Here is a 70,918-nt window from a genome sequence, read left to right on the forward strand (position 1 = left end):
AAACTTTTCTTTGCATAAATTTTCACGTGTCTCCATTGAAAAATAAAGGCTTAAACGAAGTTTGTGAGTAGTGAACTTTGTTTCTTTCAAGTGTTTATAAAAGACGATGTTAGGTAATTTATGAGTTTTCATGTAAATATTGTATGTATAGTTATTAGGTTAGGTTAGGATAGAAAAAAGAAGAAGATAGGATTGTATTTCACGAATTTCATGTAAATACTAGATTGATGAAATATTGTTTGGCTTTGAATAAAAATACATATTGTCTAGCTGTTCTGGAAAATTATATACAGGTTTTTATTTGTAGTAAGGGGAAAAAACAAAATTATTATTTAAAAAAAAAAACACAAAGTTCCACACCAATTTGGCTATAACTAATATAGAACTAACCACTTTTATATCGCTCAGAATCGGTATAAAAGTGATGTTTTTTTCTTTTAAATACTCGGCACTTTTCTATATTTGTTGGAGCTATAACCAGCGTAGAATTAACCACTTTTATACTAATTTTGACCATAACTAGTATAAAAGTGACTTATATATACAAAAATTGTATCATTCCAAGTAGAGTTCTATACCAATTTTGAAACTAGTATAAAAATGAGACCTTTTCTACCTATTCTGAAACTGATATAGAGGAATAACTACTTTCTATACTCCTGCTTCTTATACAGGTTCCAGAACAAGTATAAAAAACTCTTTTTAACCGATATTAAATTATTTTTCTGCGATTCTTCAATATGAACGATACCACTAAGTTTGTACACCTTCAATTGGATTCCATCAACACCGTGTCAACAATTAACATATATATCTCGAACCATACATGCCTAGAAGAAAAGTTCATGATTTGAGATATCATCAACTCCAAATAAATATGGTGGAACATGTTAAAAAATGTTTCGAAAACTATAATCAACAAAATTGGTTATTATTTTAATATGTTTTGTATTGCGCGAGTTATATTATGTTTAATTTTTTCAAATTAAGTATTGCGATAAAAAAATATTATGTAATAATAATGTAAAAGAATCTTAAATTTTAAAAAACCATTAATTTATAAATTAAATAAATAAATAATTAATAAATATAATGATGTAAAGTTTTTTGCAAGATATACTTGAAGCAACTTTGGACAATTGCTCCATATATATTGGAAAAAATTACAGTGAAGCATTTGTACATTCGTTTAACACATTAGTTTTATTTTATTCTTTTAAAAAGCATGTCAAATAAGTGTAAGTTTGTAAACCTACCATTATCCTTGTACATTTAATTGTTGGAGTTGTTTGTATTGAAAAAATAATGTAAAAGGGAATGATGTGTATATATGGGTTTATTAGTGACAAATTTAGTTACTTCAATAATGTAATGCTCATGCTCAAGGTTGTTTTTTTATTTCTAAAGTTGTTTCTTTAAAAAAAACGTATGGCACATGCGAAACATTAGGATGAATTAAGTGATAAAATTTTTGATTAATTAGATGATAGATTAAGATAAAAGTAGAGCTATCTAAATAGGTTGGAACCCGCGAGCCAATTCAGCTCACCACAGGTTCAGACTGAGTTGGGTTGAAATATTTTTACAAATTTTAATACGGGTTGATTTTTGACCCGGTTCACCCGGGTTAAACCCGTGGTGAGCCGGGTTGGCTAAATAAAGGGTCACACAAGTATTTTCTGTTAAGTTGGGCTTTGCATTTGGGTCATGCTAAGTTATATTTTTAGGCAACACATAGATAATTTGTATTTTTGTGATTTTAGTTTGTATTTGGATTATATTAAAGTTTATTTAGATTCTAATTAGAATTATAATTTAGTTTTAACAAAAAAAAATTAAAAAAATTATTTTTTTAATTAAGTAAGTCTGTGAGCCAACTCTAACTTACTAATCCGTGGTGGACCGAACCGAGTTCGAATTTTTTTGACTCGCTAATAAGTGAGTCAGGTTGGATTGACTGACTAAGTGATCAACCCGTAATAAGTCAGTCAGAGCCGAGTTACCTATTTTGACAACTCTAGATAAAAGTCTTGAGAACTTTAAAGAAAGCGTTATGATACTTCCAAGGAAGTTTAAAGTCAACTCTCAGAAATTGGGATAATTGTCCATATTTAATTGATTGGCTTCTTAGATAAATTATCAAAATTAATTAATTGTGAGTGTAGTAGTTTTAAGTCCTGATATAATACTAGATTTAATATAAATACTTGGATAAATATTGGCTTTATTTGTTAAGTGATGAGTTGGGTAAAATATTGACTTATTTGTTAATAATATTTTATGTTTTTTTAGATGAACTCTTTTTAGATGATAAAAACTTATTTTTGTTTTTTTCTTCTGAATTTTCTTGATTGAAGTGAAAATTCTTTTATCAATGCTTAAAGTTCGTGACTGCTCTCCATTTCTAAACCTAATCAATCCTCCACTTGTTAATTTAAAATTATTTAGAAGATAGATTTGAAGGTCGTGAATATAGTAGTCTCGTGTTGTTGAGAAGTTATTTCCCATTTCCATTTCCATTAAATGACTTACCGGTATATGAATGACACAGATCAGTAAATTAGAAAAAAAAAAACAAAAATAATATCGTCAATGCAAATTAATTAAGAATAAAACACACTCCAATGCGATTCCAAATCCACCAGGTTGTACACACCTATTATATTATTATTATTATTATTTTATTGAAAATATTTTTAGGGTATGAATAGTTTATATAAATGTAGGAAGAAGGTATAATTTTCCTTTGTCTATAGAAGAAGGCGTCTTCCCCAACAACATGGCCATGGCTGCTCCTTCAATCTCAAACATGTTCTTTCCCTTCCCAAAAACGCGCCAACTTACCTTCTCATTACCCTACTCCAAATTGAATACACCTCTCACACGAACCCAAAACTCAATCAAACTAGGCACACGTGAGAACTCCTCAACCTCCACCGTGAGAGAGCAAGAACACGAGGAAGCAACAACGCATACCCACAACTACAAACCAAAGCTAGAGGAACACCTGAAGCGCCTCCCTGAAGCCTGGCGCCAAATCCAAGGAGAGGACAACTGGGCCGGGCTTCTGGAGCCCATGGACCCGCTCATGCGGATGGAAATGATCCGCTACGGCGAGATGGCCCAGGCCTGTTACGACGCCTTCGACTTCGACCCCTTTTCCAAGTACTGCGGCAGCTGCAGGTTCACGGCCCACAACTTCTTCTCCTCCCTCGAAATGCCCCGCGTCGGCTACACCGTCACGCGCTACCTCTACGCAACGGCTAACATCAACCTCCCCAACTTCTTCAAGCACTCGCGCTGGTCTAAGATGTGGAGCAAGCACGCCAATTGGGCGGGGTACGTCGCCGTTTCTGACAACGCCATGACCACCCGTCTAGGCCGACGAGACATCGTGATCGCGTGGCGCGGCACCGTCACGTGCCTGGAGTGGGTGGCGGACCTCATGGATTTCCTCAAACCGATCTCCTCAAACGGGATCCCGTGTCCCGATGAGACGGTGAAGGTGGAGTCAGGGTTTCTAGATCTTTACACGGATAAAGAAGAGAGTTGCGGTTACTGCAAGTTCTCCGCGCGGGAACAGGTTTTGACGGAGGTGAAGAGATTGCTGGAGATTTATAGCGACGAGGAAGTGAGCATTACAATAACAGGACATAGTTTGGGGAGTGCGTTGGCGATTTTGAGCGCGTATGATATTGTGGAGACGGGAGTGAATGTTATGAGGGATAGTAGAGGTGTGGCGGTTACAGTGATGTCGTTTTCGGGGCCGCGGGTGGGGAACGTGAGGTTTAAGGAGAGGTTGGAGAGACTGGGGGTGAAGGTGTTGAGGGTGGTGAACGTGCATGACGTGGTGCCCAAGGCTCCCGGAGTTTTGTTTAACGAGCACTTACCCGCGGCGGTGATGAAGGTGGCTGAGGGGCTGCCGTGGAGCTACTCGCACGTCGGGGTGGAGCTGGCGCTGGACCACCGGAAATCGCCGTTTCTGAATCCCAATGCTGATGCAGTCTGTGCCCATAACTTGGAAGCTCTTCTGCATCTTCTGGACGGGTCAGTTTCATCTTTCAACCACTTTCATTTCTTTTACCCTTTTCTGCATGAATCTTTGTGTATGTGTACGTACATACATGTTTGCTTTGCTGTTTTCCTGAACCAACCACCCTTCAAGGGTAGAATAAATCGTGCAAGTCTTGTTGCATATGTAATCTGCAACGGGTTATGTTCTTTTATGTGTTATGTGTTGCATATTTTCTTAATCATGGTAGTTTATTTATGAGTTTTTGATTGATTATAAATGATTTGGAATGGGAAAATATTATTCGACACAATCATTTGAAAATTCTTAAAAAGTTAAAATAGTTTTAACAAAAAGTTAAATTTTATATTTTCAAAGAAAGGATAAAGTAAATATTAATGAGGTAGTGTTAAATACCAATATTTTTTTGGAATATAATCAGTGTAATTTTGTGTTGCCCTATCACTTACATGTTATTTTTTTCAAATCGATTAATTGAATTAATTTATTTTATTAACAAATTAAAATCAAAATAAAATATTAACAGTTATATATGTTTGTAGTCCATTAATTTATATATATGCAAAATTAAAATTTATATATATATATATATATATATATATATATATATATACATATATATATATATATATAAATTTTGATATATTTTAGTTTTAAATCTTTTTAATTCAATGAGGCTAATTGTTTTAGGGGCAAGGAGTGTTTTAAGTTAATATTAAATTATAATGTGTTAAACAATATAACCAACTTAAAAGTTAGTTTAAAATATCATTTAACATATAAAAAAATTAAAAAAATTATATCTATTATTTTTAGAGTTAAAGATCAAAGTTCGAAAAAAGAACAAATTTAATTTTCACTCCATGAACTAAACATATTTAACCAAAAAGTATAAAGTATAAAATATAAAAATTTTAATTTCACACTCAAAAATTGATAGATCAATTCAGAACAAAATAGTCAATTGAAAATATTTGTATTCAAAACTTGTCGGTTGTGAGAGAAGGTATAATTGGCAATGGTATAGTATGATATAGCACGTTTTGTGAAGAAGAATAAATAACATAATATATTAGTTGTAACTTATGTCGCTATTAGGTGAGATAGGGATAGATTTTAGTGGGCATTGATTATTTTAAGAAGCAATAACTGATGATAATGATGATATGAGCAACCTAATATAATGCCAGTGACAAGTATTTAAATAGTGATTCCGTTGAGGAAAAGGGACAGATTGGTATTATACAGGGACTCGATCAATATTTGAATTAATTAGTGATGCATCACTTGAACATTTTTGTTGGTCTTCATATAGATATGTAATATGGTAATAAAATAGATATATGGAAGATAAGAATGGGACCATATATGCATCATAAATTACTAGCTAGTGGCATTGACATGCATGAATTTCATTATTGGAGAAGTTGAAGCCATATTGAATATACTAGCAAAGACAAAATACTAGTCCTAGGGATTGGCACGTCAAGAGTTTTTTTTTTCTCTGCTTTCTTGGAAGCTCGGTATAATTTGTTAATTTCGTGTTTACATTGCTAGTAATAGTTCTTTGGTCAAACCTAAGAAACCATATGTATTCTTACAGCCATCGAGCATATCAAATGATCGTGAAAAAACAAAACATTGGAAAAATTATGTTGACCATGAACTTCTGTTTTTGCTAAACAACCTTCTAACAACTCTAAATATTCATAAAATATTAAATTAAATTGTTCAAAAAAAAAGTTGTAAATGGTGGGGTATAAATTTATGTACTTATTAATATATTACTCCAACCGTTAAATTAATTTAAGTGTAAATTTAAGTTTCACATCGATTAGATAGGAGAAAGTTAACCACGATAAAATGATGAAAATCTACAATTCATTATCTTAAAGTTTTGGTTTGAAAGTTTTGTTAATATCTTATGTGAACTTGACTTAGGTCTTATTTGTGTGTCCCATTAAGATGAATGACAAATGGATGTTCATGGTTGAAAATACTTCCACTTGATGGGAACTGTACTAATGTGGAAGAGATTTGTCCTGGGATTGTTGAGAATCTAAGTGAGTCCAAGTCTCATATTGATAAATATGAAAAAAGTTGAACCCAATATAACGATGAAAACTCATAAACTCATTACCTTAAGTTTGGATTAGAAGCAGTGTTAATTCCTTATATGATTTGAACTCAAGTCTCATTAGTATTATATCTTCCCAATAAAACTCCTCTCAATAGACCCATCAACAACATATAACTTTTGTTTTATCATAGTGACATTAATAAGTACATCGAAAACATATAACTTTTTTTTTATCATAGTGACATTAATAAGTAACATGTCTTTTGGCATTATAAACATTTTAAAAGATCGTATGTCTACTTAAGAGTGGGTCATATGCGTTTTTAGTATTTTAGAAATTCAAAGTATAATTAAAGCTTGAAAAAAGAACTAAAGTGGTTAAAGAGAGATAATAAATGAGGTGTAAATGATAGATTTTTCACATATTATTTGAAGAAAGGTATTATTAGATAAACCTCTAGATAATGATGTAGTAAAATAAATGAATAAATTCTATTAAGTAGAACAATAACTATGTTGAAATCAATGAGAGTTGTGAAGTTGTTTTGAACAAAAGTAATGAAAATTGTTTGTTATGTATGAAATCAATCACTACCAAGAATTGGTTTGGGTAGTAATAAAGATGTGGAAAGAAAAATCAATTAATTATTGTTGTGGCATAAGACATTTTGTATGGTTGATGATGCGCAGATACCATGGAAAGGGTGAAAGATTCGTGCTGGCGAGTGGTAGAGATCCTGCTCTAGTGAATAAAGGATGTGATTTCTTGAAAGACCATCACATGATTCCACCAAATTGGAGACAAGCTGCGAACAAGGGCATGATCAGGACCAATGATGGACGTTGGATTCAGCCTGAACGACCAAACCTTGATGTTCACCCTCAAGATATGCATCATCATCTCACCCAACTCGGTCTCACTTCATCTGATGCATGAATCTGTATTAATGCATGCATGCAACAACATGATGCATATATATATATATATATATATATATATATATATATATATATATATATTGATCGTATATAAAACAGTACATGCAAGGCTTCTGCAATAAAATTGACTAATCAATTAAAGAGAATACGATAAAAGATCTTGAAGAGGTGGAGTAGAAAAGAGGACGCACAAATTTGATTTCGTGAGATTATTTTACGTAAGAAACACAACTGAACTTGAAATATTGGATAAAATTTGGATTGAGAATACAAAGATTCATGTAAATTTTCCAAATGAAGAACAAAATAGAGGTTCGAAGATTTCAGGCGAGAAAGGCTTAGAAAGTTTAAACAATAAATAATTAAACATTTTTGCTTATAGGTGATTACATCTTCAACTTAAAAATTAGAATAAACTGAGTATATTTCAAATCTACACCATACAAGGTGGATTTTTTTTTAATTAAGATATGTTAAAACACCTTTCCATAGAAGATTTTACAGTTTTACCAATACCATGTTTTTGCCATGACCATATATGCTATAAGAATGTTTCAAGAGTTTCAACTCTGAGTGGATATAAAATTTAAAATGTGCTTAAGTTTAGTAAGTTGTCAAGATAATCATAATTTTATCATAAGTTTTCTCCAAAAAAGAACATTATACAAATATATATAGTGTACTATACCTAGCCGGACTTGGATAACTATACGGTTAAAGTCGCCTACCTATAGTCCCAGATAAAAACAGTAGATGGATAATCGATTAAACAAGGTTACATAGCGGCGTAGACCGCCTACTATAAAATGTCACATTATAACATGAGACCATTAACTTTGAACTCAAGCCTCTCACAAACACTCAGAATTGGGGCTCAGCCCAGGCCCATAGAAAATCTAGATATTAGCTCAAAATGACTCAATAGGGACCCAACCCATAGGAAGGTGCAGACACATTTAATGACTCTATAAATACATGTGGACCCCAACAATTAAGAGGTACGCTTTCATTAATTCCCTAATTTGAGATTTAACTTTTGAGAGTCCTTATTGACTTGATCGTCGGAGCCCTCTCCGCAGGTAACCCCTTAAGGGTCCAAACCGCCTACATTAGGAGGCGACATGTATAAGTCAAGAAGTAGCCAACTTGAGAGGTCAATTATTGAGGTAAGGCATTACTTGTTTTCCCTAACATCTCTTATTTGTTTCCGCATGAACATATATTAAATGTAACTGTTTTGCAACCATAACTTTAAGAATATTGTTGGCTTGAATGTTAAAATTAATTGACGAATTAATTCTATTAGTGACTCATTTGTTGAAATATTATGATGGCCCAATTGTGATTTAATAAAATTTAAAGACCTATTGGTTTTTATTATGGGAAGTGATAATAAAAGAAAAGAAAGGCAACTTGATAGACGTTGGTTTATAAAAGGGATTGGGGTTCTCTTTCTGGCCATAAGGTTCTTTTCACAGTAACCCATTGTGAGAAGAGAAAAGAAAGGCAAAGACCACTAGGCCAAAAGCTATAACTATTAATCAGGGTGTAACTCTTTTTACTTAAGAGTGTAACTTAGCTCAAGCGCCACGATTTGATTGTAACTCGACCCACTTAGTCTCCGTCACGGGACAATTGATGCCACATGCAACAATCTTTCCCTCAACAATTATCGTACAAGGAATCCCATTTGGATTGTGACTTAGCCCACTTGGTACCCTCACGGGACAATATTGATGCCACATGCAACAATCTCCCCCTCAGCAATCGAACTTGTGACCTTGGCTTTGATACCAATTGTTAGGATTGAGCGCTTACCACTAAGGCAAAAGCTATAGCTATTAGTTAGGGCACAACTCTTTTTACTTAAGAGTGTAACAACCCAAGCGCCACGATTCGATTGTGACTCGACCCACTTGGTCTCCACCACAAGACAATTGATGTCACATGCAACAATATAGAAGAACATATATTCACATTATCTCTTATGGATTAAGGTTAGTGCTCTATTATTTTTTATTGTTAGAATCCTAAATCTTAAAGATCCTTAATTGTTTTACATATGGTATCAAAGCACCTATTATAGGATTTATGATTCTCCTGTTATGTGATGTTTCTCCTTTATGATGTTTTTTCCTAATTAGATAAACCCTAATTATGAATTTAGGGAATTTTTAAAATTATAAACCCTAATTATAGGTTTTAAGGGTTTTTATTTTTTCCGCTGCTTCAAAGATCGAATGCGAATGACATAATTTTAATTGCATCCGTGAAATTGCATTGAGAAAATTGTCACTGGGTGAAGATTGAACGAGAATTGAATTTCGATGCCATTGAATAAATGCATCTCATTGTGCTTTAATCTTATTTGATATTGAATGTTTTGTTATGAATTAAAAAGCATCTCGTCTCGTGGTGCGTGAATGTATTAAAAAACATTTATTTGAATGCTTACGAATTACCTGCACCTGTTATTAGTGTCAATTCTAGTTGGAATTGAATTAATGACTTTTTTTCACTAATAAATAAGGTTTCAAATAAACAAAAGGCACTTATGTATGTTCATAATCTGCTGCATTAACGAGTTTGTATAATTAAATGGATGCATGAGTTTGTTGATTTAATTTAATTGGCCGAATCAATTAATAGGTTTTATTAAATTACGTTTAAAGACATCCATTTGTTTGAATTAAAAATTATGAAAATGCTATGTATGGTATGTTTAGGGTTTAGGGTTTAGGGTTTAGGGTTTAGTTTTATGGCTCAAGGCATTAATGTTAGGCATGTTTTAATTGCAGTCTCTACTCCGATATCTTTACACTCGCACATTGCGTCTATTCCCGTCTTTAATGGGTTAAATTTCCCTGATTGGAGTGAACAAGTCCAATTTCACATAGGTGTGTTGGATCTTGATCTAGCTTTTCAAGTTGAAAAGCCGACTGCTATCACGGATGCCAATAGCAATGAAGAGAAAGCCCATTACAAAGCTTGGGAAAGGTCAAACAAACTTAGCTTAATGTTTATAAGAATGAGCATAGCAAGCAATATTAAGTCAGCTCTTCCCAAAAGTGATAACACAAAAGAATTTATGAAATTTGTGAAAGAGCGCTCCCAAACTGCTGATAAATCTCTCGCTGGGACACTGATGAGTACTTTGACAACCATGAAGTTTGACGATTCGCGTACTATGCACAGACATATGATTGAGATAAAAAATATCACAACAAGACTTAAGTCTCTAGTAATGGCAATAGATGAAGGTTTCCTCATGCAATTCATTCTAAACTCATTACCGTGTGAGTATGGTCTGTTCCAAATGAACTACAATACCATGAAAGACAAGTGGAATGTGCATGAATTGCACAATATGCTAGTTCAGGAGTGTTGGCACAAGTAAGCTTGAAGCAAAAAATTGATAAAGCCATGTGCATGAAGATCTTAAGTGTTTGATGAAGATTGATGAAGATCCTCTTGAAGATTAAGTTTTAGTTTGTTAAATCTGTATATAATATGTTAAATGTAATGTGTTAGTGTTATACATTGTTGATAGGCTATATGACATAGGTTAGATGTCTTGTGTGCCTTAGTGTGTCTCTTTTAATCTGTTAAAATGGGTTTTAACAGGTTAAAAGGCTTGTTGTATATAGTTTCTCGTATGAATGCATTCAATCAGTTGAATTATTTTTCAATCGACTGATTTCACTTAAGTCAGGTGAAATCAGCTGATTGTACGGAAAATTCAATCCACTGTTTTCACTAAACCAGACTATATAAGCTGTGTTTTCGCGAGCAGAGATGCGAATCAGAGTTTTTCTGAATGAAATCGTGTCATTCATCTCTGGGAAGCGTTCTCTCTTTGCAATACACATATGCAACTCGTGTTTGAAGATCTTGGTTGATCTTGGAGGCATTTTGGCTTGTGAGTAGCTTGAAGAACACATGTATGGTATGCTAGGGACAACCACCATCTTGTGCCTCTGGATGGTTTGCTTGATGTGATTTCAGGTCTGCAAGTGTGATTCTTGTAGGTTGTGGTTCTAGATTTTTGTGAGTCAAAAATCTTGTGTGCTTTGTGTTCAAAAGTGTAATCTTGGTGTTTGATCTGTAAAACTTTTGAATATAGTGGAAAACAGGCTCAGGTTCTCCTGGAAAACTAGATGTAGCTTTGTGATTGAGTGAATCAATATAAAAACAGTTGTGCATTCTTCTTTCCCTCATCTCCCTCTCTTTGAAACTCTTTAAAAACTCAAGAAAACCAAGCAATTTGATCTTTGATATGATTTAATGCGTTCTTGTGTAATCTGAGGCTTTATACTTGTTATAAATACTGATTGGAACATGTCTTATATGTAAAAGATTATTGTTTGAGTTGAATTCGGGAATTCTGCATTCGGCATAATTCTCCCGTATTTTAGCCGACTGATTTGTATTTTTAATCGACTGTTTCATAGCATCAAGAACAATTTAGTCTGCTGTTTTATATTTTAATCGAATGAAAGTGTACTGGTCTGCTGCATTTACATCCAAACTTTCCAGTCCATTAGATTCAATTGAAAAAGAGTTTAAGATTTTGAGACAGTTTTATAAAGCCAATTCACCCCCCCCCCTTCTTGGCTAAACTCATCATTTCAAAACTAACAAGGAGGAGACCCGACTGAAGAACTTAGGAAACCATTCTATTCAATATGTGAAGAATCAAGGAGCTGGAAAGAAAGTTGCCAAGAAACATGGAAAGGGTAAAGGACCATTGAAAATTGATGAGTCCTCAACAAAAATCCAGAAGAAAAATGACAAATGTCATTTATGCGGGAAATCTGGACATTTCCATAAGGACTGCATAAAGCGTAGAGCTTGGTTCGAAAAGAAAGGTGAGCATAATGCTTATGTTTTTAAATAAACTTAACTGAAGTTCTCCATAATATGTGGTGGATTGATTCTAGATGTATGACTCATGTTTCTAATGTGATGTAGGTATTTCTTACAACCCGAACCATAAACCCAAATGAGAAGTTCGTCTTCATAGGCAATAAAAAGAAAGTTCTAGTGGAAGCAATCAGGACTTATCGCCTAATCCTTGACACTGGATATCACTTAGACCTTATAGATACCTTTTATGTACCTAATATCACTAGGAATTTAATTTCTTTGTCTAAACTTGATGTTGTTGGATATTTTTTTAAGTTTGGGAATGGTTGTTTCGATTTGTTTAAGCGTATTTTTATGATTGGATCTGGTACATTTTATGATGATTTATATAAATTGAATTAGGATAATTTATATGCTGAAACTCTTATGACCTTGCATCACAATGTTGGCACTAAACGTAGTTTAGTGGATGAACGATCTTCTTACTTATGAGATAAGCGTTTGGAACATATTTTCAAAGAAAGAATGCAAAGATTAGTAAAGAATGAAATCCTTCCGGATTTAGATTTTACTAATATGAACGTGTGTGTGGATTGTATTAAAGGCAAACAAACAAAACATATAAAGAAAGGAGCCACGAGAAGCACTCGGCTTCTTGAAATCATACACACCGATATATGTGGTCATTTGATATAAATTCTTTTAATAAAGGGAAGTATTTCATCACCTTTATTGATAATTTTTCGTGTTATGGACATGTCTATCTACTGCATGAGAAATCCCAATCAGTGAATGCCTTGGAAGTTTACATAAATGAAGTGGAAAGACAATTAGACAGAAAAGTGAAAATCATAAGATCTGGTAGAGGTGGTGAGTATTATGAAAGATATGATAAAAGTGGACAACACCCTGGGACGTTCGCTAAGTTCCTTGAGAAACTTGGTATTTGTGCTCAATACACAATGTCAAGCACACCATAACAAAATGTTGTATCAGAAAGGCGTAGTCGAACCTTAATGGATATGGTTAGGAGTATGTTAAGTAATTCATGTTTACATGTATCATTGTGAATGTGTGCTTTAAAGACTGTCATGTATTTTTTGAACATGGTTCATAGTAAAGCTATTCCAAAGACTCTTTTTGAGTTGTGGACGAGTAGGAAACGTAGTTTGACACCTACATGTTTGGGGCTATCATGTAGAAGTAAGAATATACAATTCGCAAGAAAAGAAACTAGATGAAAGAACAATCAGTGGATATTTCATTAGTTATCCAGAAAAATCAAAATGGTATATGTTTTATTGTCCTACCCATAGTACAAGAATCGTTGAAACTAGAAATGCTCGGTTCAGTAAGAATGATGAAACCAGTGGGAGTGAATCTTCACGAAATATGGAGATTAAGGAAGTTAGAGTACAAGTTCCTGTAGTTAGTACTTCCTTATCAAAAGTTGTTGTTCCACATGTTGTAGTAGACATTGCAAAAAAAATTAAATTCTACCCCAAATCGATATAAAATGTGTCCTATTTCGATAACTAGAGCAAATGTTATTGCTGTTTGAAGTTTTGCTAAAAACATACACAATTTTTTTCACTATAAAAACTACTAAACACCACTACAATGACTCTAACATCAACACACACTCACTGAAACACAACACTACAATGGTAGCACTGAACAAAACAATAAAACAGTAATGAAAATTTGATAAAACAGTAATGAAAACAGTGTTGATTCCCTTATTCGAATGGAAATCTTCCAATCACAAGTCACAAAATTAATTAGCTATCATTACTCTATTGAACTCCTGAAATAATCAACTAAGCGAAGATTAGAACTGAAATTCAACATGCAATTAACCAAAACACTCATTCATTCATCTGTAATGGCATCATTAAGCATGATAATAGCCCCAAAACGAAATGACCCATTCTGCAAAATAAGCTTAAACAGAATGCTTCATCCATTAAGCACAAAAAAAAATCTAAATGAAGAGTAAGATAAACTCTACCATTTGAAATAGTAACCTCAAGGTTTCAATTCATTATCTACAAGGAATCAACACATTAAATTAGTGTTCCATGGATTGCGAACCAAAGCTCAACCCTAAACGGAATACAACCATTGAATGATAGGAAAACAGTGACGAAAACGTAAGATGGTGCAAAAAGTGTCAAACAATAACAAAGCAACTTATCAAATCCTGAATAGAAGATGAAACATGGATTCAATAAGGTCCCAATGTTAAAACGAAACTGCCCAAGCTTCCAAACGTGCAAAAAACGTAAAATCCACAATGGGTGCTTTCAATAATGCACAAAAATAGAAGAAAATTGTGCTAAAACATCAAAATTTAGGTGGCACCTCCATGGGTAACCATACAAAGCTCTCAAAATGTAAAAATAGAGGGTGGAGAAGATGAAGATGCGGCTGCCACACCTACAAGACCTAAATTTTTGTGGTCACATCACTACAAACCAACATATTTACAAAATTGTCATTTTGCCACTCAAAATTATAAAAATGCCACTATGGGCTGAAAATGCTAGCCCAATGACGTGGATAGACTGACTGACATGGCGCAAGCGTGGCAATGATGTGGAAATCATGTGGTAACTCTTTCTTGACCTTATGATAAATGTCCAAGCTCCAAAATTTGCTCCACATAATACCTAAAAACAATTAAAAACAATAATTAGACCAATTAATGTCAAATTACTCAAAATTTGGAATAATGGCCCAATGAAGCCTAATTGAAGAAAATGCACTAACAAAAGACAATTAAGCACTAAACAACCCTCAAGAATGGCACACAAAAGGCAATGGAATAAGGGAAAATAATGACTTATCATATACATTCACCTATCAAGGCCATATCAGCACTTAAACATCCATTACTAGTCATACTCTTAGGGAATTCAAACAACTCATCATGAGTGACGTATATCTCTAGCTACAAACATCCAATTCAAATCTCCACCGTCCAAAGTAAAGAAAAATATGCTATGGATCACTTGTCAAAATTTCACACAAATCAGATGGTTAACGAATCAAAAAACCCAATTTTACGAAAACTACGCATACTAGAAAAATTGGAGTCGCCTAGTGACTAGATCTTGCCACCCAGCGAAACAACATCAAAGACCTAGCGCCTGGAGGTAGGAAACCACGCTCGGAGGTTCCTGTTGCGTAAAAGGTACAAAAAATAGCACAATTGCACATTGTTCACGTCTCCTGGCGAAGTCACCCTTGCCGCCAACGGTTCATCACAAAAACCTAGAAAAAACACATAATTCATGCATCGCGTGGCAAACCTTGCAGTTTCAAGAAAAAATCAAGAAACGTGAAAGCAGAGAAGGTTTTGATCATACCAAGGCACCACAGGCATGCATTATACTATGCAAACATCATAAAACAATTATACACATAAAGAAGCTCCCATAACCTAGTTTTCTCGCTTCCAATTTGTAAAGCTTATGATCCTTGATGATAGCAAAATCCCACTCCTTGGCATCTCCAACTTTTTCACGTCCAATGGCTTCCAAATACCCTCTTAACTCACCTCACCTTTAACTCACTATTATTCTCACCTCCCACTCTAATTTTTAATTGCCTTAATGATTAAAATGAATTTTGCATTAACAAGGAGCTTAATGATCATTCAATTACTATTTTATGATGATTTTCCAGCCCTTCCAACTACTCTTTTAGATGACTAGGGTTTTCTATACATAATCACACCATTGTCAAATCAATGCACAATCATTCAACCAATTAATGTTTCGTGATAATTCCTATACATCTAGGAATTTATAATCACTCATCATGATTAAGCATATCATTAAAATTAATAAACTATTAAAATAACATACAAAGGACTCAAACCCAAGTCCTTTTCACATAACTAAGTACTCTCAACCACTTAAGCTAGTACCATTCCACGTCATAAACCCCAATTAAATGACATAAAGGTTCCCACTACCCACATTTATTAAACAATTATTTATTTATTTATTTAAATTTTTCGAGTCTTACATGTGGCTCTTAGCTCCAATTTTCCACCACTCGGCCTTGGGCAGTTTGACAGCATTATGTACTTGAAGCACTAGGCGTGATTCCAGTGGTGCCTAACGCGGGTATTTGCTTCAAAATCAATATTTTCTTGTCAAATCATGCTCCCATGAGTTTTTTCTTGTTTTTCTCCACCACAAATGTTTTCTATTAACTTATTTAACACACTTAAAAGAGAGATTATAGGCAAAACAAACATAAAACAACTAAAACACAAAACAAAACACACTAAATTTGAGAATATAACAAGATAAAAGCTTGGAAAGAGTTTATTTATTCATGACATTAAAGACATAAAAGGAGGTATAAATGGACATTATCACTAATCTAAGTTGAGTCAAGTTGGACTGAAAGAAGTCAAGTTAGGTTTAAGGCGAGTTAAATCAAGCTTGGGTTAGGCCATGTCAAGATCAATCCAAGTTAGGTCGAACTGAGATGGACACACCTAGGTTAGATCCACATCGATTAAAGAGTTCGGCCAAGGCCATCTCGAGTCGGATTGGACCAAGGTTAGATTGGGTTAAATTGAGATTAGGTCAACTTGGCCCAAATCAAGAGGTCAAATCAAATTAGGTCCAAGTCATGTAAGGTTAGATCATGTCTATCATGCCTAGGGATGTCAACGGGGCAGGTAGGGTATGGATAGTAGCTCCCTCGTACCCTACCCGCTGGATAAAATCTACTATGTCCCGTACTCATACCTGTCGGGTATCCGTTATGCGGGTATCTGCATAATTTTTTAATATCCAAGGATATCTACGGGTATCCGTGAATATTTACAAAAAATAAATAAATAAATATTTAACAACATATTTTAATCGTAAATTCAAATAAAATACAATACATAACATTCATAAATTTTAAACAAAGTTCAAATATCCAATTTAAATAGTGTTGAATGACAGTTTACAAAGAAATGAATTTTTTTTTAAAACTAATTGATAAAAAAATAATTCATTCAAAATCAATATGTCAAATTTTTTAATTATGTTTTTTTCCGTTGCCGAGAATTGAACCCAAATCTCCTGGGTAAAAGCCAGATATCCTAACCACTAGACAACAACGGATATCTGATTATTATTATTATTTGATTAGTTCAATATCATTATATCTGCTTAAGACTCAATTATACCCACTGCCAAATCTTTATGAATAATTTAATATATAATTTTAAATATATTTTTTAAATATTTAATATTTTTAATATATTTTATATATTTGATATTTTAAAAAAGTTTTATACATCTAAATCTATATATATATATAAAAAGAAAAAAAAATTTGTCCACGTTTATTTTTCAAGTTTACATTTTAAATATTTTTTAAATAAAAATAATTATTTTATCAATATTATCTTTTAAGTGATAATTTGTTTAATTTAACATTTTCTTATTTGACTATTTTTTTAAATTTAATCATTATAAATGAAAATGAATTATAGTAAAATTGTAAAAATTATTTATATTTAGTTTTATAATTATAATATTAACAATAATTATAATTTTATTATGTTTTATTATCATAAAAAAAGTAAATATAATGTTTTTACTAGTTTCTATACAAATTTTGGAATTACTCTTTTGGTTCCTATTTTTGTTCAAAAATATCAAGTGGATCCTCCAGTTTCTTTTTTAGTCTCAATTTGGTTCCGATTTTTTACAAAGTTATGCAATTTGGTCACTTTTCGTTAAATTTCTTGAATCGGATCAAGGTTATTTTTTCAAAATTGAAGTTGTGAATATAGATGGTTCACTTGGTTGGTGTAATTGACATAATCCCAATGTCAATTTTGATGAAAAATAGTTGCTCCGCTTCAAGAAATTTAATGAAAAGTAATAAATTGAATCAATTTTTAAAAAATGGGACCAAATTAAGACTACAAAAATTAGAGGACCAACTTGACATTTTTGGATGAACAAATGGACCAAAGAGTAATTCAACAAAAAAATTGGTACCTCTAAAATTGGCCGAAGATCCGCCACTGATTATATGAATAGCATAATGAAAGAATAAGAAAAAAAAAAGTACATTTTAAAAGAACTAAAATTTAAAACAATTTAATTATATGTATATTTGAAGCAATAATATCGTTAACACCAATTGCAAGGTGCTTTGTGTTAGGGATTTTCTAACTATAAAACTCCTCTAGTTTTCTATTTTTTTTCCTTCACCTCTCACTGTCTTCCACCACCCCCCTTCCTTTTTTTTCCTCTCTTCTCAGCTATCATTTTCCCTTTCTCTTCCTTTTAGGGTTTCTATAATTAATGGTAGAGATGGAAAATAAACTTGTCCTTCTAAGTATTGCCCGAACACATTCTCATTTAGATGGAAAATCTCCACATTGACTGGGTATAGGTATGTGTATGGGGAATACCCAACTCTTTCAATTGGGTAAGGGGATTGGGATGAAGATGTACATATCTGCTCCGTCCTACTTCCCACACCCACCATAATACTCATTCCTGCCATATCGTTGTCCCACCATAATACTCATTCCCACCATAATATATATATATATATATATATATATATATATATATATATATATATATATAGACACACACACACTTTCTATTTTTTATTTCTTATTATTTGGTTCGTCATGAAATTCATTCTTATCTCCAATATATTTTTCATCTTATCCCAAATTTTATGCAATTATGTTCAAATGATGTATGTTAATTAAATATTTTTTATGTCTCATATTTGAATAGTTTTACTCTTTTTTAATATTTCTATTTATTATATATTTTCTTTTCACATGAGAATATTTAACACTATCAATGTAAGTGTTCCATAGTATACACCTTTCATTTATTAGGTAATATAAAAAATTTAACTTCTTTATTTTATTCTTTTGTTTCATTTGAAGAACTTTTTTATTTCATCAAAACCATTTTCGTTATATATCAATCATTGAGTAAATTGATATTTGAAAAGTTTTCTTGGATCTCTAAAGTTTTTTTCACAGGGATGGCAAAATGGGTTGAGCCCAACGGATTAGCTTGTCATCCCATAGAGAAAAAGCTGGCTCAGGTCAAGAATTTTAGCCTGTTAGCCTGTATTAACTTGACCCGTCAGCCTGTTGGACTACATGATAGGTTGGTCGTTGGTTGACCCGTGCCTGTATCAATGTTTTTTGTTTTTTGCATCTTCACTTTTATTAATAGTTAACATGAATAATGAAATCCAAGTTCTTAAGAGTTTATTTTCATGAATGAATATGTGATTTTTATCTCTATATATTATAGTAGTGTTCTCCTCTTTATCTTTTCTCTTCTAATCAATAATTTAGTAGGTAATCAAGTTTTAAAAAAACAATTTTTTTCTTAAAAAAAGGACGAGCCAAATGGGTTGTCCCGTTAGCCCGTCAACCCATCACAAGACGCGACGGGTTCCATTTTTTGGCTTGTACTGTGTAAACAGGTTCATTTTCAATGGCCAAAAATGGGTCAGGCCAAAATGGGTTGGACTGACCCGTTTTGTCACCCGTAATTTTTCATCTTATCATAACTTTAATTATACATTTTGTTTTCATTTGTACGATTTTATTCAATGGTCTCTCAAATTATTTCTAAAACACACATTTGATAATTTTTTTAATATTTTTATTTATTGTTTATTTTTATAATGTAGAATACTATTTTGATATTTTTTATATAATTATTTTTACTTTCTAGCTCATTATCATATGTGTAATTTTATCACTATAATTTTATAAATAAATTTTATTTACTGCAATATAATTATTTAATTTAATCGCCATGAATCTTTTTTGTCACCATGCAACTTATATTGACGTTTAAAAGGCGAAAAATTTATGTTAAAATTTTATTATTATTAGTTTAATCTTTGTTCTTTGTATGATTTTGATCAAGTGATGTAATATAACTTTTATTAATATGTTAAAAAGAGATTTCATTAGAATTTAAGAAATTTAAGTAAATTGACATTTAAAATAATTTTTAATTTGAATATTTATTTATATTTTATATTTTTTTAAATATTTTTTAATTTTATCAACTATGGAATCATGTGAGGAATAAATGTTTTGGTTCTTATGAAATTTTATTTGGTATTCTAATTTGAAATTGTGCATTCCCGGATGGAGAAGATCTCCAATAAACCGAGGTATTCAATAGACCATGGAATCATGCCAAAATTCAAGTCAGAAATCATGTCTCCACATAGTCGAGGTCATTACAAGAATCCAGAAACATGTCTCCATAGAGTTAAGGTCATTGCAAAAAGCCAAAAAGATGTCTCTCTAGGACTGACGCCACTGATGGTGGCTGGTTGATGGTTCAAGATTTGTGAGGATGTTACCTTAGGACCGACCTCCCTATAGGAAGCTAAGATTGAGAGGAGTATATTCGAGAATATAAAGGAGAATCTTGGCGAAAAATCTCATCTACATTTGATGAATATAAACCAGATTAGGAAATATTATTGTTATTATTTACTAATTATCTTTTGATTAAATTATTTGAGAATATTTGATTATGTATATCTACAAAAATTGTACCCGACTTGCTTATAAATAAGAGTGTTACTCCCACGGTCAAGGGACGAAATTATTTTGGCCTAAGTGAGTCATTAACTAAGATTAAAATATTTATTTCTTTTTGTCTTCGGTCTAAGGTTATTTTACGCATCGACTCCTAAGTGATGTGAGACTTATTGGGTGTACTGGAACAAGCCTCTCAGTCGAGGACAAGGGGAGTTGTTGGTCTCTACGATGGGCGCCAATGTAATATAATTTTATTTGGTATTTTAATTTAAAATATATATAATTATAATATAATTTATTTCTAAATATTTGATATGGAAGAAACAACGCTCATTTTAATATTGAATATTTAATAATATTATATTTTCTTTACCATAATTGTTTATTATTTTATAAAAATTAATTAATTAATATTGAAACAGTAAGAAAACGAGTATGGATACGGGTACGAGTATATACTCGTTATATGGTGGGATGAGAAAAAAACTTGACACCTGTTGTGTTTGGATATGAATATGGGGATGAATTTTTTCATTTACTAGAAATGAGATAGGATAACGAAACTCATCTCCGTCCAACTCCATTGTCATCCTTAATTCATGGGTTGTTGTTCAAACTTTAGTTGGAGTTATACATGTTTGTAGGTTGTATGTTGGTTATCACCTACTTGAAATTTGGGTTCATGAGATGCACATGAGGTGTGTAAGAATGTTTTTGGTGGTGTTTGGGATAATGGAGCGCGTTGGTATAAAGAGGAAGAGACTTTTACCATTTTTATTATTTATCATTTTGCTTCTTTATACCGTTTTTTATTATATTTATATTTATTGAATGATATTTGGAGATAGTAGATGATAATTTAAGAAAGGAAAATGATATGCTGACCCCTTATATTGACTCCATAAGTGACTCCATGACATGGCATGCACAGGTGGATTTAATTTTTTAAATTAAAATTAATTTTTTTGAAACATTTTACTTGAGACGTGGCAAAAGCGGAGAGTGGGTTTGGGCTTGAATAATCGGGTCAGCAGTAGTTTTGGATAGTGGGTTAGGCAGCATCAGTTTTTGGAGAGTGGGTTGAACATTTCTATTTGCTCCTTCTCCCGCGCACTCAGTCTCCGCACAATCTCCGCACAATCGCCGCACGAAGACGCTCTTCTCACCAGCAGGGTGTGCATTTTAGATGGCGAAGGGTTTATTGGTAAAAAATTTTAACATTGTTTCCTTCTCCCCGTGCTCACTGGTATGGTTCTGACTTCACCCCTTATTGTGGTCGCAGTTGTAGGTTCTAGTGTCACCGGCAAGGGCATCGGTTTCTGGAGTGGTTGTTGTGGCGAAGGAAGATAGCAAAATCTGTGTGGCGGCTAAACCTTGAAAGGGTTAGGGTTTGCGGATTTGGAGGGCGTTTGCTGCGGAGGAGTTCAACCGTTTGTGTTTTCTCCTTCTCCCGCGTACTCAGTCAAAAAGCGTATTCTCTCCGCACAGTCGCCGTTTTTCTTCCCACCGGCAAGGTATGCAGTGTAGATGGCGAATGGTTTTTTGGTCGAAAATTTGATCTTTCTTTCGTTTCTCCCCCGCGCTAACTGGTATGAGTTCTCATTTCACCCCCTTTTGTGGTCGCAGTTGTAGGTTCTATTGTCACCGACAACGGCAACGGTTTTCATAGTGAAAGGGAGTTCTGACGAAGCATCTCCTCCATTGTTCAAAGGTCGCACTTCTACGAAGGACCAGGACCGGGTTTGTAGCAGATTGTAGGTATGACGATTTTCTTTCTATTTGTTTTGTTAGGGTTTGTTTTGTTGCGTTTTGATAATTGTTAGATGTCGTGATTGTTCTTCATGGATTGACCAGCCATCAGGATATGAACAATTTATTTGTAAAGATTTACTGTTGTTTTTCTCTTTCTGGCTTCGCTGCATATGACCTGCAAGACACACGTTGAAAATACCTTGTTGAAAATTACTGCCAGAAAAATTACATGTATAGAAGAGTATCCCCAAATTATGAAGCAAATTTTTCATTTTTTCTGGCAGAAAAATACCTTGTTGAAACATCTAACATCTCAAACTCTTTCACAAGATGATCACAGATGTCCTAGTAGACACTTTGTTTTTGTATTGTTTTGGTTCTTTCTGTAATATTTGCTCATTATAGTTTTGAAGGGTCAACTTGTGAAAAGAATACAAAATAAAATAAAAAGATCATATGATCATTTTCATATCTCTGTAGTGACATCATCATTGTAATATTTTGTACTAGGGTTTAAGATAAGAGCTCCAGTAGCCACTAATTGGTTATCAACACACATAACTAGTGCATCCATATCCACTATTATTGTATCCATTCATCACCAACATTGCTGAAACACCATTTTTTTTTCTTATCACTGCCTAAACGTAAAAGTTAAACTGTGATAAAGATTTACTGTTAAAGTCATTATATTTTGAGTTTGAAACTGTGATAAAGATTTATTGTTAAAGTCATTGATGAAATTTGTCTTTTTTCAATTATTTGTTCATCTGTAGCGACTTCCATGATCAATTTTTTGAGTTTGAAGTGGTACAAATTTGCATATGTCAAAATGATGTAGACCATGTTAATATGTTATCTGATTCATCATACAGCATATATTTGGAGTTTATCTATCTGTGCCTTTGACATGACCTTTTGAATGTGGTGTGACACAATAATTAAATCATCCTCTTAGGGAAACCAAGTACTAGTTTTGTGAATAGGTATATTAAATCTGTCACATTTTGTTTGTGATGACCTCTATGCAAGTAAGTGATGACCTGTGCAGCATTTGTTGCAACAATGAGGTTTGACTCAATTTTTTGAACTGATACTATAGCAGTCAATTCGTGTGTTTGGGGTGACTGAATTTGGTTAATAATATGTGATTTGTAATAAGTGGGGTTAAACATGTGTGATTTGTTGGTGATGACTTTTGTGCACTGTGTGTGATGATTTGTGTGCAAGTAAGTGATGACCTGTGCAACATTTGTTGCAACAATGTGGTTTGACTCAATTTTTTGAACTGATACTATAGCAGTCAATTCGTGTGTTTGGAGTGACTGAATTTGGTTAATAATATGTGATTTGTAATAAGTGGGGTTAAACATGTCTGATATGTTGGTGATGAGTTTTGTGCACTGTGTGTGATGACCTGTGTGCAAGTAAGTGATGACCTGTGCAACATTTGTTGCAACAATGAGGTTTGACTCAATTTTTTGAACTGATACTATAGCAGTCAATTCGTGTGTTTGGGGTGACTGAATATGGTTAATAATATGTGATTTGTAATAAGTGGGGATAAACATGTCTGATATGTTGGTGATGACTTTTGTGCACTGTGTGTGATGACCTGTTTGCAAGTGATGACCTGTGCAGCATTTGTTGCAACAATGTGGTTTGACTTAATTTTTTGAACTGATACTATAGCAGTCAATTCGTGTGTTTGGGTGACTGAATTTGGTTAATAATATGTGATTTGTAATAAGTGGGGATAAACATGTCTGATATGTTGGTGATGAGTTTTGTGCACCCAAGTGATGACCTGTTTGCAAGTAAGTAATGACCTGTGCAGCATTTGTTGCAACAATATGGTTTGACTTAACTTTTTGAACTGATACTATAGCAGTCAATTCGTGTGTTTGGGGTGACTGAATTTGGTTAATAATATGTGATTTGTAATAAGTGGGGTTAAACATGTCTGATTTGTTGGTGATGAGTTTTGTGCACCCAAGTGATGACCTGTGATACATTTTTTTAATCAGTATTAATCCAATTTTGTATCTGTTTTATTATGCCAGTCAATAATTGTTTATGATATTATTTACATGTGATAAATTTTCACTTATGTTTGGTACTTTGTGGATATATGTTTGATGAATTTCAATGAACTTGGTATGTTATTTAGGAATTTTAAGTAAGATGTCTAGTAAACGCAAACGCAAATGTATTCCGGAAGCAGGCAACAAGGGAAAGAAGAACAAGGTGGTGGAAAATGTTGATCAGGTATAATTACAATCTTTAAGTGATTTTACTATTTTTATTATTTATAATAAATAATATTTTGTTGATGGTGCTATAGGTGCGAATTGTGCATAGGTGCGAAAGCAAGTACATTGTTGAAGTAAACAATGTACTAAAAGCCACCCACCGTAAGCGGATTCAGGCAACACCATTTAGATGGTGTTTGGAGGTGGACAATGCATTGGAAATAAATTGTCCTTTGTTGAGGGAAGTGTTGCGTAGATGGGTTCCACAAGGGGAATACATTCGTGTAAGTCAACATTTGGTGGGGTTATCGGTTTATGATGTTTGTATATGCTTAGGTTTTAGTATGGTTGGTAAATGTGTTGAATTTGATGTTGATGTAAGTGGGATAGTAGGTTCACTTTTTGAGAAGAAACCAATCACCTTGCGAGACATAATTAACAAGATTAAGAACCTAGTGGTTAGTGATGATGATGTAGACAATGCGTGCAGGTTGTATTTGTTACTTTGTTTTACTGTATTTTATTTTCCTAGGACATCTAGGACAGTGACCAATATGCCTTTCAAAGTGTTAGACAACCTTGACAACTTAAGCGACTATAACTGGGCAGAGTCAGTGCATAGTTTTTTGATCTCTGCACTCAATCATGGATGTAAGGTTGTACGAGAAAAGATAAATACTCGTAGCCTTAACTTAGCCGGATCTGTTGTAGTTGTTCAGGTAATTATTGTTTTAAGAACCTTTATTTTCCTTATGCATTTGCATAATTTATTGATTTGTCTAACATTGTTATAGGTTTGGGCTACTCGTCGTCTTGGCTTAGAAGATGTAGAGGGGGAGGTTCAATTCCCAAGATTTCTGTGGTGGCCCTCCGTGAAGATTAGGACACCTAATATTGAGTCTGCTTTTGAAAAGAATAAGGTTTTATTTGTATATGTTTGGTTAAATTTGGTTTTATTACCAAATGTGTTCCAAAACAGATTTTTTTTTATTTGTAGATTGTGTTTGGTTGGGCCCTAACTGCAGAGGAGAAGAACAACCCAATAGTGCAAAATGTCGTTCATTTTGAGGTGCAATATAATGTGAAAAATGATGGCATTGAGGGTGTTTCTCATTCCAAACAGCAAGTGGATTTGGAAGAAAAATTTGAAAAACATGAACGGGTGATTCTAGACATGAAAGAACAGATAAAGAAGATGCGTGATGAATTTTTTGATGCTCCTGAACCTGACTCCTGTGCAGGTAAAGGAAATGATGTTAATGAAGAAGATGGATGTCCTTCTGAGCAAAAGAAGTGTGATGAAGGCCAGGCTTGTCCTTCACACCGGGAAGAGAGTCCGCAACCTCATGAGTGTGAGGAAGATGACCTGAATGACAAACCAAAAGCCAACCATAATGGAGACGACAAAGCTATTAAGCCTAACACTGACGGTCAAAGTAATACACTATTTATAGATAAGGCTAAATTGTATAAGGATGTGACTGCTGTTGGTTGTTCCAGGTATGCTATTTTTTATTAATAATGTATTCAACCACAACACACACTAATAGTTAACACTTGAAGTTGTTTCATTTGACTTTTCAGAACTATTTATGTTGATTTGAATGGTGAGATATTGAGGAGCGATGAATGTCAATGTTTTCGTCCTCGTGGTTGGATTGATAACATGGTAAATTATGAAACTTAAGTTTATGACTATTTGTATTGTTACTACAACCATGTACTGATATAATTATTGTTTTTGTGTTCAGTCTATAATGTTTGCAGCGTACGAGTTCATGTATAAACAGAAAATGTTGACCGGGAAGATTAGCAGGGTTATATTCAATCCTTTCTATACAGTAAGTTTTTTTTCCCTTTAATATTTATGCTTAAATTAGTGTATAAGTATTGACATTTGTTGTGATTCAAAATGTAGTTATCCTTGATTGTAACAAAAGAAAGGTGAATAGACGTGTGTGGTGTCTAGATGACTACAGGCATTACCTGACACGTGATTTGGTTTCAGTGCAGGATATATTAACAGCAGATTTTGTGAGTATCTTTACTTGTTAAATGGTCTTATATTTTGTTAGCAAATGAAATGTGTTTGTTAATGTTACTTCTATTCAGTTGTTTGCCCCAGTCATTTATGCTGAACATTGGTGGTGTTATGCTTTTAATTGTAAAACGAAAGAGTTCTTTGTCTTAGATTCACTTGCACACAAATGTCGAAGGCGAAAACAGATTGATAGTCACATGGTAAGTCCATGTGTGACATTATAAATTTTCAATTACTGATGTTCATTGTGTTCACATTATTTTTGTTCGATTTATATCTGTTATAGGTACAAAATGTGGAACATCTCTTTTGGCTATTCTTAAATGACAAAAATAAATTGAAGCCAACATTTGAAGTCCATATTGAAGACGTTCCTGAACAGCCTAATTTGTAAGCACAACTTTAATTGAGTAGCCTATTCATACAGCTTGGTTACGTAATTAGGAAGTTTTGAATAAATGTTTTGTTAACCACTTGCAGGCATGATTGTGGTATTATGGTGTTGAAGTATCTTGAGATATGGGACGACATCAAAAGATTTGATGGGAAAAGCATGCCAGCTTACACTGATGTGAGTATAATACCATCGGAACTGTTTACATTTAACTTGCATAAAGTTATTTTGATATGAATATGTAATTAAGTAGTTGTTCGTTGGTGGCAGGAGGATCTACAACAATTCAGGCAGCAGTACATTTGTGACTGGATTCTTCACCCATAAAATAAGCATAGGGAGGTTGTCCTTGAAATATTTAAACCATATTTAAAGAAGTAGAAATGTCAATATTTTAGTGTTGATTAATAGGGTAACTTTAAGGTCTTTTTTTATATGGCTGACGTCCAAAAGAATTCTTACTTGCACTCCTTTGTACAGTGTTAAGAGTGACAATGACTAGAATCAATTTTGTAAACTATGTTCTTAACAATCAATTCTGTTATATATTAAAGTTGCCTGCTGTTTGTTCTGTGTTGACCAACTTCCAATATAAGTGATGACCGACTTCCATATAAGTGTATACCCACTTTATATTTTTGTGTTACCAGGTAACTGATGATAAGTACGTTGGTATCCCTAATTTTGGCACATATTAATTAAATTAACTGTAGAACACCATGATAATGCGAATTTTGTGAACAAAATCTGGGGATAATATTAATGACTACTACTGAACGTAGTAAATAGTAATTAGTACAAATACTTTGACCGTGTGAATAAATAAACATGTCATTGACAAACACAAACTCTAATAACAAAAGGTGTTTGGTTATGCCATGTTGATCATCTCAATTGATCCAAAAAATGTCGTTTTTTATAATACTAGTTCCTGAAAAAAAAAACAATTACTATATTAAGCTATCATAAATGTAAGGCAAAATTAAACATGTCTGTACTGTGGCATACCTAATGATTTGTTATGAACCAAAAAGTTGTTGATTACTTTCTATTGATGTTAAAAGTGATAGAAAGCCTGTGCACTGGACATCATAAACCTGGGCATGGTATAAGGGTAATTAATTATTTCCATAAAATACCATAACAAGATGTAGTTACGAAAAGAATACTAACCATGTTGGTTGTGGAACTACTTTGAGCATTCAAAATTTCATTAGCTGGTGCAATTGAAGTATGTAGTTCCCCATCCTAAAGTGCATGTCCACAAATGAAATTAAAAACTGGACAACCTACATATTAAAAAATGGTCCTCTAAATAAACATAGTAAATACATACAGTGGCATTACAAGAAGATTTATTCCTAGCTGCTGCATTTTTCTTTTTTTTGCATATCTTCTCTACCGTTGATTGCATCCTTGTACCTCGTGGTCGACCCTTTCTTTTAACATGAATTGGACTTCGGATCGTTGTTTGGTGAGGACCACTATTAATTGGAGAAGAAATTTGCACATTTGTTTGTTCACAGTTCCTAATGTTGTGGAACAGGATAACAAAGGATTCCTTGATAATAAGTCTAATTGGGAACACAAGAATTCTGTACCCCTCTCGCTTTGGCATGCAAACTCAGCAATGTCATAGAACTTTTTACACAATAAGTCATACCTATGAACAGTGGGTTCATCTTTCTTAGTGTAATATGATGCTCTTATCAAAGTATGCCTTCGCAATATGCGTTTGCTCCATCGACTTAAAATATACTTTTGTGAAACTAGTTTTACCTCCTCTTGGGCAAGGACCATCAAGCTGTGGCGGCAAAGAACTCCTCTAAACTCAAAAAGCCGGCAAGTGCATTCAATGTCTTTTGTCTCAACATCAAATATAACTTCATTAAATTTGTCTGCACTTTGGTCTTTCCATATCAACGCCTCTTTAACAATATATTTTGCTTTACAACCATGCACTTCAACACTTTTGATATTACAATTCATCTTACACCTAAGCTCATTTTGCACTTCACTAAACTTCGCATGAGTGAATTCATCTTGAAATTGTCTCTCAATAAATGACTGAGACCCACATGGAAGGGTAGTATTAGCAGAAGCAAAATCTGCTTCACACTCTTTCTCCGCCTTAGAACGAAGGGCATTGTCATATTGGACAACAAACTATTGGAGTGTTGTAGTAGAGTTGATGAACCCATCAAAGAAAGCATTCATTCCCTCACTTCTCTGAGTTGTGGACATGCCTGCCCAAAAATGACATTTCAAATAACAAGGAACCCATCGACGTCTTTCTTCGTAAAAAGTGTAAAGCCATTCATTAAGTTGAAGATCATACTTTTCAATGAACTTTGCCCACCCATTCTCAAAATCTTCAGCACTATCTGACTCATATACCAATTCTTTTACACCATGCTTGATTTCCTTGTATTTGCTATATCCCACTAATTTTTCTGGTAGTTTTTTCATGATGTGCCAAAGGCACCAACGATGTCGGGTGTTGGGGAAGACAATTTCAATGGCATTTTGCATCGCCCTGCATTGATCAGTGACAATTCCTTCAAGGGCTTTATTTCCCATGCATCGCAACCAACTTCGAAATAGCCACACAAACGTACCAGTATCTTCAGCACATAGAAGCCCACACCCTAATAAGATTGACTGACCATGGTGATTAACACCCACGAATGGTGCAAAAGGCATATCGTACTTATTAGTTAAGTATGTGGTGTCGAAGGACACAATGTCACCAAAATATACACATGCAGCCCGACTCCTTCCGTTTGCCCAAAATATATTGCTTATGCGATTATCTGCATCAACATCAATTTCAAAAAAGAAGTCTTTGTTGAACTCCCTCATACTGGAAAAATGATTTAATAAAGCTTGTCAGTCAACTTCTATGTCTGTGGTGCGACTTAACTATGTCGTCAAACAAAATGTGGAAACTGATGTCCAGCCTAGTAAAAATTCCAGTCCAAACGCAAATGACAACACAAATTCGGGACCCAATTTGCATCCCAACGTGGAGCCTACTAACACGGCTAATGTGGAGGACATACTGCAGATGATGGTTCCTCCACCCACAAATATTCCATGTGTTGAGGTTGGGGAGAGTTCCAAAGTTCAATCTTCTGTTCTGGATAATATATCACTAACCTAACTCATGAGTGTTTAATGTCTTCAATTTTTAGGTTATTTATTTTTAACTTGAGTGTTTTTTATGTTGATTTTAATTTTCATGGCATTGTTGGAATGATCTACTACATCTATGATATTAAACTTATTTTATCACTGTCATATCTATTTCACTGTCAGTTTAACTTATTATATGATCATCTATGTACAAATAAGTGTTGACCACCGACAAAGATTTTGCACACCTTCATAATTTCTGATACATGAAAAAGGTTATAGTATGAAACTCACTTACCATCAATCACACAAATAGAGTAAAATTTAATGTAGGCTACTGCCCATGATGAATGTGTGGGAAAATTGTGGTACAACTGGAATATAACATAAATGCCTAACACTAACAATAATAATTGGTTAACAATGAAGTATTAAGTGTTGACCTACAATACACATTTTGCACACCTTCCAAATTCGTGGTGTCTGATAACATAAATTGTACGAAAGTTAACTTTACCAAAGTAGGCGTGTGATAATTGATAATAACTACTCCATACTTAGTGAAATTTAACACCTTTATTGCGTTCATGAAATATATTAAACAACAACAATACGTGATAATTCATCCACAACTCCAACATGATATTTTTGTTATCTATATTCAAATTATATGATGACTCAAGAACAATTAAGTAGTGACCTGGTTCAAAAAATTGGACTTAATCACTCTAACATTTTAATTGTAGATCAATCATATATTAAGTGTTGACCTGTGAACAACATCTTGCACATAATTAATCACTTGTCATCTGTGTGGTAACCAAGATTACTAAATTTTAGATCACATATGTATTCGCTGTTCACCTGTTATAAAATTTAGTTGCACGCAATCAAAATTAAGATGATCAACATCCAACTATCACTTAACATAAACCACACAGAATTCCACAAATCAATGAGTAAGCCAAACAAGGAAATTGTCATCAATCACGACAACAATGTCTAAACATAAAAAAAACCAAATTTAGCAATACAAATCCAAATTACAACAAACATCAAATCTATAAACCAACTACTTATTGCGTTTCCTCCCACTAAATGCTGCAAAAGGAGTTCTTATTGCTATACTCTTAACACGCAACCGAGGACCCTCCCTTCGTCGGACATACATGTTGCTTTGTTCAGATTCTTGTGTATCCTGATTTGGAAAATGAACTTCTTCCACATGACCCCTGTCACCAGAATTGCCAAATTCAATGCAGCCAATGGGGTGGTTCGAATTAGGTGTTTGCGAATGACCAGCACTTGCTTCACCAAAGTCAGAAAAATTCATTTTGCCCTGCTGGTGCTGGCGTTGGTTCTTCCTCTCAATCATCATTGCATTCAAGTCTTCAAGTTCTTTTTGCAATTCCCCTAGCACACTTTCTTGTTGTTCGACAGCTTTAATTAAGTCAACTATTTTAGTACCCTTACTTTGACGTCCGTATACCTCAAACCCTTCTTTAACAAAGGGATTGGTCAGCTCTTCTGCAGAGGCAGCAACATCTGCAACAACCTGAAACAATTCACAATAAACTTCAATCAATATAGATGACAGATTTAGGAAAAAAATCAAACAACAAAATACCCAACTTACAGTGTTATTTGTCAAACTCCTTTTAATTACATTGTCCCCTGCTTTCATTTCCATCCAATGCAAGATTCGGGGAAACTTTGTCGTGCGCTGACAATCCTTTAAATTCGGTATCAAAAAATGGTCAAAAGACCATAACTGCCTCAATTGTAATCAAAATCAGACATAACTCAACCAAATATTTTAAACGGATCAAACAACTTCTAATTTAATTTAACATATAGTACCTGTAACAAATAAACACATCCAGCTACGTGGAAGTGTTTGGTACTTTGTTTCTCCTTCAAGAACAATTTAGCTTCACATATACTGCCAACCAAAAACTCATACACCACTCGACCCCAATTAAATTTCCCAATACTACCCAGGTCATCAACAATGTTAAACAAAATAGAAAAAATTGTTCCATTACGATTGGGCAACAAAAACTCAGAAATTGCTAACAAAACATAAAGCTTACCAAAATCCTCTAAACAAAGCACTTTAATATGTTTCAAGATGTAATCATATACCATGTCGATATCAACAACTTGGGAAGCTCCAAATAAATTCCTTGAATCACTATTTAACCCTTCCTGGTTTAAATCAATGTTCTCACCCACCACCCTCAAACCTAGACCAAGACATACATCTAAATAGGTAAATCCAACAACTTGTGCACTCATGTCAAACCCCCCAACCTTTCAACCCACCTACTGATTAACGGAGTCAAAAGATTCCTAGATATTTTAACAGACTCTGTCAACTCAACCATCCATCCAAATGGTGTTCCTCGGATAAATGATTTTTGCTCATCTGTTAACTTGTTATTCAAACTACCAATCAATTTTGTCCGGCATGAATGCCTAAAACAGATCTGGAACAAAAAAAAAATAGTTATGTCATTTTTTACATGACAAATTTGCAAATAAATTGAAAAACAAAATTTATCATACCTTGCGGTCAACATTGAATTCACTTCCCTCACGGAATGCAGCCATATTTATGACCTGAATACATAATTTCATCAAACATATAATTTAAAATGAAATCACACTATCCATACGTAATCACCCCATAATCAACTATTGAGTGTTATCACATGAAAGATCACAAAAATTCAGTCATACCACACGCTTCCAGAATATTCAACACAGGTCATCACTTGTGACCAAACAGGTCATCAGTCATATATCACACACGTGTAATCAAGTTGGCAATGAAACCACATCTAAGGAATAATTACAAATTAACTCACATTATCCAAACAGAATCACCCAATAATCAGTTGTGCAATAAAATAGTATGGAAGTTAAAAAGATTGAGTCAACACACATGATTGTAAGTCATCATCAATAAATCATACAACTTTAATCCACTTGGGTTTGAAACCACATCAAAGAGATAACTACAGATGAATGCATATTACCCATACGTAATCACCCCATAATCAACTATTCAGTGCACATGAAAGATCACAAAAATTCAGTCATACCACACGCTTCCAAAATATTCAACACAGATCATCAGTTGTGACCAAACAGGTCATCAGTTGTGACCAAACAGGTCATCAATCATATATCAAACAAGTGTACTCAAGTTGCCAATGAAACCACATCTAAGGAATATTTACAAATTAACTCACATTATCCAAACAGACTCACCCAATAATCAGTTGTGGAATAAAATAGTATGAAAGTTAAAAAGATTGAGTCAACACACATGATTGCAAAAAATGCAGCACAACTCATCCCTTGGATGCACACAAGTCATCATCAATAAATCATACAACTTTAATCCACTTGGGTTTGAAAACACATCAAAGAGATAACTACAGATGAATTCATATTACCCATACGTAATCACCCCATAATCAACTATTCAGTGCTATCACATGGAACATGAAAAAATTGATTCATACCACATGGTTCCAAAAAATAAAACACAAGTCATCACTTATGAGCAAACAGGTCATCAGTCATACATCAAACAAGTGTACTCAAGTTGCCAATGAAACCACATCTAAGGAATATTTAGAAATTAACTCACATTATCCAAACAGACTCACCCAATAATCAGTTGTGGAATAAAATAGTATGGAAGTTAAAAAGATTGAGTCAATACACATGATTGCAAAAAATGCAGCACAACTCATCACTTGGATGCACAGAAGTCATCATCAATAAATCATACAACTTTAATCCACTTGGGTTTCAAACCACATCAAAGAGATAACTACATATGAATGCATATTACCCATACTTAATCACCTGCATATTACCCATACATAATTACCCCATAATCAACTATTGACTGCTATGAATTCAAAAAATTTAGTCAAACCACATTATTGCACAAAATGCAGCACAGGTCATCACTTGTCAGCAAACAGGTCATCACAATAAAATAAGACAGATTTCATCAACCTAGTTAGAAAACTAGTATTCATGCATCTATCAAAGCACCAAAATCACAGAAAAGGAAAAATAACACAAACATACCAACCACCGCCTGAATCGAACAACTGAAAGCACCACAAACCCTAACTTCGCAAGCTTTGTGGAGGATTACAGTGTTGTGGTCATTCACCTGTACAAGATACATGTTAAATTTGTCTTTAAACAATAAGTCACTTCACTATGCCGGCGAAAACCAAAAAAAAATCTCAATTCCTTAACCAAAAAACCCACAACGACGACTTTGGAAAAAAATACCACAAACTTGTTGCCGTAGTGGAGAAACGCAGATAAAACAAAACATACCTACGAACTACGAAGCTGAATCCAACAATGGAGACGAAGAAAAACCCTAACTTTGGCAGGAATGTCTTCTCCCTTCGTCTTCTCTCTTCGTCTTCTCCCTTCGTCTTTTTCGACTCACTACAACACACGTATTCTCCTTGCTTCCTTTCTCCTTTCTCCTTTCCTCTCCTTTCTTCCTTTCTCCTTTCGACTGGGTTTTCCCTTTCTTTCTTTCTTTTCTCTTTTCTCGTTTTTCACGAAGCTGAATCCAACAATGGAGACAAAGAAAAACCCTAAATTTGGCAGGAACGTCTTCTCCCTTCATCTTCTCCCTTCGTCTTCTCTTTTCGTCTTTTTCAACTCACTACAACACACGTATTCTCCTTTCTTCCTTTCTCCTTTCTCCTTTCTCCTTTCTTCCTTTCTCCTTTTCAGTGGGTTTTCCCTTTCTTTCTTTCTTTTCCCTTCTCTGATTTTTGCTCCCACTCTCCACACGAAACCCTAATTTCCTACCCTTTCAATTAAGACGCGCCCTAACCCACTATCCAAAACGCCTTCTGACCCGATTATTCACGCCTAACCACACTCTCCGCTTTTGCCACATCTCAAGTAAAATGTTTCAAAAAAATTAATTTTAATTTAAAAAATTTAATCCACCTGTGCATACCATGTCATGGAGTCACTTGTATGGAGTCACTTATGGAATCAAAATAAAGGGTCAGCGTATCATTTTCCTTTAAGAAAATGGGATTAAAGATAGCGTGGAGTAAAAAATAAAAATGGTAAATGTTTCATTTATTCGGACCTTATGTTTCTCTTTCTCTACCTCGGCTTTTATGAAATGTTACTGACAAAGAGTAAATACGTGTAGACATGGTTATGTAGTTGAATGGGTGTCGAAGTCTAGACAACCCTTTGTTTATCTAATCACCAAATTAAAATTAAAATCCTTTAACCACAAAACATTTTATATATAACCTTTGACCACTAAATTATATTTCTTAAGCCACAAGGAATAAATTTTGCAGTTGGAAATTACAAATATTAGAAAAGAAAACTATTATTCATGCTGGCCACTGTTTTTTGTCTGGATGCCCCTACAAATTCGATAAAAAAGACTATTTTAAATCAAACTCCCTCAAGGAATTTCCTTTTATTTTTGTACATGAAAGGACTGGCGAAAGAAAATGATTTAAATTACAAAGGAAAATAAATGGCAACGAAAACTTCACTCGCCTTCTCCGGACTCAATCCAACATTCCATGCACTGTGCTGAAAACTCGATCGCTGAAGATCGTCCTGAATTTCGTCTAACCATTTGACAATCACGATAATTTCAGTGACAACCAATCTGGTTAAGAATCACAAAAAAGTCAGTTACTGAAATTACATATCATTTCGTAATTTTACTTGTCCACGTACTAATATCCACTAACATTAAAATACTCAAGTCCTTACTCACCATTAAGAAATTTAACGCAACAAGTTACTACGAAAAATTATGTATTCTTCCAATAAACAGAAATTCATTGATACCTTGAGACACCGACTGGTTTCTTCAAGTATAACGATTAAGCATAGCAATATTGTTAAACTCCTGCAGTAGCTTTTACAGAACCCGATTTTCCCTGATATTAAACGGAACAACATTACTTATATCATAGAAAGTTGCAAAACTATCCATTCAAAATTATTAGAAGAGCATGCATCATCAATATTGAAAATTACAGATTTTAAAGCCGAAATGAAAATCACATTGCCAGACAACAGCCAGACTTTGGATTTGATAGCTAGTCGTGCAGGAAAAAAAAAAAAAATAAGGCAGCCGCAACTATGTTTTATTGCTATTTTTAAATAAATGTAGTGGCCTTCAATTCCAAAGTTCTATAGTTGATATTATTCATTACCAATTAAATCACCAAGTTATTCATTTTGTTGACCAAAATTCTGGACAAGAAACACATGGAAAGAAATAAATGAAATAAATGGAAGAATCATCGACTTACCTCAGATGATTGACTCTTTCGAATCCTCCTAGTAGGAGTCCTCATGGTAACAAATTCCTCAGCTGCACTTGGGTGAACGCCTACAGTGGCATCGAAGTCAGCCTTGGTTAAGCCCGCTTTGATAGCAATTGCAAACCCCTGGGCATCAAGCGAACGCATGTCAAGTGAATTGAAATTTCACGTATAGTTAATAAGGCAATACAGAGCAGCTGTAACAACTCTAAAAACCTGTATAATTTCAGGAGCATCTTCTCCACACATATGCAGACCCAAAACTTTATTTGTCTTTGCAGAGACTACTACTTTCATAAACACCCGATCAGGAAGCCCAGAGAGAGTAGATTTCAGCGGCCTAAAATCTGCAGTGAAGATGTCAATATCTCCATACTGTTGTACAGCCTGGAAAATCACAAAAAGTATCATAAAACATTAATCTACACAACCGATTAAAATATGCACAAGACCATTTACATGTATGAGAATCAGACACTGCATAATTCTCTCACCTGTTCTTCCGTAAGACCAACTTGTCCAATTGGTGGTTGAGAAAATACAGCGGAAGGAACAGTTCTAGATAAAGAGGAAAGTAACAGAATCAGTTGGGAAGCTATGAATTTACTAAAACACAGCAGTGTACAAGTTACCAAGATTAGCTTCCGATATTACATGCACGTTCAGGAATGAGTGAAACACATTATGGAAACGGAAAGCTAGAGCGTAACGTATGCACTAATAAATGATTGAACAGAAGATTTACTAGCAAGATACTGTTTGGCTTTTTTTTCAACCGTTTCTCTATTATTAACTATTGGGTGAAATTCTATTTGGTTGGGTCCCAACAAATAAGAAGTAAACTCAGGACCAAAATTTTAAACTGTTTGAAATACAATAAAGATTTTCGTTTCTTCACCTGGCTGAACTACTCAGCTCTGTTCTCAATATCTGCGAATAAGGTAACGAAATTCCAAGTAATTTGGCCTTTTAACAAACGGTTTCATTAATTTCATCACAAATGTGAATTGATATGCATTGTCGATTACTTTAATCATCAAAGATTTATGAACAAGCTTTCAAACAAATAAAAATATTTCAAAAGTGTAATGATTGGGTGAGCAAGATTGGCAGAATAGATACCCACGATTCAACAGTTGGATTTGTATAATGATATTCTCTGAAAATAGTGAAGCCATTTGAGGATATAACTGACAGTACCAGACCAGTTACTAAGTCACCATTGAAGGTTATATATGAATTTCTTGCAATCCTAACACTGGTTTCTTAAAATGTATCAGCAATTCATGAAGATTAAAAATATTAGAATATGGATTCTTTTAGAATATGTTTAAGGTTAATAATTACATTATATAACTGGCACCTTTGACATCTCAAAGATATGTTTTCTGAAGTCCAGCGACCAGGATATTTCATTGTGTTTTAACAATAAAAAACAAGCAGTTAAAATATTATCCAGGATTGAATTGCAATAAATGGAAAAATTATACTTTATAGGTATCAAGGAGTAGTAAAAATACAAAAAGTCAAGCTATATTTTATACAAACTTTATAAGCAACCGTTATTGTCACAGGACTACTTTCATACACTATCAGTTCTTTTACCAATTTATTATTAATGATATTTTGTTTAAAAATGCATGTGAGCTCAAGCAAAATGCTAATAAAAACCTATAACTAAACATGATGCATTACGTATATAATACCTATAATCAGGTTTTGTTGGGTTATCCTGAAACAGTGTTTTTACTATTGCCCCTGCCTCCATCAAAGCAACTGGGGTCAGATTTATTCTGTTTGTAACATCTCCAACCGCCCAGATTGAAGGAACTGATGTTTGAGAGTATTCATCAACCTGGAATGAAGAAGAGTGAGCCCAATATCATAAGAATATACACCAAATAGAACCAATGATAAGGCTTAAATTACCTCTATTGATCCATCTTTAGCTAGTTTCACACCAGCAGACTCCAGCCCTAAGTTCTGCAGTGAAATCAAAGTTCATAAATATTCTCTATGTTTTTGTCTCTTTCTGTTAAATGCATAAAAATAAGATGCTTGAAAAGTAAAAATTTAAATTTTAAAATTTGAAACATGTAAAGTAACTATTAAGGAAACTAGGCCAACTATGAAACAAGGCCAAATACACCGTAGTTCAAAAGTTCCAGACCTTTGAACTTCAATAAAGATTGAAATTAGCATGAAGCATCAGCACAGAATTATTCAAAGAAAATTATGCACATAACTTGGAGAAAATATTGCCACATAATGAACTAAAACAACAGTTAAAAACTATTTCTATTGATATATTTAATAGTGTAAGTTGTTAATATTGGTAAGGTCAATCAAATTCCTCGCCTCTAAATCATTTTCTAAGATGAAAAATATAGCCACGTATTTAAATTTCAAACAGGTAGCTACTGAAAAGTAAAACAATACAACTGAAAATAATACCTTAGTATTAGGTCTTCGTCCAGTAGCAAACATAATATGTGAGAAACCATTCATTGTACCTTTGTTGGTTTTTAAAGTGAATGAACCATCAGCTGACTTCGTGATAGCTTGGGGAGACTCCTCAGGATGGATTTCAATACCTCTCAGAGACATTTGTTCTCCAACAAAATCTCTAATCTGCAGACATAGTTCGCAATTTGAATGGGATAGTATACTAAGCAGCACCTATTCTCCAATTATAAATCATTCATGAGTGTATACCTCTTCATCAAATCCCCTCAGAACCTTCTTTTGCCGTATAAAGAGATGAACGTCGCTTTTCAAACCATTAAAGATACCAGCAAACTCCAAGGCAATGTAACCACCACCAACAATGGCTATTTTCCCAGGTTGTGATGGTAAATCAAGGGCAATATCTGAATCTATTGCGTATTCCTTCCCAGGAATATCAGGAATGAAGGGACGACCTCCGACGGAAACTAAAATGTGTTTGGCTGAATATTGCTTACCATTAACGTCAACCGTGTGAGCATCTATAATCTGCGGATTCCAAAAGCAACATCACCATAAAATAGAAACAAAATCTTCATTCATTGATTAATATCTAGAAAGCTATAGAGTACTTCAAAACGAAGCCATAGCATTATCCTACCTTTCCATGCCCTTCGATCAGCTTGACCCCAGCATTGTTCAAGATATTCTTGTATATGCCAGTAAGACGCTGCAACTCAGCATTCTTATTAGCTATCAAACTACTCCAATCATGCTTGGGCTCACTGTCATAACTCCAGCCAAAACCATGACTTTCTTCAAACTCATGAGAAAATTTTGATGCATAAACAAGCAACTTCTTTGGCACGCATCCTCGTATTACACAGCTACAAGGAGAAGACAAAAAAGGAAACATAAAAACGAAGCATTTGAATTTGAATTCTTTTACAAAGGAACAAAAACTGAATAGCATACCCAATTAACACAATGAGAAGGCCATAATAGAGGGAAAATTGATTGAAATAGCTAAGTTGTAAACATTTTTTCATACAAAAGCCACCACCGGTTGAGTTTAAGGCTCAGTCATTATTGTGATATCATAAAGAAAATAAGCCGGTTTTTATAAATTGCAATTGTAGATTTAAAAAAAAAAATGAATTAAGTTTCTCCAATTAGTTAAGCTGTATGCAATACTTTAAATAAACTTTTGAAGAAGTTAATAGATATAGATAGAACTTCTACAAATGAGATTATGTAAGCTAATATAAGAAAATATTAACTCTCTTTTTTTTCGTATTTTATTATCTATAATTGATTAATTACTATTTTATACTAGTAAAAAGAAAATTAGTATCCATACTTAAAAATATTTTTTTAATATCTACACTTAACATTTTAAATCTGTTGTAATTTAAGAACGGAAAGGAATTCCAGTGATACCAGTATTTAAATATTTTCATTACGTTGCATGAAAAACCCAATTACATATCTAACACTGTGACTTGTCAAAAGAGCCGGTTAGCCCGAAATCCACGTATCCTGTCCTCCACAACAAGAAACCCTAGTTTAACAAATCGAAATAGTAAAAACAGAGGGAAAACGAGAAACTCACGTTCCGCCGACGCCTCCGGTGGTTTCGGAAGCGACGGTGGAGAAAGGAAGCTCGCAGATGGCAACAGAAGCACCGTTATTGGCGGCGAAACGAGCGGCTCGGACGCCGCCGCTTCCTGCGCCGATGGTGAAGAGGTCAAAGTCGTAGTGGACAGCGACAGGCTCGGCTCCGTTTTGAGATTCGGCGCGCACGGAGAAGGTGCAGCGGCGCGTGAAAATTGGAATTAGGGATTTGGAAAGAGGGCGACGGAGAAAAGAAGAGCGAGGAAATGGAAGCGTTTTGGAGAAGAAGAGAGTGTTGAGAGAGAGCGATGGCGAGAAAGAGAGCGAAGTTGCCATTGCTTTTGTATTTCTGTTTTTTTCACTTCTTCTGTCTGTGGACTCCTTTTGCTTGCTAATGCAAATTTACTTGTCGCAATATAGCTTTATACTCCTTTTCACTTCTAAAATAGAAAACCCTGATTATGTAATTTTAGAATCATCAATTATATTCCATAAAGTAAGAATAATTCTTATCAAACCAAAAGATTCAAGACAAAAAAAAAATATTTTTTTCTTCCAGAAAAATATCATATTTACTATACTATATTATAATTGAATTAATAAGTGCTAAGAATTATTTTTAAGCGCTATAAAATAAATAAAAAAACCAAAATAAAAAAGTGTATGAAACTTAAGCTTTCTTCAAAACCATGAAATAGATTAAAAATTAAGTGACTATTTTTAATTAAAAAATTCAATAAAAAAATAAAATAAAATAAGTATCCGAAATATTCAAAGTGTTTTTATTGCCTATCAACTAATGCATTCAGCCTATAAATAAAATATTTCAAATAAAAAATAAACCAGGTTAATGTACTAATTAGTCATCTGTTAAATAAAGAAATGGGATTAAATGAAATCCAATTTTAAAAAATAATAATGATACCATCAAAGTAAAAAATAAGAGAAAGAGCCCAATTTATGTGAAAAACATTCATTTATACAGAAACCAAAGACTAATATAAATGTTTGGTCCTCATTATTTGTGAATATAGGTTTGTTTTTTATGTTTTAATTTTTTTATATCTATACATTTAAATTTATATTATTTTGAATTTTTTCTTACAATAGTTATAATTTTAGATTATGTGATAATGAAGTTCATATCAAAATATAATGATGCAATGTGATACAACTGTGTAGCACTTGAGGACCGAGAATAATATTTCATATCAAAGGCATTGTCTGAAGCCACCTCAAAACCACTTTATTCCATTTCTAAGGCAAAAAAGTTTTCAACAATAAGAACATTAACATTTTTTTTTTTTTTCTACTCCTACAGTTTCTCCCCCGACAACGTTGGTTGTTGCAACGAAGTTCCTATTTGTAGAGCCGAAAGGGTCTCCTTTGCAACAGGAATTTAACCCAAGACCAGAGACTTCTTCTCACGATCTTGTTGAGCTCTTCTTGTTCGGATCTACCCATCTTAAGATACTCGAGTCAAACTTAAACCTTATTTATTTCGAACATGCCCATAATCAAAATATGAATATCCTGGGCTGAACCATCATCAAAGGTTGAATCTTTAGACTGATAAAACCACTTTGGTATGATGGATCAGATATGCTATTCAATGTTGCCAAAGTTAGATAAAACTATCGTAGTTGTATAATTTTATTTTAAATTATTACAATTAACCATTATATGCACATTTTTTTTCTTTTCTTCTAGATCACATTATTTTATCTTCTGAACCAGATCTGCAAGGCTTAGCGTAGTCTCAGAAGAACATAGATCTTGGTTTATTGGGTTTTGGAAAATTAATAGCATTTCTTATATTGATTCTTTAAGCGCCACAAATGCTTCTTCTTCTACTCGTCCACTTTACACTTCCACCGTCGAGTAGCTGTTTATGTTATTTAGTGTGAAGAATTGAACAGACAACAGAAAGAAGGAGTGATGAAGATTGTGTTGAAGTTGAAAGAAAGAAGACGAAATTAAGCACACAGGTTTGTTTTAACACAACAGAAGATGAAGCCAGAATTTAAAGGGACAAGCCCGACTCTTCATCCTCTTCAAGAGTTGAAGTGTAGACAAAGAAGAGAGCCCATATAAGAGCAAAGACACCCAACAGGATCCAACCAAGAAGGTTGTTGCTAAGCCCAAAGGGAAGCCCGGTTCCCTCAGTGCTGAGTCTCTCATCCACCAAGGCCATGGCTGGGCCTGACATCACTGCAGCACAGGTGGCTGCCATCAGAGATGCTCCCATCCCCATGCTTGAGCTGCTTTCCTTCACACAAGGTTTTTCCTCCATGGAACACCTCACTTTTCCCACCTTACCCATTTTTGGCAATCCTATATAAAACAATTTAATGCTCTACATCAGAAAACATTATTCTAGACCAAACAATCAATTAAAACATGTATCTTAAAATTCTCATCCAGATAAGATAACCAAAACTCTCAAGCAACATGAAATAGCTTAAACTCCTTATTTACAATGGGAAATTAGGATGAGAAAAGACAAACCAAGAACAGGAGATGAGACCCCAAGAGGCCGCTTTTGCACGAGACATGTGATCGAGGGGGTGGTGGTAGCAGCGGAGATGGTTGCCATTTTTTTCAGTAACTACGAAAGATCACTGAGTGTGGAACTGAAGTGGAATATGATCAGACTGTAAAGAGCGAGGGTACCCAGCTTAGTACCAAACCTAATGTTAAAGTTAATATCATCGATCCAAAGAGAGTCTATGCACCACAAAACATAGATAGATTGTGGCCTCTTGTTAGATATCCTTATCTGCAGCAAGCCAATAATTTCAAGCCACGTGTCAATTAACCCATATTTTCTCCTTATTCATCTAGGAAGTTGGAACAAACTTTTTTCCCGGAAAAATAATAATTACTTTTAACTGTTCTTGTATGAAACGAGGGGAAATAAATAATTTCACATCTTCCAAATACATATACACAGTGAGCCTCTTTTCTCTTTCCTCTTTCCAAATTACATATACATGATAATTTTTCTGGCAGTGGGACTAGTTCTATATTAACAGATAAAAAATTCTAGAAACCAGACTCTCAATGGAATGTCTTCTAAAATTACCGAGAAAAATATACTTTTACACATTGGTTTATTTATTCTCCAACATATTTTTTCCGGACAAAATTTTGTTGACTAAAATCATTATTTAATAAGAGAAAAAATCTAACTAATTATTATATATAATACATCTGTTAACTTCAATAGCAATAACTTCAAATATCAGAGAAAATTAGAATTTTACAGGCTGAGCATATTTCTCACAAATTATTATATAGATATTATTAATAAATTAGAGATGATGATGAAAATATGTCTAAAATATATTAAAAATGCATAATTAACACTGCCCCCAGAAAAATTTCCCAGGAGTACTTTCCAAAATTAGAGGGGTCGTTACACAGCCACAAGAAAATGAAATTAAAAAAAAATAAATAAAAATCAGCATTTCAAACAAATCACTCGATGTAAATACTAATAATAGGCCTGCTGCCTCTTCCTCCATTACGATTTCCAAACCTTCCTACCCTCGTGACCAAAGTAACTTCTGATAATCCATAGCCACCATATATAGAAAAGAGAATGAAAAAAAAAAAAAAAAAAAACTAGATCCTTGGATATTGGAAACACTATGAAGAGGTCACTCCTTTCCACTTTGTAAAGACTAGAGATCAAATCATCCCCACGGAACAATTCAAATCACAGCCGTCATCCCTAATTTGCAATTGAGTTCTTCTAAGTAAATAAACCAGCTCCCAGTCGATGCATGGAACTGAGCAAGACCCACATTTGCTCCAAATTCACATTAAAATCTGTTCTAACAGAAAAGCAAGTATGAGTTGCTTCAACATGAATCACATCCAGGCCTTGTGCCGCCCAACCAAATACACACCGAATAGCAAAGAATGTCGGTATGAATTAAGAGACACTAAATATTATATATACAACAACCAATTGCATATGTAAGCAGCTACTGAATCTTCATCTTGACTATAATTTGGTAAGTTTCCAGAAAGAAGTGCAAGGAAATTTGGGGTGGTCAGAGATGTGGAAAACTCTAGAGAAGAATTGCAGAAATAATAACGTGAAGCAATCCGGGAATGAACCCTCGAGCCTGTCAACAACAGAAGCCCACTCAAATCAGGTAGAGGGAACTTTGAATTTTGAACTATGCCTGGAGATTGCACCGTTGCAAAAAATGGTTGTCATAATTCACATATTTGGTCCAAAAACTTTTATATCTGCCCATGGCAATATCCAACCACGGCTTCCTAAGCCCATCATAGTGTATAACGGCAGCCCGCTCAATCTCATTTCGATCGACATCTGAACTATAACCAAGGCCAAGAATATGCCATTGTCTATTCAACAATTCAGTCTTGTTATAGAAAGTGAGCCAGCCTAGAGGTAGACTTCCAACGGTCGACAACCCCTGCAAACATTATCCGAGACAAATAAGACAATTATTCCATTACAGTTTTATTTTAAAACAATATCGGGGGAAAGAAATGGAAAGTTGCTCAAACAAATTAACATTTGTGCTCCATCTTAAACAGTAATTTGAATGATAAGACATACTCCTCATTATGATTCCACCACCAAAATTAGATACAAGAAGAAAACGCCAATTTTAAATGCAAATCTAAAAAAATGCCTTGGTGATATCAAATATTTGCCTGATAATAGTCTCCGATTCAGGTCATTCATAATCAAAATTCAAACTACTTGGTTAAGGATGCTAAAATGCAAAAAACACCATCATAATGAAAACTCATAAACTACTTGGTTAAGGATGCTAAAATGCAAAAAGGACAATCGCAAGTGATGATCAATACAATTGAGGTTCAAGAACTTGGATGCCAAACATTGTTCTTCAAATTAACATTGCCTCATTAATGTCAGGAGTCTAACTGAAGATCTAATGAAATTTACATTGGAGAAATTTGGTTGGGTTAAAATAAGGGTGGACAAAAGGGTGGAGTCGAGTCATCAAAGACCAGCATCGAACCAAGTCGAAGAATCGAGCTAAGTTAGCCTGGACTGAAGAATTGAGCCGAGTCAGTCAGGACCAAAGGTCGAGCCAAGTCACCTAAGGCGACCCACACCAAAAGTTGAGCTGAGTTGGCCTAAGCCAAAAATCAAGCCATGTCAGGTCAAAGGTCAGACCAAATCGGTCCTAACTGAAGGTTGGGCCAAGTCGACCCGGGCTAAAGAAGTAAGATGAGTTTGCCCAATATAAAAGTCAAGATGAGTCGACTCAAGCCCAAGTTGAGCCAAGTGAACCAAACCTTAGTCGACATGATTCAGCCTGGGTTCACGTCGAGCCGAGTTGGTCCCACCCATGTCTTAAGAGGTTTAATAGTCAAGTATATTAGACTAATCCTACTGGATTTAATCTAATTGACAAAGTGGATTAATGTAGATTTAATCCAATTTAAATTAGATTGAAAAAAATCAAATGCAGTTAATCTAGTTAAACTGGATCTGGATTAATGATCCAATCTATTTTATTGGATCTAGACTGGATTTTGAAAAATCCAATCCATGACCACACTTAGGGTAAAATATTGAAGTGCACAAAACTAAATAAAGACATTTTTTAGTCGTACCATTTGCAAATAATTGTGATAGACAGCAGTTAAATTGTGTCTCCTCCACTGTTGCAAATCAAACAAGTTCATCCCAAATGCCCATGTGCAAGCATTGACATCAAACCTCTTTCCAATTAATGGATCTGAAAAGTTTAAGAACATGTCAATCCTATGAAATGGGATTTTTCCTTCTTGACAAGTTCCAACTGCTCCAATTACGTTTCCCTTCATATCCATATTCCACAGTGCACTGAGATCTTGTTGTACCACCACATCATGATCAAAGAGTATCACCTTATTTAGAGCAGGAAAAATGTCTGGAAGGTAGAAACGTAGGTAGTTCAATTCAGAGGTGTATCTTGGATCGCTGGAGTTACTTTCCTGGAAGGAATTGTCCTTGGACAGCCATTCAAAGTTGTCTATGCTCTGTACGTGGACTGTAGCTTTGCCAGGAGGATTTATCAAGAACCACATTGAGATTGCTGGTAAGTTGAGTGATTTGGTCAATACATGGAAAACAAGTTTCCCCTGATCCTGCAATTTGGAGTTCATTGTCAAGCTTTCTAACCACAATATATATACACACTTAATGAGAACTGTCAAAAATTGTATGTTTTATGGAGTAATGAGAGAAGAGACAATGAAGCAAATGATATCACGAAGTATATTGTTGATAATATATAATTTGTTGCAGTACCTTCATCTCGTACTCCTATTTATACTAAAAATCGGTCAGGTACTTGTATTACTAGTACAAAACCAGCCCATTAACAAACTAAACTAAATAAGGAAACAAAAACGTGAAATATTACAAAATCAGGAAAACAACTCCTGATATTGCTTCCTTAATTAGATGATTGATTGATTTTAGAATATTTTCTAAGTACTTTAGAAACTATTATAAAGATATGTTAAGTTAGCATACTTTTAACAATAATTTTCTCAGAGATTCCCGGTACTGCAACTAAATTATAATGACTCCACAACTTTACAAGATAAAGTGACATGAATTGATGAGGAGAGACAACATTCTTCGGAAAAAAAAAAAACTTATTGAGGAGCTTAAAAGGCTCTCTTCTGTCTCTCATCATGTATGTACTTCAAGTTAGACACTTCAATACAGATGCTGAGAAATCTGACGACGTAAAACGAGCTCCCACTAACTGGAAATGACTGTTTATCAGGAAGTGACTAACAATAATTTTCTTTTCAAATATATATATATATATATATATATATATATATATATATCAACCCAAGTAAATAATGAAAGGCAACATACTGTGGAAAGAAAGTGAGGAAATAATTTTATTTTATAACATTGAGACAGATCATAAATCAATCATCTTAGGTATTTACTGATTTGGCTTCTTGATTCTGAAATAAGTTCTGTAGCATTGAAAGCTTCAACTAGAATTCTAATTTTCAAGTAGTCAGGGTCAACTTCACATTACATTGAGTACAACATGTCATGTAATTAACTACCCAAGGTTAGGGGGAGGGATTATAATGATAGATCAGGTTCTTCCCACAAGTTCCTAAATATACCCTCTCAAATGTGAAACAAGCATTTCGAGTAAATGGGAGAGAGAGAGACATCAAGTCATCAACCACCAAAGCAACCACTACCACTAGGGACTTGTCTACTTTGAAATAACGTAACAGCTAAACTTATTAGTATGAGTTAGTATCTCTTTTTCTCTTTCAGCAGTTACATAGGGAGTCACAACGAAAACATTAGTTCAAAAATATTAAAGAGTATCTATGTTGAAAAAACAAAAAAACAAGATAAAATTTGGTCCAAATAAAAAAAAAAAAAGTTATTTTACCTTGGCAGATGAGATAGTAGAGTTCACAACTACTGCACATGCCAGAACATTGTCAGAGAAGACAGCATAATGATAAAGTTCTGGGCGATGAATATTATTTTCATTTGGAAGTTTTCTCTCCTCTGGCCTCAATGCAAAGTACTCTGCAGTCAACTGCATAGAAAGACAATGAATGCCTTTTGGGGCAGTCCTTGCAGCAAGATGTACAAGATATGTTGCTTGATGTCGCTGAGAACGGACTTGCTCTTCAACCTGACGCTTCATTGTATTGAGCTTGGCAGCCATATTAGAACAGTCCGGAAAAGCCCGGTAGACTTTAGACAATGAAGCTTCCATGTGTCTCATTTTCTGCAAAGCACTGTGAACTTCACTTGTTTTCAGATTGAAAAAAAATGTCAATTTTTGTAAACAATTCATATCAAATAAAAAATTAATGCCTTATAGCCATTCCTAAACCCAGGTAAATAAGAGCGTTAGGCTATTGACAAACAACGTAGACCCGTCAATATACAAACATGGATCAAATTTCAGTTCAAAAAATTAGCAATTAACAATTGTGGTTGTGGGACAAATTGATGTGTCATGCTTACTTTCTTCAAGGATCAAAACATTAGCAGCTTTCACTTGAAAGTTCTAGATGCAAGCATAGACTTACATGGGAAATTTTACCTCATTGATAGATCTGAATCCTGGGTGGCTTCACCAACTAATAATTCCATCTCTCTTGATAGCCGCTCCAAATCTCTCAAGCGCAAATTGCTGCTTGGTGGTGCAATTTTCAAGTATGCCTTGGCTAAAATAAGTTGATCCTTAATCTCTTGAACCTTCTTAGTTGTTACTTCGATATTCTTCTCTAACAATCTCTGTGAATCATGTATATTCCTACCTTGAGACGTGAAGGATAATTCATTCTGCTGAGTTCCCTGGTGTTCTTTTCCGTGTTGATTGAAACCTGAACTCGACAATAGTGCAAATTTGAGACAGTCCCACATAGTTTATCACTTAAGAAGAAATATGTAAGCCCAAAATTAAATAATAAAAAACTTATATATACCAACCATTTATTTCCAAAGTGGCGCCTCTGTATCCCGCATCTCTAGATTCCTTAGAATCATGATTGTTTTCTGATTCGTAACCAATTGTTGAAACAAAATTGTTTTCCGTATAAACAACTTGATTTGGTTCATCTAATTCTTCAGCATCTTCCTGAAACTCAAAAACAGGCAGAAAATTTAAAAGTATTATATGTCAGTTCACTCGGAAAAGAAAACAGGTACTTAACGCAATGAGGAAAAATTCATAACCAAAACTCTTACTACCTGTTCTACAGCATTTAACTTCATTGTATCTGTCCTGTATGCCTGCAAGAAAAATAAATTAATAAACAAATAAAATGAAAAAGAATGAAGACAGTTTGAATACAATTCCAAAGGTGTTTGGTATTGTTCTCAAATCAAAATTGAAGTTTTGCATCGAGAATGAAAAACCTTGATGACACAAATAACAGATATAAAACTATAGTTCTAACTGGAAAAATACACCGGTAGCACGTATCAAACTGCCTCTAAGTTTTATCCTAAAATAAATTCAAGTTCCAAAGTGGAGCATAAAAGCTGGTATAGTTCAACTAGCTGCTTTGAAAGAAGAACTCATTTTTCCTCCACTTAAAACAAACAAATCCGAAGTAACACGATAATCCGCTACTAAATTCCGGGAAAGTGCGAGAAACTCCATTGACTACTCCACTCACCGACACTAGAATTTAAAATCCAGTACTAAAAACCAAGCCAAACAACATATCCTCCGGCTCAAACTAGTTCGTGGCAACCAAAAGCAAGAAGAGCTAGAAACATGTTTCAACAAAACAAAACAGGAATCCGGAGTCTTACAGCGCGATATAAATCTTCGAAAAAATCTCTTCTTCCTGAAACGACGGTCAGATAAAGGCGCAGAATCAATCGAAAGAGTCACAAGCAATGGCGAAAGAAAAACGACATTGCAAAATACCAAGCAGCAAACAATCACGTGATGAGAGAGAAAGATAGAGGAATTGAAGTTACCGAGAGGATTGAGAAGGTTGAGGCGGTGAGAGACGAAGACGAGGGGAGCGACGACGGAGAGAGAGAGAAGAGAGAGGATGAAAATCCTCTGGCAGCGACGGATTTTGCTCATTGATGAGTTTGGTTCTTCTGGATCCTACTGGAGAAGTAGCGCATTACATTACATTGCGTAGATTCAGATCTTGGAGAGGGTATGATGCTTCAACCCGAAGAAACACGCACGTAGAGTTTCACTTACCCTTTGCGCTGCTAGTTGGTGTCAACCAGATAGAGAAAAAAGAAGCAGAAGCTTAGCTTTGGCCGTGGTTATAGTTCCGACACGGCTACCTGTGAGTGACAGTCTGTGAGAACGAGCAAAGTCAAGTAGAATTGACTGCGAAAATTATTTTTTATATATACAATTATTGTCAAATGACCATTTATGTTTTTAGAGGTGTAAGTTCATAATAATTTAATTTTTAAAATAATTAATATATTCTTATTTTTAATGAGACTATTTTTAAAATATAATTCAACTTTCTATGATCTATAACATTAAGTTATTTTGTAAAACAAGTGTTATGCTATAACAAAATAATTGATTTGTTTAATCGAAATCAAATTATAGTTATTTAAAAAAAACAATCTAATCATCCATTTACGTATTGAATGATTAAAATTATTATTTATTACAATATTTTTATTTCTGGTTTTATATATTAATATATATATATATATAATAAAAAAATTGTTTAATATTAAAAATTCAATTAATGTTTTTAATTAAGAATCGTGAAACGATGAAACAGAAAACTGGATTCGTGCATCATGATAATATTTTTTAAAATCTGGATATATGTAAAATAATTTTGTGATTACTAGAAAATATAAAATATATTTTACTTGCAATAAAAAAATATTTTCAGAGTAACTTTTTGATGATAAAATATTCAAAATATGCATGGACTTAATCAATTTTAAATATTTTATTATTTTAATTTTGAAAAGTTAAAATAAATATAAAAAAATCTTTAAAATGTGTTTTCTATTATTATTTTTTAAAAGTGTATTAAAAGGGGACTATATGTAGAAAAAACCCAACTTAATTTAAAGAGATCATGGACCAAATACACAATTTCAAGTATGTTGAATTATTGTTTTCGAAAACAGATTGATTGGGTTATTAAGCAAAATTTGAAAATATTGTAATAATCATTTTACAATTTATTTTCTTACATTGATTTAAGTAAATAAAATATCAAGTTAAAAAATATATATGTACACTTTTTGGTATATATATTTTATACTCCTATTTTATTAAATATATATTTTAAAATTGAGAAAAAATTATGATAATATATAAAAGAAAAACACATTTAATATTTCAATTTTACTCTTATTTATATTTTAAAATTAAAAAATAAATTATTCCTATAATGTCAAATAGGATAAATAATTCAAATGTTAATCGTCTTTAATTTTTTGATTGTCAATTGTTGGTTACTCTTTCTATTTTGTCTCAATTCTATTTTTTTTGAGTTTTAACTTTTTTTGTGTTTAAGCCTTTTATTGCTTTGTTTTCTTGGCTACTCTTCGGTGTGCATTGAATTGTCGTGCAGGAAGAATTCTTCCAATGTGGACCATTGCTAAGAGGTAGTATATTAGAGGGTAAATGTTCAATTGAAACTTCAAGCCAAAGAACTTTCAAGGAGCATACCAAATACTCAAAGTAGGAGAGAAAAGTGAGCTTAAACACCCAAGGAGCAAGGAGAGTTGGTCACGAGAAAATAGCCACATTTGGCTTGATACTAATTTAATCGTGTTAGGAATTAACTATTGGGAAAATAATAGATGTAAAAATATATTTATTAAGTCTGTTAGTTAACAACATATTTCAATAACTGACTTTTATTTACCAAATTGTCATCGCATATTTTTTAAGTACGTTTTCTTCTAAAGAGACTTAAAATCACATACTTAGAAGGCCTATTTTGCACTAGTGCATAATAGTTCGAAACTCAACAACAACAATAACGTATCAACACATGCTTCATGGTTGATATGGAGTCCCAAGAAAGCAAGGTAAGTACTTATAACTCTAATATACAAGAAAAGTAGGATGAGTTTCTTGATGCATTTGAAGAATTACATAAAAAAAAAAAAACTTGATTGCTTAAATAAAAAGCTCAACATGGATCATAAAGGGTTGAAAAATATATTAAAGAAATTAGAAAAGGAAAACAAGAATTTGAATTCTAATTTGGAAAATTCAAACATCATTTATAAACACTCTAGTAATTATAATTCAACCTTGCAAGTTGAAATTTTTTATTGTAAAGATTGCAAGAGCTTTAAAAACAAAGTTGAATTTCTTGAGAAAACTCTTACAAAGTTTACAATGGAAAAATCCAACTTGAATACCCTTCTTAATTCTCAAACGTGTGTAATGGATAAAGCTAAAATTGGATATTCCCTTTCAAAGAAACAAAAATCTTTCAAAAGATTTTCCTTTCATCCTAAAATGTTATTCACTATAGCTTCTATTGTTTAAAGAAGGTTCATATATCATATTCTTATTATTTCAAAAACGTTGGTGTTCTAAGTAGAAAATATTTTTTGTTGCTAAAAAGCATCTATATTGTTAACATGAAGGGACACAACCACAAAATGGGTACTTGGATGTATTTTACTTGTTTTTGCATGGGTTATGAAAAGCCTAATGATCAATGTGATTTTTTTTTGTGTAAAAATAAGTTTGAATCATTCCCTGCTTCAATAACGATATGAGTAAAGCAACCTTTCATATGTTTGAAGATGTTTCTTGAGACATAAAAAATTAATCATTTGTTGCAAAAAAATGTTTCTAAAAATACAAATTGCATTTTTGCATATATGTTGTTATTTTTCAACACTTTGAATAAAATAGAAATGCATCTCAAATCAAGTGTTTGCAAGAAAGTTGTCTTCTGTGGAGGAGTTTCACACTATATTGATAAAAATCTACTCAAGATGTATGATGAGTACAATTTGGTTAGTTTCATTTATCTATGTGACAATCTTAAAGTAATTTATGTGGTAAATCATTGCTTGATTTGTTGTCCTGCATCAAATAAGGTAATTTTCATAGGAAAAAGAATACAAAACATTTACATGGTTGTTTTTGACAACCCATCTTTTCAATATATTGCATGCTTGTTTATAAATAAAAAAGGAAGAATCATGGCTTTGGCATATTAAGCATAGCTTGTACCAATTGAAATATGCATTTCATATATTGTTGGATATATTAATCAATTAGATGTTGATATTAATCGATTAAATAGTGTCTAATTCCATTTATGCTTGCTTCAGAGTTAATCGATTATGTTGCAATTTAATTGATTAATATACTGATGTGACTGGTTTTCATCTCAGGCTTTAATGAACTCTTAATTGCATATTTTTTATAATCTCTTTTTCCTCATCTACACTCTTTTAAAATTTCAAACTCTTTTTTTAATATCTCACTAACACTAGTTACAATTTTCAAAAAACCATTTTCTTTAGCCTAGCCTTTGTTATTGCTTAGGTGCTTATTCCTACGGGAAGTAATCTTTTGTCTGTATTATTGTGATTAGTTGTTGTTTTGCTGGTTTGATTTTTAGTTGTATTTGGTTTTGATTTGTATTGTGTTTAAAAACTATTTTGTTTATCTTTATTTGAACACTATTTCTAAAACCTGAACATTTTTATCGATTGATCTTTTACTTTGATCATGCATACTACATTTGGTTGAACGATAACGATATTTTAACATACGTTTTTGACACAAATTTGACACAACTTACATGTCATTTTTTATTTATTTCAAAAATCATTTTTTTTAAAGTTGGTGAAGGAGTCTCGCACGTGTGTGGTGTTTTGGGGTAAAGCATGAGTTGTCTCTCTTTACAAACAAAGAGAACCAAAAAGTTTAGCCAAGAGAGAAAACAGAGCAACGCGACTGTAGAGCAATGTGATAGAGAGAAGCGCCATAGAATCACCATTGCAGCCAATAGAGAAACATTTCGTTGCGAATGTAAAGCACAAATAAGCAGTGATTGTGATTTAGGGTTTTTGAGTCAACATTCGTTTATCATTGCGGTTGTGAGTTTGTTCATCGATTTTTTGTGTTTTTGTTGGTTGAGAAATTGTTAGACATTCGGTACTGTATATTTTGATTGTTGGGCAACGATTTCATGTTTGGGGGGGTTTTGGTAGAGAAGGTTTCAAATTTAGGAATCACTGAAAGTTCAAACCTTTGGAGAGAAGTGATTTTGATGAAGACAAAGAAGTGATTATCTGTTCCCGCTTTTAGTCGTTGGGCTTTGTTGTGATTTTATAGGGCACTACAACCTTTGTGCTTCAATTTGGCCATTCGTGTTTTTGAAGGCAACTTGGGTGGTGGTTCACTTTGTGCAAACATCCATGATTGATGTTGCTTTTCATCTTCATCTTTGTTCACAAACTGGTAGGGTATTCTTGCGTTGAGTGTATATTTTTATTTGTGGACTAGAATTTTGTGTTTTCCATTTCGTTTTTGGTTGGTGTGTGTTGTGGGGTGGAATGTTTCGTTGGTGTGGGTTGTTAGGGCATTGACATGTGTATGTTTTGATTGTTGGGGAACAATTCCTTTGTTCTTGTGTTTTTTGGTGTAATGTTTTGTTGTTTGGAGTTGTGTTAGAAATATGATTCGTTTGTGTTTGTTGTTTATTTATGTTTATTTTTTTTACAGTTGATAAGATTTGTATAAATAAGTAATAGTTAAGAAAATTCCACATAAAGAAAAGATAATTCGAATGTGTTTTTGATTTTTGTTGTGGATTTTGTGCATTTTTTGGCTTAAATATTATGTTTGGTGTGGGTGAACAACTTCAGCATATTTGGGAGTAATACATATGTCAATGGATACCAGATGGAGACAATAGCAAAAGGCAACAAGTGCTTCATGAATATGACTTATTAATCAAAAGTTAAAAGTAACTGGTATAAATTTATTATATTGTGAACCATACTAATGTAGGAGGACGGCAACAAAAGACATTTAGGTTACAGAATATTGAAATGAATTGTATTTGATGGAGTAGTTGTAAATGTCAAATATATAGGATAAAACCCTAAATCACAATCATTGCTTCTTTGTGCTTTACATTCGCAACGAAATGTTTCTCTATTGGTTGCAATGGCGATTCTATGGCGCTTCTCTCTATCACATTGCTCTGTAGTCGCGTTGCTCTGTTTTCTCTCTTGGCTAAACTTTTTGGTTCTCTTTGTTTGTAAAGAGAGACAACTCATGCTTTACCCCAAAACACCACACACGTGCGATACTCCTTCACCAACTTTAAAAAAATGATTTTTGGAATAAATAAAAAATGACATGTAAGCTATGTCAAATTTGTGTAAAAAATGTATGTCATAATATCGTTTTTGTTGGTTGAAAACTCTGTCTCTTTGTTCTATCCATGCTTTTTATCATGTCCAAAGGGAGGGAGGACGTTTTTGTTATTATTTTTATAGGTTGGCTATTATAAAAAAAATGGGAACATTGTTATTACTATGTCAAAGAAGATCACGTTGTTCTTTTTTATGATGTCCATATGCAATGAATGATTTTTAATTTCTTCTCCATTTGTGAAACAAAATCTTCACTAAACAATGTGATATGTATTAAGTTGAGAAGTAACTTTAGCACTAATATCTCTCATAAGAAAAAAAATGAAATAAAAAGAATTCACTAAATATCAAAAGTTGAAATTATGACCAGATAACAAGGAAAATTATTTTAACATTTAATTTTGAAAAAAAAATATCGATGTCACACTCCATATCTTTGTTAAAATTTATATATTTTCAATTATATTGCATGCATCATTTTATAGAATAAGACAAAATTCTTTATATTCCATAATTCCCACTAAATAATATTTAATATCCACCCTTTAATTTCCATCACAGGGATCATTACTTCTCATGAGAACATCAACTATTTACCTTCTTGTGATTTTTTTATGTTTCTATCTATTTATTGAACTACTTAATTAAAATTATAATAAAATTATATTGTCCAAATATTCTCCACCTAGATGGCAGCCATATTGCATCACCATTTCAATAATACATATTGTATCATTGTATATTCCATGGACACACCAAAATCTTAACTTTCAACACATTACTAGTTTGAGACTCGTACTTACACACGGGTGGTTTTTTGTTGTGTTTTATTGGTTTTGGATTTTATATTTACTTATGTTTTATCTAAGTAAAGATCAAATTATTTGATTAATAGAAATACTAATTATAGATGTAAGTGCCAATTGTTGTTGATTAGGTAATAAATTTAATGAAAAAAATATTAATATTATTATAATATTTTTTTCATAGCAAGAGTATGATTGCGTTTCAGACTGGATGTGAAGAGTCTGATTTTGGCGGTAAGACACACTGATTATTTGTCTTTTCGAAATATCTGGCCTTTTATTATATATTGTGAGTTTCGATTTGATGTTTGCATTTTTGGTGTCGTTGGTCTAATGCTTAAACGTTCGATTAGAATGCAAAGGAAACATTTATTCTGTTTAAGTGTATTGTTCAGTTTCATGGACGAAAAAATAAAACCCTTCAGTGTCCATAGCGTTGTGGTTCGGTTTGGCATAAGAGAAAATGTCAGGTTCCAAACATTTCAGTTTCAAGAATTTTTTCCAAAACTCGATCATGTTCTTGGATCCTTCCGAGGTTAGTGTATGGACTTCTTTGCTTTTAGCTTTTCCTTTTTCTTTTAATGTGATTTGGTTTGAAGACAGTTCTTTCCTTATGGTAATACTACAGGTTTCGGAATAGGAAATTTCGTTGTAAACATGAATTATTGAAACATAGTCCTTTGCGTTCTGTTTTTCCCAGGAGTTTTTAGTGTTAGATGAAGGCTTCTTCTTAGAATGGGGTAAATCATTAGTAATAGGCACGAACTATTTTTCTGATCCTGGGCGAAATGTGCTTAACATTGAGTTTGATGAAAATCTGGTGGTAGAGAGGAAGTTTTGTGGTGTTACTCAGATATTAGGGTTTTACAATCTACATGACATGGGTTACGTATGCACTCTGTTTTGTGGAGATAGGTACTTTCGATTAAGACTGTTTGACTTATATTGGAAGGAAATTGAGTACCATGTGGTAGGACAATCAAGGTCTACGATGGGCTATGACCCTTTTGGTTTATCGAGATATTTTCAATGTTTTAGAGTGAAGTTGTTGCGATCGAGGGTAAAATGTTTTATTCCTTACTTATTTTGATTATTTTTGTGTATGTATATCTATATTTACTAATTTTCGCTTTACTTTTAATGCTTATGAACAACCATATATTCTTCTCCCAAACGAATTTTAGATATTTTTTCAAGATGAACTCAAGACTGATCGTAATGTTGAACTATATGATCCTGTTACAAAAAAAATTGAGTTGTTTATGGATACAACAGATTTAGGAAATATTGTATTGTTTAGGCCGGCAGAATTTATGAAGTACTATGGGTTGAAGAAATGTTTTTTCCTACATTTGAGTTATGTAGGAAAAAATAAATTTATTCATAATATTTTCTCCCCTGAAGGAGTAGAAATGGTCTACGACAAGGATTCAGTCGCTGGCTTTGACATAGTAGTGATCTTGTTGTTAATGTTATTCCTGATAATGCATCACATAGTAGTGATGATGGGCTCGTGAAGTACTTAACACATTATGATGTTCAAACTTCATCTCTGGTATAGTTTATGTTTATGACAGTATGTTTCTTCACAATGGTATTGTTATGGAATTGGTGTCTAACAAAACTCCTTTTGTTTGCAGTATCTGAATTCCAATTTTGCTAGACAGTTTTTGGATAAAAGTCACAAGAGATATTTGCTTACCAATGAAACTGCTATATATTGCTCTTGCTCAATTCGTTGCACTAGAAGGAGCAATTTTGAATGCTATTTGACCTGTGGATGGAAGACGTTCTGCAAGGACAATGACTTAGCTTTTGGTGATGCCATAAAATTTGTAATAGACGATGATAAGAAAAACAGCATCCATGTTGTAAAGGTTTAGGTCTGTTGGACAATAGTGTTTTGGTTAATTTATGTTTTCGGCTATTTTGGGATGCCTTTATAGTTAGGTATGAAGTTAGAATTGGAAAACAATTTGTGTTTTGTGAACGCCTATTTACTTTTGGATTGTTGTTTATTGCAACGATGTTATTTGACCAAGTACTCAATGTCCAAGATCAAATATTGTTAAATTATTTAAATATTGTTATTTTAATGATTAATTATTACTTTGTATAACATTGATGGAGACTATATGTAATAATATTTCATTACTTAAAATGGTTGAATTTTCTTTGGTATATTAACGTGGTTTTAATGTAGTAATTAAAGTAATAAATTGCCCGATATCATTTTACTTGGTATAAGTTATATATAATATAAATTTATTACTAAAAATACATGTTTTTCTATCCACATGATTTTAATGTACTAATTAAAGTAATAATTATTTTCGTATAATTTTAGATGTTATAGAAAATTTATTAATAGAATAAAAGTTTTATACAAATGTTATTAAAAGAATTAATCGCAATAATTGATTAATAAACCAAATGTTTTCTACGAATCTTATGAAAATAATTAACTGCAATAATTGATTAATAAAGAAAATGTTTCATAGCAATGTTAATCAAATAATTAAGTGCAATAATAAAATATATAATGTTCCTAAAAATCCAGTTGTGTACAATATAGTATGAAAATTTGGTATGGGTTCAAAGTTGACCTAAAATTCTAGTTGTGTACCAATATTATAATCATCGCTGATGTTAGATTTGTTGCTAAGACTTGCGGTGGTGTGGTTAGTGAAAATTTGGTATGGGCTCAAAGTTTACGTTCTCCCTAATGGATGATGAAACACAACATACGAGAAGATGTATGACTGTGAGTAAAAAATGGAGTTGAAAAAAAACTGAATATAATTAGGTTTTATCGTAGTGGTGCACAAATCAATTTTGGTGGTGTTGTTATCAAAGTTCAGTATAAGTTAGGTACGTTTGTTGGTTTTAGTTTAAATGCATTGCCATGTGTTGTGTAATAGGACCAAATAATGGTCAAGCTGAAAAGATTCTAAAGTAGTCATTGGTCATAGGTTCATATAGGAGAACTTGTAAGCTTTTGGGAACAATTGAAAAGATGGAACAATGGAAGGAGGTTGATCTTTGTTTTGGTGAGTTCTTATGGCCTCAATAATATTCAATTGATTATTTTTTTAATCTCATATTAATGAATTATTATATGTACCATATTAGATGGATCTGGATCTTTCATTTCAGATTTTATTGAAGATTTTTCATTGTTGCGATTAAGATTGCGGAAAGTCATACATCATTGCTTCCAATTGGGATTTGCAAGTTTTATCATGGGTAGAGCTACATAAGCTTATTGCAATGCTTCTGTCTATCTCCAAAAGTAAGAAGTTTTTTGCATCTTTTGTAATGTATTTTTGTAAGACCTATAAACTTAATTAATTGACTAAAGTTCTTTCTATCGAATTTGAATGCTATAATATTTCCTTTGGCTAATAAATTGTTAGAAAGGCTTCTACAAAATCTTTAGTAATTAATAACAAAAAATTTTGTCTTAAGATAAACTATACATTTTGGAATACTTCTCTGTATACAACATTGGTTGTATTCGAAGGTTTGTTGTCCTTGTCATGGATTAGGATTCTTAACCCATATTTACTTTGAACTCTAGAGACTGCAATGTATAGCTGACCGTGACTAAATACCAGTATCGGCAATACAATCCAACAAAACGTAGTGATTGACCTTGAGATTTGTTTATTGTCATTGCATATGATAGCATGATAAGAAATTATTTTCTGATTAGCTTAAATGAAAATGAGGATTGTGAGGGAGACATTGACATTCTTGGAATATAAATGTCTTGCTCATCTTTATTACCTGCAATCATCTTAGCTTCAATAACAAGGTTTGGAAGTCTTGTTATTATTAATTTGCTCCCATTGCACAAACCTTCTGCTTGGTCTAAGTTTCTCAAAAGCATTATTGGTAATCCAATCGATCAGTTTGATTCTATGGTTAGGAAGTGTGAGACCCGTGAAATTTAAATAAATAAATAATTAATTATTTAATAAATGCGGGTAGTAGAAGCCTTTATGACATTTAATGTTAATTGCCGTAATGTGGAAAAGTACTAGCTCAAGTGGTTGAGAGTACTTGTTTGGTGAGAGGACTTGGGTTCGAGTCCTATGTATGCCAATTGTATGATATTATGTTTTGTGCATTATTTTAAGGTTATGATTGAATAGGAGTAGTGACAATGTAATCCTAAAATTATAGGAATTATCATGAAACATGATTGGTTGAATGGGTTGTGTGTTGACTTTGTAATTGAGTGGTTGTGGGTTCAAACCTTGTTGAGAACGAAATTAGAACTCTCTTTTTGCTAAATTTAGAGTTCTGTTGTTCTGATGTTGTTTGAGAAGCTGTTTATGCTTTGGTATGGATATAATGGGGGGGGGGGGGGGTTTGTGTTGTATGATTGTTTATGGCTCAATTTCAGGTTTTGAATGATCCAATTGAGTTCAAATTTATCCATGAGAATTGTCATTGTTTGGATTGTTTGGTGATGGTCAAATTGTGGTTTTGGCATTGTGTCTTGATGTTTTGCATGCGTGAACAGGGAGAAAGTCTGCTATTTTCGCCTTCTACTCGAGCGTCTCGCTCAAGCGGGAAGCCCAGGCTTTGGGCGACAAAGCATCTCGCTCAGGCGGGAGTGGCTCGCCTAAGCGAGAAATCGTGAGGAGCTGTGTGTGTTTGATGGACTCGCCGCCTAGGCGAGAGATTTGGTTTTAGGCAAAAGGGTGATCTCGCCTAAGCGAGAAGGTCTCGCTTAAGCGAGCCTTCGCAAATTGCCACTGTGATGCACTTGTCCAGGCGAGAAAGCCCGGCTTAAACGATCCAGGCCTAATCGCTTGAGCGAAGGCTTTTAGCCCAAGCAAATATAGTGCAGTGTGTGTGCGTTGTTTGTACGCCTTGATGCAGACGTGGATTAGGAGATGTTGTGCCATGAGCGGATAGATTTATGGATGGTGGTTAACATGTGATGGTATGAGCGGGGAGGTTCATACTTAGTTGCTCTCATATGGGGATACGAGCGAGGTAGGTTCGTATGTTCCGTGCTCACATTCAAGAGATGCTGCGTGCGGGGAGGTACGTAGCTGGTGGATCACATGTGTTGGACTACGGGCGGGTAGGTCGTAGAGAAGAACTACGAGCGAGGAGGTTCGTAGAGACAGGACCACGAGCGAGCAGGTTCGTGTGAGCATCATAAATCTTGAGTTCATGGTTAACTATGTTGTGTGGTGAGAAGATTGGAAAGCCTTGGGGTATTAAGGACTTGGACAATGTCTAAATTTAATAATATATAACTGGAGTAATTATATTATTGAACTGATGTGTTTTCTTTCTATTAATAAGCTCACCCTTTCTGTTTGTGCTTGACGATGATCGTGTAATTCTTTACACGGAGCAGTTGATGATACAGGTGATGTTGCTGATGTTTAAGACGGAGAGTGGGGCTAGCTTGGGATGAAGCTATAAATTTTATTATGATATTATTATTTTATCAAAAGTTTGGAAATTGTAATAAGATTGTTATTTAGCTTTAATTAAATATGTACACCCTGAACGATGTTTTAAATTTTCCCGCGGTTGGGAATAATGAAACTATGAGGTTATTTTATAAATTATGTATTCATTTATTTTAATTAAGTAATTTCCAGTAGGGATGTTACAGGAAGGCCAGACGTAGACAGAGAATATAGGAATTCGGAAGTTATAGTGTTATAGCTATCGTTTGAAGCAGATTCAGTTTCATCAACTGAATCGTAGCTAAGATACTCCTTTTCTTCCCCTGTATTAGTAATAATATTAGTCACAATAAATTTCCAAATTATAATCATATTAGATTGAGGGTCTGGATAGATATACCTGGAATTAGTGATAACATGTATTGATTGATTTCATTGACTGTCTCAATCCTACTTGCCAATAGTATTCTACATTGGAGAAAGGACTCGTCCGTGTACTTTTGTATCAAATTTGGGTAAGTGGCACACACAATTGCTTGTATAGGATCATTGAACTCTAAAATTAGGAATTCTTGAGATATTTCAATTTCAGTCGTTAGGTTCTTCTAACTTACCATCACCAATTTGAACAATCTAGTCTGAGAATTCTTGAATCTCTGATGCAGTTGATTGTAGGCCTTCTTGTAGCAGACACATATTTTTTGTCAATTTTAATACTTCACAGTGATCCCATAAATAAGATGAATTAATTGTGGCGTTGACAATATAAGATCTGGACCCTCCTAGTATAATAGGTAATATTTGCCTAAAGTCTCCACCGAATACTATGACTTTTCCTCCAAAAACTGAATCCTCTTTTGTGATATCGTTCATTATGTCATTTAGAGTTCTATCCAGAACTTCAAAACAAAATTTGTGTGCCGTTGGAGCTTCATCCCAAATAATCAGTTATGCTTTCTTTAACAATTCTAATGCTTCAGATCCTTGTGAAATGTTACAAATTGAGTTTTCTAGTGTTGGTACCGATATCTTGAATTTAGAATGTGTTTTTCTTCCCCCTGGCAATAGTAGGGAAGCTATTCCACTTGAAGCTATTGTTAGTACAATTTTACCTTCGGAACGTACTGTCGTTGGCAGTGTTTTCCACATGAATGTTTTTCCAGTTCCACCATACCCATACAGAAAGAATACACCTCCTTGTTTATTAACGACTGCTTGCTTGATCTTTAAAAAAAAAATTGTGTTCACATGTAATAGAATGGTTATTGAAACTGATTGCATAGTGTAATTTTCTTTAATAGTCAAACACAAAAAACGATAATAATACTTAACTTGTCATGCATCTGAAATTTGATTGGAATAAATCTCGTTGATTAGCAGCATTATAGTCAAGTTTTGCATATACCAATCTATTTCCATAATTTTTTGTAACAAAATCATTCGGGTATGGCATTGTTGGAAACAATTTTAAACTGCTTCTGTTAGATTCCAAGAGCTTTTCAATCTCCATTAAGGTTAGATTTTGGAGCACTTCTATAGTAAGATTTAGTTCTGCACAAAAAAACATTTAAGACATTTAATTTTGCAGGAGATCGTGTGGTCATTTTACATATATATTTATGAATACAATTTATTGGACCTAACCTGGAAGTCCTGCTATATTTCTCTCTCGGTAGAGAACTCCATCTGTTAACCACTCCTATGTCTTGTTCCATAGCTCTTCTGGTCAATTAACACTATTTGACAACATGATAGTAAGAAATAATTTTCTTAGATAATGTCCGAAACCCCAATCCTTTGCTTTTTTTTATAGCTTCAACATATTTTGTATCATCTGCTAAGATTTCCAAAGCTAAGCAAGCTTCTCTAAATGTAGAATATATTACATTGTTAACAGTTCTGATATCAATGTAGTATGTTGGTCCTCTTACATGGGTTAACATTCTTTTAAGATAAAATACTTCACCAGTACTTGGAGGAACCCAAATCAGTCTTCCAATAGTATTCCCCATTTTCCTTGGTTTCCAACATCTATCTTTCTTGACATATACACACTTAGAAACAAACTCAGCATATGTTAATTCCATGGCTTATGAGTATTTCTTATTACATTCCATCTAACCTATAAACATTGATTCCGAAATTGTTGCCTTTCTCATGATTTCATCAATCACGTCATCATCCTTAAAGTATACTACTTGTTCTCCGGGAAGATGGAAAAACAGTCTTTCTACTGCTGGATTTCGTCCATGAATAGGAAACAAAAATATATTCCAACATGCTTCACAAGGAGATACATATCTGCAATCAAGATATTGCTTGATTTCATCTATTGGTTCTTTGTTCAAAAAGAATTTATTTTGCTCTGGAACTATGGCATTGTTATTCTGTCGTAACCCTTGTTGATATATTTGAATAAATACTTGATGGAAGTACTACGATTACACCATTCAACATTTATGTGTGTTTGGCACTTCAACAACAATTATGGATTGTAAGGAACCACAAAACGATTATCTAGACAAACATCATTCTTGGTTACTGTTAATGAATCGTTCCTTCTACGATAATGAGAAAAACCATCTTCTGATATGGTAGTTGTCCTTAGAAATTTTTTTGGAAATAGCCGTGAGCATTTTCCATTTTTCATGCAAGGTAGTGATTTGTTTGATATTCCACAAGGACCATGAAGCATGTGATCTTGAACACATTTATGCAATTCAGGACTATTTATTGGACAAGGGATTTCGGTACAAATTACCTTATTAATATCATTAGCAGTTGGGTATTTGCTAGTGGGGTGCAAAAAAATCAACAAGTGTGCATGAGGTAGACCGCACTTCTGAAATTCTATAGTATACATGACTACAAATGAAGCAGAAAACATTTATTCTCATACAAAAGAATAATAAAATATTTGATAGAAAACTATATTAAATAATTATGATTACAAAAAGGGATGACTTACATGCTATAGTTTTGCCTAGTAAATGATTCTTAGTTAAGTCTGTCAAAAGTTGTTTAAACTTAATCTTGAAGACCCTTGACACTATATCTTGATGGTCTGTTGGTGATAGCTTTAGCTTAGTGAGTGTTGTAGTTATTTCTGGCCATTTAGGATTGCATGTGAAAGTTATTAAAAGGTCTGCGAATCCCATATAACGACAAATTGTCATTCCATCAAAATATAGTTGGTCCATGAATCTTCGGCTACAAATAAAAGATGAAGGAAGAACAACTCTCTTTCCTTGTTGTGATCCTTGAGTTTGTGAGCTGGTGGAAGCTTGACAGAGGTTATTGTATTTATCAACCCTTAACTTCGATTGATCATATTTAATGAATGACAATCTTTCAGACTCCATCATTGTATATCCATCAACTATGAATTGTTGAAAAAGTCGTCTAGATCTAAGCAAAGTTTGTGCTTCAGATTGTCTGGTTTGTAATCTAAAACAAAACCACTCCCTAATTGTCAGTTTGTTCCTTTTGTTGTTGAATCCTGGTTTATCATGATGATTGACATCATGTCTACAACTATCTTCCCCATATGGAAAGAGTAAAGGATATTGAAATCCTAAATAGCTGGTGTGCAATTCATTTATTCTTTGCAATTTGCCAGATTGCTTTTCCATAATGATGTCTCTACCTGAAGCAGTGTCAACATCACCAACTATAAGGGCTGCATCTAATGTGATTTTGATAGTTCTTGCTCTCTTTTGATTCATTATCAAATAAAAGACGTTGCAAAACAATAGGTGGGTCTTTTAGAGTTGGTAATTGAACTTTACCATTACCACAACACATATGGAATGTCGGATTGACGAACCTTCTGTTCTTGTTAATCCTTTCCTCGTACCACATATAGGCGTTGCATTCCTTGCATATGAATACTGGATCACCAATATCTGCATACATTGTGTATAATTAAATATAAGGTCAGTAAATGGAATTCAATATAGATTCAATAGACACTATAACTATTAAATACAATCTTATCTTGGAACTATGCTTTGTGGAATTTCGTCATCTTGTTCTATAGTTTCATCTTCCATGTCTTCGTTTACATAAGGTGCTGAATCTGAAACACTTACTGGTATGTCTAAAATGATGTTGTAGTTATGTCAAAAGATATTTCTTTAGTAAATATGGTACAAAATATAATTTACAATGTATAAGTTATATAGACACAAATTTAGTAACTACTACCTGTAGCCATATTTTCAATTGGAGTAGTTCTACTTGGACATATTGTAGCATCATGTAGTACTGTCTGGAAAGATGATTGACCTATGGATCCAGTAACTTCAAACTTTTGAAATGGATTTTGATGATGAGAACTCTGATGAAACAATCTGTAGTTCATTAGATTACTTCTTCCCTGTGGTCGTTGACCTTTATAATACCTTGCCAAATCATTATTTCTTGGAGTATCTTGATTCAGGAAAGTATTCATTGTTATATCAGATAGTGGTGTGAAATTCCTTTTCTTCCGTTGGTCATCGTCAAGTAGGAGACTTTGACTCTTTTGTGCACACTTCATTTTCTTTTCTTTTAGCATTAACTTTCTTTTTAGTCTTGCATTTGCGCAAGCTAGATTTGACGTTCAGATCTCATATTGGCTATTATGACAATAAAACTTGTAACTGAAACAAAAGCAATTTACACATTCACATTAATTTATTAAAGTAAAAGACATTCTAAAAGCTTTTCTAGAATGTACTTGACATAAATGTTTGCATCCATTAATTAAGCTTTCATTTCCATCGTTATTTTAAATATAAAAAAAATTAGTGCTAAAATAGAACATTCCATTTTGATAAGTCATTGCGTCATTTTAGCATTATATATAGTCTTTACTTTTAACTTTTTGTAAATGTATTTGTAACTTCACCATCCAACCTCTTTAATCGCGACGTCTGAGGAGAATGAAAACAATTCTGCAAAACGCTACTCCTTCAAAAATTGGTTCCAAACTTCAATGACCTTTGTATATCTACAATGGGTAAGTTTTGAAGTTGTGATTCCATATACTTTTAACACTACTTTTATTGTTAGATTGCTTGTAAAAATTCACTCTTTCATGAAATGTTCAACCTCTGGACCATGTATACTTATTTCTTTTGTAAAAATTCCATTTTTGTTGGATTTTATAATTGTTTGTAGGAATTCCTTCAGTTTGATGAAACTTTCTTTGCTTACTGGGGACAACACATGCTAATGGGCCTAATCTATTTTCGTGATCCAGTAGGAAATTATGTTATGGTTGAATTTGAAGATTCTTTGATGCAAAATCGTACATTTCGTATAACTAGTGAACATGCAAAGTTTTATAAGTTGGATGATCTGTACTGGTTAGTGATCCTATATTGTGGAAACCGGTATTTTCAATTCAGAATTTTCAGTTTGCCCATGGAAGAAATACATTATCCTGCACCCAACATGGTTCCTATTCTGCAACGACCTTTGTCTTCTTCAAGGTTTATGACTTGTTTAAATCCGACCTATTGGTATCTGAGGTGCTATTTAAAACTTCATAACATTGTCTTTGGGTATTAAATTTATCATGATTTTTTTCCATTTAACTTGGTTTCAAAATTTCATTCGGCAAGACAACTCCTTTGTTATTTTTTAGGCACATCAATTGACTTTCGAGAAATTTAAACTTATTGATCCGCGTCAAAAGAAACATGATATTAGTATCCAGAGGGCCAGACAATGGAGATTTTATCATACATAAAGGTGTCTTAGAGATATGTCAGTACTACAATCTCAAGGAAAACAAAGTCATACATATGAATTATGTTGACAAATATACCTTTTTATTTAAGGTTTTTTCTGCTGAAGGTTATGACCCTGCAAATTTCTACCATTCAATGTCAAAATGCTTATCTGCAATTGATGCAAAATCTTCTTCACTGGTAACAGATTCTTAAACTTGGATATTTTCGTGCAAATTTGTTTAATATGTTCTAATTTAAAAAAAAATCAAACTCTTTCAGTACTTGGATTCTGAATTTGCTACAAAAGCTTTGGTTAAACAGAGGAAGCGTTACTTATTGGTGAATGTCAAAGGTGATTGCTGGCCTTGTAAAATTAGATGGTCTGGAAGAAACAAAACATAATGTTATTTAACTTGTGGATAAAGACCTAAGCATGTCTATCCATGTAATGGAGATAAAAATATAATTCTGGTGTTCATGATATGTTTTGTCAATAGCATCAAGTATATCTATATTTTGTAAACGTCTTTAATGAACTATTACCTATATATATATATATATATATATATATATATATATATATATATATATATATATGCTTATGCATTTAACTATTACCTATATATAGTTGCTTATGCTTATGGTTGTGATGTCATCATGTTTGATGTTAACTATTAACATTAAGCTAACCATTAAGAAAAAAGTCACGAAATATAATTTAAGAAGCTTTATGATTCCCCAATTTTAAAGGTTATTTGTACATGTTATTATTATTCCAAACATCAATTTATTTTTATACCAAATAGTATCCAATTTTGATTGATGTCCATATAACATTTAAACTTGTAACACCACTTGTAGCATATGAAATTAATAACCACCAGTAAACCCTTTAACCCTAAATATATGTATAACGATACTTAGAATATAATTAACATGTGATTACATCAAAATTGGAAATTGTAAAACAAATTTACTATCAATAAATATTTACATTCTTCTAATAATGTTCGATATCCATTGGTGCTACCAAAATTAATTATAACCATTGTCTGTCCTTGATAGCCAACTCCAAGCAAAAACAAAAGTGCACCATAAAAAACATTAACATGGCTATGGTTTCTAAAATACACCATATCATGGTCAACATTAACCACCACACATTTAATATATATATATATATATATATATATATATATATATATATATATATATATATATATATATATATATATATATATATATATATATATATATATATATATATATAATTACAAACATCAGTGGCCCACATTAGTGGTTTTCCTGTTTCATTCGTTTCTTAGTCTTGGTCCTAGAAAATTCTACACTTGGTATATCTTCAAGGTGATCGCAATCAACTTCAAAGTCCAGCAATAATTCCTTTGTAGGGGTAACACATAAATCAATATAAGGATCATGTTCTGTTGAACCACTCAGAATCAACTGCAACATGCCAAAACAATATTACTATGACATCCATTTTGTGAGTTATAAAAGATTTGATATTTAATGAAATTATATATTTTATCTTACCATATAAATGTCAGCTTCGGTATTTTCATTACAACTTGCCTTACCCCTGGATTCTTTAATCTGTGCATTTAAAAATAAAGTGGTTAGAACATGGTAAATTTAGTGCAATGAAATAAGTATACAAATAGTTTAATTACATACACCTTTCTTGTATGAGTTGGAGTTTTAATGGAACCAACTGTTCTAGGTTGGGTACTGGAAGCACGTAGATCTATAGGAGTGGAATCTTTAATCTATAATTTGCATAAAAATAGCATATCATAAAATTAGTGTCAACATAGAACTATAAAAATAGGTTAAAGTACACATACCTTTTTTCCATGAGATCTAGTTTTAATCAAACCAATTGTTTTAGATTGGGTACTGGAACCACATATAGTAGTGGGACTGGACTTTTTAATTTGTAATTTGCATAAAAGTACCTTATTATAAATTTAGTGTGAACAAAGAACTATAAAAATAGTTTAAAAGTATACATACATTTTTTCCATGAGATCCACTTTTAATCAAACTAACCGTTATAGATTGCATACTGGAACCACATATACCTGTGGGACTGGATTCTTTAATCTATCATTTCCATAACAACAGTTAATACATCATTTATTTAGTATCGAAAATAAATGACAAACATAAATTTAAATGACTCTTACCACTTTTGTCTGAGACTCGCAAGTAATCACAAGAATTGATTCATTTTCGATGTTAGAATCACATATAGGTAGACCAAAAGACTCTTTACCCTGTGGATTTAGAAATAAATCTTTTACATCATAAAAAACTATATATAAAGCAATTAGTGACATATCAAGTATTTGACCTCTTGTATTTCGACTCTGCCCTTACAATTTTCTTCGGTACTGGAATAACATGTACCTTCACCACTGGAGTCTTTAATCTACGTATGAAGAATCAAAAATTGAGTAATTCAAAACGTTTCATTTTATGTAACTATTCCACTACAGTATAACAACTTAAAAGGATGATATAAATGAGTTACCATCTTTGACTCAAGTTTACTTCTAATAAAAGCAATAGTTTCAAGATTGTTTGAAGCTTTCATGACCGATGAAAATCTATTTTTTGGTTGAACTCTAACCTTGAATGCAAGAGTACATCCCAACAAAACATCTAAATCCTCTGGAAAACATTTGGGATCATCCTCCCTATCCTAAGAACAACAAAAAAATAACCAACATTAACATTCAAATTTATTTAAATTAATGAATGAACATAGTAATACTACCTTAATCATCTTATTCATTAACTCAACAACTGACACACCAATCAAGTTAATGCAGTCTTGATCCCATATAATGAAATTCACATAACTATCTCCATCACAGACCTATAATTCCAACTTATATCTACAATAAAATAAATTTATTTAATTCAAACCATACAACTATTGGTTAAAATGTACAATAGGAAAAAAATACAAATCTAATTCCAGATTTTCATTATTAAACCCACACATGACACACTTAAAAGCACTTATTTCTTCAGTCTTCTTCCTGCAACATTGCATACTAGATAAGACCATCCATCATTCCCTAAATTAAACTTGATAGTAGTTGCAACAATGACACAATACACTTCTTTTATATATATATATATATATATATATATATATATATATATATATATATATATATATATATATATATATATATATATATATATAAAAGAGTCATTACAATTAACAAATTTCAAAATTCAGTAAGGATGTTAAAACCATTAATTAGTGCTATATTACCTCCTTCATTGTTGTAATTTCAGATATCGTACTAATAACAACTTTATACATAAATTTCTCATGTTCACTATATTGAGACGGTGAACTCAATTGGCTAGCTTCTTGACTTTGACTAACTTCATTGCCAAAACGTCTATAATTCCAATATCTAAGTCATTATCCTATAATAATTTGAAAACAATGTTCTAAGAACAAAGTAATTCAAGAAACACATATTGTATCCATTGCTCCTTGAACTAGACTAA

The 70,918-nt window shown here is 33.2% G+C and overlaps 8 protein-coding genes and 1 long non-coding RNA gene across 11 annotated transcripts; 4 read left to right on the forward strand and 5 right to left on the reverse strand.

Annotated features, from left to right (window-relative positions):
* Positions 1 to 2,737: 2,737 nt before the first annotated feature.
* Positions 2,738 to 7,171, forward strand: LOC114190135 (phospholipase A1-Igamma1, chloroplastic-like). Its single transcript, XM_028078917.2, has 2 exons — positions 2,738 to 4,047; positions 6,804 to 7,171. Exons 1-2 carry the CDS (start codon positions 2,780 to 2,782, stop codon positions 7,048 to 7,050), a joined length of 1,515 nt encoding a protein of 504 aa, XP_027934718.1. The 5' UTR covers positions 2,738 to 2,779; the 3' UTR covers positions 7,051 to 7,171.
* Positions 7,172 to 9,810: 2,639 nt separating this feature from the next.
* Positions 9,811 to 10,449, forward strand: LOC114191261 (uncharacterized). Its single transcript, XM_028080433.1, has one exon. It carries the CDS (start codon positions 9,811 to 9,813, stop codon positions 10,447 to 10,449), a length of 639 nt encoding a protein of 212 aa, XP_027936234.1.
* Positions 10,450 to 22,124: 11,675 nt separating this feature from the next.
* On the forward strand, positions 22,125 to 27,265 carry LOC114191262 (uncharacterized). Its single transcript, XM_085675994.1, has 12 exons — positions 22,125 to 22,257; positions 24,422 to 24,519; positions 24,596 to 25,222; positions 25,298 to 25,423; positions 25,501 to 26,003; positions 26,088 to 26,172; positions 26,255 to 26,348; positions 26,392 to 26,537; positions 26,616 to 26,744; positions 26,831 to 26,934; positions 27,025 to 27,115; positions 27,209 to 27,265. The coding sequence occupies exons 2-12, from the start codon at positions 24,436 to 24,438 to the stop codon at positions 27,263 to 27,265; spliced, it is 2,046 nt and encodes a 681-aa protein (XP_085532120.1). The 5' UTR covers positions 22,125 to 22,257; positions 24,422 to 24,435.
* Positions 27,266 to 27,854: 589 nt separating this feature from the next.
* On the reverse strand, positions 27,855 to 29,800 carry LOC114191264 (protein FAR1-RELATED SEQUENCE 5-like). Its single transcript, XM_028080435.1, has 4 exons — positions 29,219 to 29,800; positions 28,718 to 29,104; positions 28,112 to 28,186; positions 27,855 to 27,869 (listed from the first exon to the last, which is right to left on the reverse strand). Exons 1-4 carry the CDS (start codon positions 29,798 to 29,800, stop codon positions 27,855 to 27,857), a joined length of 1,059 nt encoding a protein of 352 aa, XP_027936236.1.
* Positions 29,801 to 31,064: 1,264 nt separating this feature from the next.
* LOC114189678 (uncharacterized) lies at positions 31,065 to 32,456 on the reverse strand. Its single transcript, XM_028078311.2, has 3 exons — positions 31,934 to 32,456; positions 31,710 to 31,844; positions 31,065 to 31,628 (listed from the first exon to the last, which is right to left on the reverse strand). Exons 1-3 carry the CDS (start codon positions 32,369 to 32,371, stop codon positions 31,146 to 31,148), a joined length of 1,056 nt encoding a protein of 351 aa, XP_027934112.2. The 5' UTR covers positions 32,372 to 32,456; the 3' UTR covers positions 31,065 to 31,145.
* Positions 32,457 to 35,468: 3,012 nt separating this feature from the next.
* Positions 35,469 to 40,908, reverse strand: GR (glutathione reductase). 2 transcript variants are annotated; one of them, XM_085676169.1, is made up of 12 exons: positions 40,502 to 40,908; positions 39,551 to 39,776; positions 39,160 to 39,438; positions 38,899 to 39,075; positions 38,374 to 38,427; positions 38,151 to 38,299; positions 36,939 to 37,002; positions 36,661 to 36,831; positions 36,433 to 36,570; positions 35,963 to 36,054; positions 35,663 to 35,777; positions 35,469 to 35,523 (listed from the first exon to the last, which is right to left on the reverse strand). In XM_085676169.1, exons 1-10 carry the CDS (start codon positions 40,837 to 40,839, stop codon positions 36,016 to 36,018), a joined length of 1,635 nt encoding a protein of 544 aa, XP_085532295.1. In that variant the 5' UTR covers positions 40,840 to 40,908; the 3' UTR covers positions 35,469 to 35,523; positions 35,663 to 35,777; positions 35,963 to 36,015. The 2 variants fall into 2 exon arrangements, with proteins under 2 accessions (XP_085532295.1, XP_027937137.1); XM_028081336.2 differs by having other exon boundaries at positions 35,469 to 35,777; positions 40,502 to 40,907.
* A 1,531-nt stretch (positions 40,909 to 42,439) lies between these two features.
* Positions 42,440 to 43,245, reverse strand: LOC114189794 (photosystem II reaction center W protein, chloroplastic-like). Its single transcript, XM_028078481.2, has 2 exons — positions 43,012 to 43,245; positions 42,440 to 42,837 (listed from the first exon to the last, which is right to left on the reverse strand). Exons 1-2 carry the CDS (start codon positions 43,097 to 43,099, stop codon positions 42,527 to 42,529), a joined length of 399 nt encoding a protein of 132 aa, XP_027934282.1. The 5' UTR covers positions 43,100 to 43,245; the 3' UTR covers positions 42,440 to 42,526.
* A 582-nt stretch (positions 43,246 to 43,827) lies between these two features.
* On the reverse strand, positions 43,828 to 50,377 carry LOC114192169 (putative galacturonosyltransferase 6). Of its 2 annotated transcripts, XM_028081794.2 has the most exons (9): positions 50,244 to 50,377; positions 50,006 to 50,144; positions 49,835 to 49,869; positions 49,265 to 49,306; positions 49,004 to 49,151; positions 48,615 to 48,897; positions 47,946 to 48,303; positions 46,135 to 46,650; positions 43,828 to 44,957 (listed from the first exon to the last, which is right to left on the reverse strand). In XM_028081794.2, exons 2-9 carry the CDS (start codon positions 50,115 to 50,117, stop codon positions 44,694 to 44,696), a joined length of 1,758 nt encoding a protein of 585 aa, XP_027937595.1. In that variant the 5' UTR covers positions 50,118 to 50,144; positions 50,244 to 50,377; the 3' UTR covers positions 43,828 to 44,693. The 2 variants fall into 2 exon arrangements, with proteins under 2 accessions (XP_027937595.1, XP_027937596.1); XM_028081795.2 differs by lacking the exon at positions 49,835 to 49,869 and having other exon boundaries at positions 50,006 to 50,368.
* A 16,439-nt stretch (positions 50,378 to 66,816) lies between these two features.
* LOC146884723 (uncharacterized) lies at positions 66,817 to 67,844 on the forward strand. The gene is made up of 3 exons (XR_014996589.1): positions 66,817 to 67,159; positions 67,276 to 67,561; positions 67,643 to 67,844. It is a non-coding gene; the product is annotated as an uncharacterized LOC146884723 (long non-coding RNA).
* The last annotated feature ends 3,074 nt before the right edge of the window (positions 67,845 to 70,918 follow it).

The sequence above is a fragment of the Vigna unguiculata genome, chromosome 7, assembly GCF_037176805.1.
Source record: "Vigna unguiculata cultivar grain cowpea cultivar isolate G323 ecotype 2 chromosome 7, ASM3717680v1, whole genome shotgun sequence".
NCBI lineage: Eukaryota > Viridiplantae > Streptophyta > Magnoliopsida > Fabales > Fabaceae > Vigna > Vigna unguiculata.

Bases quoted from the DNA above. Each gene is read 5' to 3' on its own strand.
- LOC114190135 (XM_028078917.2), top strand. From the start codon at position 2,780: ATGGCCATGGCTGCTCCTTCAATCTCAAACATGTTCTTTCCCTTCCCA. The intron at 4,048-6,803 runs GTCAGTTTCATC...GATGATGCGCAG, and splicing joins CTTCTGCATCTTCTGGACGG to ATACCATGGAAAGGGTGAAA.
- LOC114191261 (XM_028080433.1), top strand. From the start codon at position 9,811: ATGGCTCAAGGCATTAATGTTAGGCATGTTTTAATTGCAGTCTCTACT.
- LOC114191262 (XM_085675994.1), top strand. From the start codon at position 24,436: ATGTCTAGTAAACGCAAACGCAAATGTATTCCGGAAGCAGGCAACAAG. The intron at 25,424-25,500 runs GTTTTATTTGTA...TTTTATTTGTAG, and splicing joins CTGCTTTTGAAAAGAATAAG to ATTGTGTTTGGTTGGGCCCT. The intron at 26,004-26,087 runs GTATGCTATTTT...TTGACTTTTCAG, and splicing joins ACTGCTGTTGGTTGTTCCAG to AACTATTTATGTTGATTTGA.
- LOC114191264 (XM_028080435.1), bottom strand. From the start codon at position 29,800: ATGAGGGAGTTCAACAAAGACTTCTTTTTTGAAATTGATGTTGATGCA. The intron at 29,105-29,218 runs GTTCCTTGTTAT...ACACTCCAATAG, and splicing joins ACGAAGAAAGACGTCGATGG to TTTGTTGTCCAATATGACAA. The intron at 28,187-28,717 runs GTAAAACTAGTT...CATGCACTTTAG, and splicing joins TGGTCCTTGCCCAAGAGGAG to GATGGGGAACTACATACTTC.
- LOC114189678 (XM_028078311.2), bottom strand. From the start codon at position 32,371: ATGAGTGCACAAGTTGTTGGATTTACCTATTTAGATGTATGTCTTGGT. The intron at 31,845-31,933 runs GTACTATATGTT...CAATTGAGGCAG, and splicing joins GATGTGTTTATTTGTTACAG to TTATGGTCTTTTGACCATTT. The intron at 31,629-31,709 runs GTAAGTTGGGTA...GAATTGTTTCAG, and splicing joins GGAGTTTGACAAATAACACT to GTTGTTGCAGATGTTGCTGC.
- GR (XM_085676169.1), bottom strand. From the start codon at position 40,839: ATGGCAACTTCGCTCTCTTTCTCGCCATCGCTCTCTCTCAACACTCTC. The intron at 39,439-39,550 runs GTAGGATAATGC...TGGAATCCGCAG, and splicing joins TGATCGAAGGGCATGGAAAG to ATTATAGATGCTCACACGGT. The intron at 37,003-38,150 runs GTATTATATACG...CTCTTTATCTAG, and splicing joins CCAACAAAACCTGATTATAG to AACTGTTCCTTCCGCTGTAT.
- LOC114189794 (XM_028078481.2), bottom strand. From the start codon at position 43,099: ATGGCAACCATCTCCGCTGCTACCACCACCCCCTCGATCACATGTCTC. The intron at 42,838-43,011 runs GTTTGTCTTTTC...TGTTTTATATAG, and splicing joins GGTCTCATCTCCTGTTCTTG to GATTGCCAAAAATGGGTAAG.
- LOC114192169 (XM_028081794.2), bottom strand. From the start codon at position 50,117: ATGAGCAAAATCCGTCGCTGCCAGAGGATTTTCATCCTCTCTCTTCTC. The intron at 49,870-50,005 runs GTAACTTCAATT...CCGTCGTTTCAG, and splicing joins CAACCTTCTCAATCCTCTCG to GAAGAAGAGATTTTTTCGAA. The intron at 48,304-48,614 runs GTAAAATTTCCC...TGAAGTTCACAG, and splicing joins GATTCAGATCTATCAATGAG to TGCTTTGCAGAAAATGAGAC.